At 52.3% G+C, this 67659-nt stretch overlaps 5 protein-coding genes across 11 annotated transcripts in view; 2 read left to right on the top strand and 3 right to left on the bottom strand.

The window, feature by feature from the left end:
• Positions 1-11766, bottom strand: part of NARF (nuclear prelamin A recognition factor) — an 18346-nt gene extending 6580 nt beyond the window's left edge. Inside the window, exons 1-5 of one of the 2 annotated variants that reach the window (XM_044938743.2) lie at positions 11234-11766; positions 10226-10306; positions 7208-7351; positions 4760-4892; positions 2300-2434 (exon numbers count right to left, since the gene is read on the bottom strand). In XM_044938743.2, coding sequence (XP_044794678.2) covers positions 2300-2434; positions 4760-4892; positions 7208-7351; positions 10226-10306; positions 11234-11260 — 520 coding nt within the window. In that variant the 5' untranslated portion in view covers positions 11261-11766. The remainder of the gene's footprint in view (positions 1-2299; positions 2435-4759; positions 4893-7207; positions 7352-10225; positions 10307-11233) is intronic. The other variant, XM_006053370.4, reaches the window with a different exon arrangement.
• Positions 11767-16155: 4389 nt separating this feature from the next.
• Positions 16156-22291, top strand: LOC102410583 (cytochrome b-245 chaperone 1). 4 transcript variants are annotated; one of them, XM_025279788.2, is made up of 7 exons: positions 16156-16298; positions 17307-17435; positions 18251-18292; positions 19147-19220; positions 19764-19860; positions 20445-20589; positions 20925-21046. In XM_025279788.2, exons 2-7 carry the CDS (start codon positions 17351-17353, stop codon positions 20944-20946), a joined length of 465 nt encoding a protein of 154 aa, XP_025135573.1. In that variant the 5' UTR covers positions 16156-16298; positions 17307-17350; the 3' UTR covers positions 20947-21046. The 4 variants fall into 4 exon arrangements, with proteins under 4 accessions (XP_025135573.1, XP_025135572.1, XP_006053438.1 ...); XM_025279787.3 differs by lacking the exon at positions 20925-21046 and adding an exon at positions 21994-22291 and having other exon boundaries at positions 16157-16298; XM_006053376.4 differs by having other exon boundaries at positions 16160-16298; positions 20980-22291.
• A 953-nt stretch (positions 22292-23244) lies between these two features.
• HEXD (hexosaminidase D) lies at positions 23245-39025 on the bottom strand. 2 transcript variants are annotated; one of them, XM_006053375.4, is made up of 14 exons: positions 38523-39025; positions 38152-38201; positions 36947-37087; positions 33639-33748; positions 30641-30728; positions 29214-29378; positions 27890-28073; positions 26654-26725; positions 26328-26523; positions 25498-25580; positions 24716-24794; positions 24539-24640; positions 24236-24325; positions 23245-23635 (listed from the first exon to the last, which is right to left on the bottom strand). In XM_006053375.4, exons 3-14 carry the CDS (start codon positions 37028-37030, stop codon positions 23449-23451), a joined length of 1440 nt encoding a protein of 479 aa, XP_006053437.1. In that variant the 5' UTR covers positions 37031-37087; positions 38152-38201; positions 38523-39025; the 3' UTR covers positions 23245-23448. The 2 variants fall into 2 exon arrangements, with proteins under 2 accessions (XP_006053437.1, XP_044794677.1); XM_044938742.1 differs by lacking the exons at positions 33639-33748; positions 38152-38201; positions 38523-39025 and having other exon boundaries at positions 36947-37081.
• A 57-nt stretch (positions 39026-39082) lies between these two features.
• Positions 39083-53769, top strand: OGFOD3 (2-oxoglutarate and iron dependent oxygenase domain containing 3). Of its 2 annotated transcripts, none has more exons than XM_006053374.4 (9): positions 39083-39222; positions 41620-41837; positions 44940-45015; positions 46152-46194; positions 47705-47769; positions 48701-48757; positions 49024-49177; positions 51256-51379; positions 53433-53769. In XM_006053374.4, exons 1-9 carry the CDS (start codon positions 39149-39151, stop codon positions 53567-53569), a joined length of 948 nt encoding a protein of 315 aa, XP_006053436.2. In that variant the 5' UTR covers positions 39083-39148; the 3' UTR covers positions 53570-53769. The 2 variants fall into 2 exon arrangements, with proteins under 2 accessions (XP_006053436.2, XP_006053435.2); XM_006053373.4 differs by having other exon boundaries at positions 39115-39255.
• Positions 53770-65154: 11385 nt separating this feature from the next.
• On the bottom strand, positions 65155-67240 carry UTS2R (urotensin 2 receptor). Its single transcript, XM_006053378.4, has one exon. The coding sequence runs from the start codon at positions 66790-66792 to the stop codon at positions 65638-65640; it is 1155 nt and encodes a 384-aa protein (XP_006053440.1). The 5' UTR covers positions 66793-67240; the 3' UTR covers positions 65155-65637.
• Between the last annotated feature and the right edge of the window lie 419 nt (positions 67241-67659).

The raw sequence follows: 67659 nt of genomic DNA, 5'->3' as shown, positions 1-67659 counted from the left end.
GGCCCTGCTGGCTGTCCAGCTTTGTGGCAGCATAGCATGGACAGGGCACCCATGTCCTGCTCTGTCAGTCCACCCACCTCTTCTCAGGGACCCTCTCTGAAGGCAGAGAAGAAATCTGCTCCAAGAAGTGCCTGGCACAAGGTGCCCACTCTCTATTCTCCCTGCTGGATTGGAGAGATTACTTCCCACACTCCAGTTCAATGAGTGCTCCTGGTAGGTTCTCACAAAGCCCAAAGCCCTTGAGCACGTCCATAGCTGAGTAGCTCAATACGCCCTCACCCACCCACCCCCACCAGGCAAAGGTGAGCTGGCGAGGTGGCACTCCATCAGCTTGTGGGCAGCAAGGGCCCACCCAGATGTCCCTGTCAAAGCCAAGATGTGCTACCCTCCAAGCAGTCTGAGGAAGCACAGGGCCCCTGCGTGTGGAAGCTAGTGAGTCAGTCCAGGGCCATCCACAGCCCGATTCTGCACCAGGTCAGATCATCCAACCTTGATGCTGTTTTAGTTTCTCTAAGCTGTCGTAGGAAAGCAAAACATCAGGGCCAAATCCTAGAAAAGGCTTAGTTTCGAAGCAGATCTCACCTCATCTCCCTGAATTTGAGAGGGGGCATAAGCCTGAAGTTACAGCTTCGACTGGCTTAGCTACAAAGAGTTCCTGGAGGAGAAAGCCTTATCATCTGAGAGCCCTGAAGAGCTCAAGGCGGCCACTGAAAGCAGCGAATGCCAGGCTGGTGGAGCAGGACAGCTGGTGTGCAGCAGCAGCAGGTGGCCCAGGTCTCCGCCAGCGCTGCCCTCACTTCTTGGACAGAGAGGCTCATGCTTTCTGCAAGAATCCACCACCTGTCTACTACCCACAACAGCGGTTCTAGTTCCTGCCAGGAGTGGAGGCTTCCGTTTAGGCGCCATCCAACAGGGCTGCCCACGTAAGGGATCCATCACTATCTGCTGGGTGGTGTCAGGACAGCACAGGAATCCCTGTGATCCTGCTGACTGGAAGGTGGATGGGAACTCTGGAACCACTGCTCCGGGGGCGCAGGCTGAGCTTGGGTCATTTTATGCTGCCTCTTTCTTGGGTGGGTAGGACTGAGCCACAGTGACCAGCTGTGTGTGCCACTGAGTGAGAGCCCCACAAGGAGCCGGTGCTGGGACCCCAGAGGCAGGGGTACCACTGCAAGGCCTCTAGGGAGCTGGGTGGTTCCCCGAGGCCTCCGCTGTGCAAACCTACTCCTCAGCAGCTGTGCAAACACCTACAAGGACATAAACACAAAGGTGGACACCATGGCCCAGCAAAGAGTGCATTTAGTCAGTTAATGCGTAGACCCTGATACAGTCACTGCCTGACATGCCTGGAGAACTGGGAGCATCCCCCTGGGGCTTATCTTTCCAGAAGGATAAGCCCCACCTGATGCTGAGCACCTCCTGCCAGCCTGTGGGCCACTGAAAAACATGCTCAGTTAATGAGTCGATCCACGTGCTTCTTAGACAGATGGCAAGTTTCCTCTCCATGGTTTTACAAGTGGATGGAAAGTATTTCCAAATTCTAAGCAACCATATATCAACAGTCCATCTTATTAACTCATAATCCCAATGACTGATGAGTGACATATAAAATGCTAGAAAAATTTGGAACCAGGAGGGATAAACTGAGAATAGAAATGTGAACAAATCCCCAAGATTAAGTAGACCACAACTCTCATAGACCTGATTGATTTAGAAATAATTTTTCACTAAATGTTACTTACCAGTATAGCACAGCCTTCCTTCCCTTATCATCTTTAGAATTTTCTTATTCCAAAACCTTCTATTTTTTACAGAATTAAAAAACCTGTGATAAAATTTCTGTACCTCAGATATCAGGCTCTATATAATAATTAAAGATTTGTTTAAAAAGTGTTCCAAGACAGAATCTAGTATTAATGAAAAGTAATATTTTTTATTATATAATTTCTATTTAAGCTGGTAAAGGATCCATGGGTGTTCACATTACCTATAATTGTTTGGATGTGTGAAACACATCATACTTTGAAAAGAGATTTATTCTCCTTTAACATATGATATGTTTGTCTCAGAAATATGTATAAATGAAGATAAGCAATTAATACTCAGCTGTCAGGTCTCCTCACTAAATCACCCAGAATTAATAAATATGTTGGTCAACATAAAACTACTCAAGGCCCAAAATCCTCTCCAAGACCCGCTGCCCCTGACCTCGCCCATTGCCCAGGCCTGCCCCCAGATGCAGACTGACGAGAAAAGGTGCATCAGGCCCCTGCAGACCCAGCAGCAGCCCCGTGCTCACCAGGACAGGCAGAGGTCAGCATGGGTAACGCAGGCTCTTCCTCATTGTGCTGGCGGAATCGACGCACAAACTCTTTCTGACTTTCCAGGATGCTGAAATCTGCAGCGATCGTTGTATCAAAGACATAATGCACCCCTGTGGGGAAGAGAGGCGTGTTGGGCTCCACATCACACGATGTGAGATCGACCCTCAGTTCGCCTCGAAGACAAACTGAAAGGGCAGACTCCACAGACATCGCTAGATGCCCAAGTGCGGGACTGTGCCCTTCGCTCTCTCAAACAACAGCACGTATCACTTTTCACAATAAAGCATATATTCTCCTGCTTCTTCTTTTCCCTTTACATCTATATTTACAGACACCTTGCCACATTCCATACATAAATTAATGTAGTTTTACAGGGTATCATTCTTCCAATTCACTGGCTAAATTAAACTCCAGCCTGTAATAGTCTTTGATAGCTCTGAAATAAATAAATGAGTACACTGGCTGAGCATAGCTTTACAATGGTCTTGATTAACTATGTTGAGTTCTAACTTCTCTTTCTCTTTTTCACTAGTCGTGCTGCACCAGCTCAGCAGTTGCTGATCGAGGGCTCCAGAGCACATGGGCTTCAGCAGTTGCACACACAGGCTTAATTACTCTGAGGCACATGCGGTCTCAGTTCCCTGACCAGGGATTGCTCCTGAGTCCCCTGCACTGCTTGTAACCACTGGACCACTAGGGAAATCCCTAACTTGTCTTTTTCTTAATAAATGTATGCTTCTTTATTTTTAAACTACAGTTGATATACAGTATAAGGTACAGATGGGCAAAGCAGTGGTTCACAATTTTTTAAAGTTACGCTGCATTTATAGTTGTTGTAAAATGTTTGCTATAGGGCGCTCCCTGGTTGTCCAGGGGTTAGGGCTTGGCGCTTTCACTGCTGCTGCCCAGCTTTGACCCCTTGTCAGGGAATAAGATCCTGCAGGTCTCATGGCGTGGCGCCCCCCAAATTTTTTTTTTTTGCTATATTCCCTGTGTTGTACAATATATCCCTGTAGCTTATTTTATACCTAAAAGCTTGTACCTCTTAATCCACCACCTCTATCACGCCGCTCCACTCTGCCCACTGGTAACCACTAGTTTGTACTCTATATCTGTCTTTGTCTGTTTTGTTATACTCAAGAGCTTGTTGTATTTTTCTTTAGATTCTACTTGTAACAGATATCATACAGTATTTGTCTTTCTCTGTCTGACTTATTTCATATGGTGGTATCATACCCACCAAGTCCATTTATGTTGCTACAAATGAGTTCTTAATATTGGAAAATAAGCCTAAGACAAAAAAATATGCTTTAAATAATTACAGTAAATAGAGCAAATAATTTTAATATCTGCAACCAGTCTAAACCTTAAAAGCAGCCAGTTAGTCTTAAAAAGAGATATTATATCAAATTAAAGAGTTACCTTAAAAAAAGTCAGTTTCACTGTGGATATATTTTATTAACATATAACATCCAACTATTTAAAAAAAATCTCCCCCCCTCCAAAATAGGGCCTTTCACTATGAGAAGGCAGAGCATTTTAAAACTTTGATCTTTGGTACAATTCAGCTAAGCCTAGGCTTTTAAGATTAGAAGCGTGAAGGCTGACTTAAGGAGCCCTCGCCTGCAGCGGCGGTTGTAGCGTTGGGTGTGGCACGCCGTGCGCCAAGAAACAGCTCTGCACAGACAGCAGCACGCAGCAGCGAGGCAGGCAGGCTGCTGCGAGGACGTGTAGTCTATGGGTCACTTTACTGCTACCCCATGTATTTGCATCTTTAAAAAGCCATTGAGGAACAACAAAAACTCTTACTTGGCAAACAGCTCAAGTTTTCCTCTTCAGAGCCTCCCTGCAGGACACTTTAATTTGGGGGGGAAGTTAAGAGTGTGACATGACAGACTAGACAGAAGCATCCTTTATGAGGCAGTATTACTCTAGTACTCATTTACATTTGAGTCCTCAGGTACTGAAATGACTAGCTTTCACTCTTCACACAAAGGACACAGTCCATTCCTTTCCTGCTCTGCTCTTCAGAGAGCTTCCTGGGAAATCAGAAGCCAGTCACTGCAGACGTGATCCACCATCAGACAACTGTAACCCCTGTGAGCCGAGCAACTCGACACTGCTGGGCAAGTGTGGGTCCCAGGTGTCCCCAGCTACGTGCCCTAGGATGGTCATTTGCTGTCCCCAGAGGGGCCACCGCCGGCCGTAAGACAACACCAATTTGCATGGCAAGGGGGTAAGTGACACCTGCCTACCATGTGTGGATCAGAGGCATGGTCCTCTTACGTTCCACAAGATTCTCAAGGAAGTTCTTATCTATCCTGTGCCCTTGAAAATTGAACTCTAGAGATAAAAAGGGCAGATTAAAAACTCAAGTTATAAATTCGAATTATACCAAATTTATTTGCTATAAATAATATCAAAAGGCAGCTCACCAAGACTTTTGAGGAAACCACAGAGCCTTCTGGATGCATCAGTCACACTGAGGCTGAATTTAGCAGCAAAATAAGGCAAAGACTGAGGACACAGGGACACTGCCAACACCCTGTGCTCCGAGGCATCACATTTCTAGGAGAAACAGAGAAGAACACTGTGCGTGTGGTGATGACAAGGGAGTGAAAGTGAGACACTTGTATGAAAAGTCTACAACAGATGCCCAATCTGAAAGAATTAGTCTGAATTAGTCTGAAATTAGTCTGAATTAGTCTGAAAGACTAATAAAATACACAGGATACTGGCAAACACAATTAAGGAAAAAGGAGAAAAAAATTAGAATGAAAAATGAGACATCCCAAGAAATTTTGTCAATTTTAAGAACAATGTTAAATCAGAAATACTGAATATATACATCAATATGACATATAAATGCAAATATCTTGAAAAAATAAATACATTTAAAAGGAAAAATAAAAGTTATGTACCTATAAATAACTGAAACGATCCATAACAATGAAGTTACATGAAAATGGGGCCCCGAGGTCTGTCCGCAAGAGGCCTCAAGCCCAGGTCACTTAGTGGTAAATTTTAGCAAAATTTTAAGTCATAGATAATTCTCATCTTCTATGAATTCTTCTAATAAATACTAAACAAACAAATGTGAAACCAGCCTGTCAACACCCTGAAACCAAAACCAGATGCTGGCAGTTCAAGAAATCCCTAGAAAAATATGAACAAATTGAGTTCAGAGGCGTGCTTACTCATTACGGATATGCAGGATGCAACCTTGGAGAGCAGTGTGAGCGAGCATGTCCGGCATTAGAAAGTCAGTAGTGGGATCCCCTGACCTGGGGTCAGAGAGAAGATGCAGGATTATCATGACAGAGGGTGTTCAGGTCAGACACCACCTGCACATTAGGAAAAGTGGAAACTTGGACAGCAGTGTTCAGTGGCTACCATCCACTGCAGTCTACCTATGGACTGGCCACAGACATGACAGTCTGGTCTGGTCCGCCTGCCCCTGCCTAGCAGCTCAGGTGAGACAATGCTGAGGCTGCCCGTCCCCTCTGGATAGGATCCCACCTTCACGTGATGCCTGGGAAGCCCACACCGACAGGGCCATCAGGGCACCAACCTGGCATACACTGACCTCCAGCTCCCTGACAAGTTCCTATGATGCCCAAATCAGCCAGGCAGTTTCTGTGGTTTGTGACCAAGAGCATCCTAATGTAAATTTGGAAGAAGGAACAAGAGAGTACAAATTTCAAATGCTAACGAAGGGGGAAGGACAGAGGGTGGTCTGTCCCCAGCTTTAGCAGTCCCTCTGTCTGACACCCTGCCCAGGGAATTTCAAGGGCTCACCCCTCACTTCATTCTCACTTAAATTTCACATCCTCTGAGGGAGCTGATCTGTGACCAAGAGGGAATCAGCCTGAGCCCCAGAGCTCAGGAACCCCAGAGCCCCTCGGCCAGCAGAAAAATAGGAACTGCTTTTTCCTGTGGCAGCCTTGAGTGACTGACTCAGCCAAACTCAGAACCTCTTCCATTCCTAAGCTTTCAGTTTCATGAAATAACTAAGCATTTCCTTTTTAGTCTAGTTTGACTTGGGTATGCATTTTCTATAGCTGATATGCTGATTGGTGTGAGTATCTACATCTCTTTAATAGTAAAAGATTATGCAAAAATCTATTTAATAGTAAAACTTCACCAGCATTCCCACTGAAATTAGAAACAAGATAGTGGTGGTATTATTTTTACCACCAATGTAATTTCAGGTTGATTCAAAGGTACTATACCATACCATCAGAAAAAATAAAATGTATACAGGTTGGAAAGAATGAAATTTGTTATTTGCAGTCAGTACACCCAGAAAGCAACCTGGGCCTCACGTGGTACCTGCACTGCCACGTGGGCCAGAGCACCCAGCATTGTGTTCAGAGCCCGTACAAACACTTCCTGGAAAGCAGCTGTGAGGACTGCTCACCAGGTCAGACTGAGGGCAAACCAAGACATGCTTTTCAGCCTCATCTGCCTCCGTCTCTCCTGTCTTTCCCTTTCACCTGTCTTCACCCAGGAATGGATAGTTCCATCTGTATAGGGGTCTGCAGGAATGGGCTGAAGGACTGTGGCCCTAACCTCTGAGAAAGCCCCAGAGGCAGAGGAGCAGCAGCTCGGCTGCCACGCCATCCCATGACCAAGCACGCGGAGGCCTCCCCCGAGCCAGGGGAGCCTGGCTGGTGGTGCCAGCCACAGTTGCTGCCCACATCAGTGAGGCAGTGTGACTGTGGGTGGGGTTTTGTTGACAGGGAGAGGCTGTGGAGAGGGTCAGCTATCACAGGGGACACAAGCCAGGGCCAAGATGCACTCCCTAAGTCCCAGCAGAGGCTTCATGCCTCACCTTGACCTCCAGCCACCTCTGGTGCCAGTGAGCGCCTGGGATGCCATACCTTGTTAAGGTTCAGAACTTGGAAGAAGTCCTTGGCGTTCTGCTGGGAAACCTGGATTCCTTCCTCCGCAGACACACAGCTGTCACAGGCCAGGCAGTCACTCAGAAATATCTTGGCATCAGCCAATTTATGGAATTCTCCCTTCTGTTAAAGAAAAGATGATGTTATGGTCTGATTCTTCAACAGAACTCTTTAATACTGGCTTCTTTAGGGAAAGTAACAGCACACGCATAATACAGAAAACTGCCACAAATTCTCTGAGGGTCCCACAGATGGCAATGTGTGGGGAGTGGACCGGCACCATCAAATGCAGCTTCTCCTGCCCCCACAGCCCTCCCTGCTGCCTCTGGGGGCTCCTGTGTGGGCCTGCTCTGTACTCCCCAATGAGCTCGCTTAGTCCTTGGACTCTCCTCAGAAGCCTCCCTGACAGGCTTAGAACTGGCATAGCTCAGTGCTGACCTGTGGGCATCGGCGTTGTCATGCCATCCAAGTCTGAGTTGGGACATTCAAACTCACATCTCAGTGACTCTGTTCCCCTGGACACCAAGATGACAACCCTCGGCTGCTTTGTCTTCTCCTGACTGCACCTGCGCCCATTCGCTCCCTGCAGCCCACTCCCCCAGGCTGAGGTCCACTAGAAGACATGCCACACCTGCTGCTGCTGGAGGTCCCCTTCCCCATCACTCTCCCCACTCTAACGTCCAGTCACCCTGGCCCTCCTTGCCCTGAGTCTCCCTGAGGGAAACTCTCCCTAGAGAGCCTGTTTCATCCTCAGACCCTCATGGACACCTGCCAGAACAGCTCTGAGCACCCCCTGGCACCTATGTGGTGGCTCTTTTCCCTGAAACACAAGCTCTGAGGGAGGAACCTTGTCTCATGCCCTTCTGTGCTCTGACATCCCCTGTATACAGAAGGCGCTCAATAAATATGTGGTGGATGAACATACGAATATTCTGAAGCCCGTTAGAGCCATTGCAACAAATTAATGAAATCTCCTGACGGTTGCTGTACATTGCTCTTTCAAACATGATTTGGTAAGCGAGGACTCGGGCGGTAGGCTGGCCCTCCTGTCCACAGCAGTGCCAAACAGGAATGCACGCTGCCACCTCCCTCCTCCCCAGGGGCCTGTGTCACTGTGCAGTGCTCACTCTGGGACCTTGTTATGCTGTAGATGCTAATTCATGAGGTATGGATGGCAGGCAAGAGTCTGCCCTTCTAACAAGCCCTGAGGTGGGGCCAGAGCGGCTGCTCCAAGGGTCTGAAGCATGTGGCCTGGCACACAGCCGGCATCTAATAGACGCTGTTGAGCTGCACTGAGAGTTCTGCCTCTGCTGGCCCTGTAGAGGTGCCCAGGACAACACTCTGAGCTGCCAGGGGAAGCAGGGCTTCCTCTCGGCCTGCTAGCCACACGCCATGCTCATCCTCCTAGAGCCCCTCATGGGCCAGGTCTGGTTCCTTCCCGCCTGTCACAGTCCTTCCTTTCTCTTGTTCCGTCCTAATCGTGGGCATTTTCTGCAGAAGCCTGTCCATCTCTCCTTCTCTCCAATTAGCCACACTTCTCAGAGCAGTTATCAGGCCCCCACTCAACCCCTCCAATCTCTGCCTCTAGGAAATTCTCTCCCTCCCAATATCCAGTCTGATATCCTGCAGTGTCCATGCAGCTCAAACTGCACTCTGCTCCCTGTGCTGCACCCCCTTTCCTGCTTCCGCCACTCTGGCTGGCCCATCCAGGGCCACCACCCTCGGCCTCCCAAGTAGCTTCCTTCCTATTCTTCCCCTACTCTAGCCAGCTTAAGCCACCAGCCCTAAGACATGCATCCGATCTGTCTCCTTACCTTTCACACCTTCCCTGTGCCTGGTGTGCCTTCACCCTATTCCCACACCCACCATCTTCAGGTCTCATCACCCCTCAGGGCCCACTCCAGTAGTCACCTTCCTGACCTGTTCATCCTGTCAGGGAGTCCGCCCACTATGCTGGAGGGATGCCCACTTAAGCTATGTACACACATTATCTCCCGGCCACCATGGCCCTCGGAGAGAAGTAACCCAACTCCCCATGTCACTGATAAGGAAACTGGGGCTCCCAGGGTGAGATGTCTGTCCAAGGTAGTGCGGACAGAGTGCAGGCATGGGAGGCCCCGGGCCAGCTGCTCTGAGGCTGCAGAACCCTCGGTGCTCCCTGCCTCTCTTCTGCCTCAGTGTCCCAGGTGCTTGTCTTATCCCCTGCTGCTAAGCCCTACAGTCACCAGAGCACAGAGCAGAGCTGGTACACGAGAGGACCAGACCAACGCCTGTCTGACTCAATGTTGTACTGGGACCACTAAAGAGGACACCTGCTGCTTGCTTCTCCAATGTTGCCAATTCTCCCTTTCTAAAACTGGGACCAGAACTTTTTAAGGGAAGAAGGAACCTTAACCTCCCAGCACTGCGTCCTCCTCTGTAAAATGGAGACAACTGTAGGGCTTACCTGAAATGCTCATTCTAGGCACGGCATGAGATCACATGTATAAAGCACTTTCTCGACTGCCTAGCTCAGGGTATATATCCAATAAATGTAAACCGTTGCTACTAGCTAAGAAAAACTTAAAAACTCAAGAACTTAGAGAAGAAACCAGTAGAAAAATAAAACTTACAGAATCATGAAATCCAAATTATTTTATAAAATCCTACCTAAAGCCCTATCTTTTCACTTAAAAAAAACCCCCGCAGAAAACCAGAGGTTTAAATGTTAGAAAACTATTTCTAAAAAAACCGCCAAGGATGACATTTTGTCTTGCTCCTAACATGGTATGCTTTGGCTTGGTGTACTCTGAGAAGAAAATGTTCTTACCTTGAAGATCGTGTGCCTCCAACTGACTAACCTGCATGTTTGGCCCCTAGCAGGGGTTTTTTGGCCCCTTCATTTCTTATTTTTTTTCTTGAAGCAAAGATGTACCTGGTGACGTGAGCCCCCAAAGAGGAGAAAAACAGCAGCAGCTGTTTACTGCAGGTTGACACAAAAACTGAAAAACTACTTGCCTCTCCATTCTCCTGGGCTGGACTTGGTACATCGACTGATGCATTTTCTTGGTCATCGGTTTTTGTTTTTTTACTACATTCCTTGAAAAGGCAAAGGCACATATAAAAGAACAACGTTTAATCTAATTAAGAAAACTGTATATACTAGCTGATGAATTAATTTCATATCTAGAAATCTTTTCTACAGAAATAGAAGCACTTATAATTGTGGACACACAAACACACCCATACACATCTTTGTATCTGCACGGTTTGCAGGAAATGAAAACTAGAAGCAATGTGGTCTCTCATGACAGGTAAATTGGTGCCCGACCACCTGGACGCGTGTATATTTAGAATACAACAAATTAGGACTGTGTGTATTGCTCATAAAATGTATCTCCTGTATAACATTAAGTGAAAGAAGAGCAAGTGATGGAACAATATGATAGGATGGAATTTTGAAAAAAACCAACAGACAACTCCCTGTGCATTACAGCGTAGAAACAAGTGGATAAGGCTATCACAGTTACTATGGTTACTCAGGTGGCAGGAGGCCCAGCCCCTGTTTCCTTCTTGCACTTCTGTATCGTTTTCGTTGCTGTCAAACACAAAAGTTTTTAGGTGGCATAAAATCCCCTAAAATCACTTTTGATCACCGTGTCCCTCATTCACACCAAGGACGGTGTCTGCAACGACTGCGGACTGGTCGCTGATGTTGGTAGGCTTTTCTCGCGGCTTTTGGCTTCTAAGGTACTTTGAAAGGCTGTATCTGCGCCCCGACATCACTGCCGCCTCCAGGACACGGGAACAGGAACCGGACGCGTTGGTGGCCCACCCTCAGCCGCCTCCACCCCCGGAAAAGTCGAGCTGCGGGCCAGCGCCCAGAGGTTCTGACAGGGAGGCAGAGGCGCTTGGAGCTGCCAAGCTCCCGACACCCCCAAGGCTCCGGGCTCCTCAAGCTGAGGCTCCTTCGCGCCCCGGGCCCTGCCCCCAACCCGGCCCCGGACCAAAAGCCGTGGAGCCCACCTTCCGCGTGCAGTGCTCACACTTCATCTGGAGCCAGGCGGGCAGGTCCGGGTGCGCAGCCTGAGGAGAGCACCGGGAGACGCGGTCACCGCCGCCTGCCGCCCTTTGTTGTCGTCGCTCCAGTGCTGCCCTACCCCTAGTGGCTGGGCTCGACCAATGAAAGCTCTGGGAGCGGATGCGCTACAACCCTGAACCAATAGGAGCGCGGAGAGAGCGGTGCGGCTCCACGCTACTGGGCTCTGCCTAGGCCAATGACAACGCGGGGAAGGGGTAAATCCGGATCTAGAGCCACTCGAAGCGCGCAGGGGCGGAGCTTGGCCCGCCCCGTCGGGACCTTGCGGAGGCTGTGGTCGATTCTCCCTTGGGTTTCCGCGGCGTGTGAGTCTGGCTGCAGCTCTGAGCGGCCTAGCTGACGGACCCCAGGGGGCGGGCCGAGATCGTTACCGGGACATTCTGGTGCGTCAGCTCAGCGTCAGACCCGCGCCACCTTCCAGGTTTAGACTGGTAGAGACGGCGCCGCCCCGGTCCGCCGCCATTTCCGCCCCGAGGCGCGTCACGTATGCCCGGCGCGGAGGCAGTACGCACGCGCGGCGGGCCGGGAGCACGTGGCGCCGTCGGGCGCGGGTGGCGCCGTCGGTAGCGCGAGGAACGTGTGAAGCGTAGGTCGCCGGACCTGCGTCCTACGTTACCTCTAACAAATCAAGGTGGATGCGGGACCAAATGATGACGTTGAGCTTTGTCCCCTGGCAACATTTTATGTAGTTAGTGCATGGTGATCCCAGCACAATCGGAAATGAGAACTGCGCCTGGAAAATAAAGCACTGGGGTGTCTCTATCACGGGTATCTCAGGAAGGGACATTTCTCCCTCCTCACCTGGGGGTGGGGTCACAGGTCAGCAAAACATTTGAGAGTATTCCAAGTCTCAAAACCTTAAAATATTCCCCTTTAAAACTTTTTTTTTTTAATTATAGTTTTTGGTACATACGCTCTTTTACAACCTGCTGTCAGTTAAATTCAGGAGGTCCTATCTGGCTGCCAGATTAATATATTGTATTATTCAAATCTATGTCAGCACCTCCTCTTGGAAAACATTTTCAAGGGACTTCCATGGTGGTTTGGGTGGTTAAGAATCTGTCCTGTAGTGCAGTGGGTGCTGGCTCCGTCCTTGGTCAGGGAACTAAGCCCAAGTGCCCCAACGACTGAAGTCCATGCACCGCAACTGGGGAGTCTGTGTGACTCAAGGAAAGATCCTGGATGCCACAACTAAGACCCAAGACAGCCAAATTAATTACTTAAAAAAGAAAACATTTTCAGTATCACCTTAAATAATTTAGGTTGTCACTTATATTTTGTTAATGTTTTAAAACTATAATGCAATATCATCATGTGTGGAAAAGGCAAGTTACAATTATTTAATTTCATCAAGGGGTTTCCCAGGTGGCTCAGATGGTAAAGAATCCACCTGCAATGCAGGAGACCCCTGGGTTCTATCACTGGGTTGGGAGGATCCCCTGGAGAAGGGGAAGAAAGTGAAAGTCGTTCAGTCCTGTCCGGCTCTTTGTGACACCATGGATTATACACAATCCATGGAAGTCTCCAGGCCAGATTACTGGAATGGGTAGCCTTTCCCTTCTCCAGGGGATCTTCCCACCCCAGGGATTCAACCCAGGTCTCCCACATTGCAGGGGGATTCTTTACCAGCTGAGCTACAAGGGAAGCCCAAGAATACTGGAGTGGGTAGCCTATCCCTTCTCCAGCACATCTTCCCGATCCAGGAATCAAACCGGGGTTTCCTAGGTTGCAGGCAGATTCTTTACCAACTGAGCTATCAGGGAATCCCCTGGAAAAGGGAGTGGCTACCCATTTCAGTATTCTTGCCTGGAGAATTCGATGAACAGAGAAGCCTGGTGGGCTGTGTGTAGTTAGTGTCCAGGTTTCCCCAAAGGTCTCTTCATTTTAGTTTCAATCTGGATCTAAATAAGGTTCAGTGTTTTATTAGTCTGTATTTCAATTGGTTTGTGTGTTTCTCTTACAAAAATTTTGTTTCTAAAAATAAAATTAGTCTCACTTAGTTAAATATTGTATAGGGAGTTCCCAGTTCTAAAGTTTTGGGGGGTTGTTAAATCTGCAGGTTCCATTCACATACTCCTATCTCTCCTTGCATATCATTGTTAAAAAATCAGGTTGCTCCACGGACGGAGGAGCTTGGTAGGCTACAGTCCATAGGATTGCAAAGAGTCTACACGACTGAGCAATTTCACTTCTCAGATTGTTTGACTGCAGGGTTTTCAGCAATTGCTGACTGCATCCATATGGAGTTCTTCAGCATACCCTTGTTCTGAATTTTCAGTAAAGCGTAGCAGGATCTTAGTTCCTGGATCAGGATCAAACTTGTATCCCCTTTATTGGGAGCACAGTCTCAACCCATTGGACTGCCAGGGAAATTCCAGGGAAAGACTACTTCCTAGGTGGTGTTGTGAAATCCCATCAGGCAGTTCTAGTGCCTGTCCTTTTGTGATGTTAATTTCCAACCATTGATGAGATGGTCTAGTTTCATTAGGTTGATGTTTTAATCCTATCATTTCTTCATTTATTAGCAGGACTGCTTCCATAATGAGAAATTTCTCTTATCCACTATTTGGTTATTCTGTTGAATTCTTCTGACAACACTAATAGTCTCTCTCCTTTTTGATACATTTCCTTGTACAATTCTTACTTTAGACCTGACATCAGTCTCACTGGAGGCACTCTGCTACAAGACCACTTAATGGGTTGCTGGGGAAGGTGGAGGATACCGGGTACAGCTGGCCAATGTGTACTGTAAGAGCTGAACACTAGAGAAGCCTTGTGCACTGTGGATCCAGGGCAACAGAACCAGACCGAGAAGAAAAACTCTTCCTCTTGAAGTGTCTCCAGCACCTTCCGTTGACAAAGCTTAACATCATGCCAGAGAGCACAGAAAAAAGGGCTCAGATGCATTTTCATAGAACAGGCAATGCAGTTTGAATTTAAAACGATAACTGGAAAAAATGTACAGATTTTATTCACTCAGTCCCCTATTTATGGATTTTGTATTTATTTCCAGTCTTTTGCTCTTACCTATATTCAGCAGGATTTTAATCAAATCAGCCATCATTTGTTCTTTCACTTAACATTAATAGAAAGCCAGTGTAGGCTTCATTTTTAAATGGCTTGTCCTCTGGTTACAAAAGATTAAATTATGTCAAGAACTGCAATGCAAAGTGGAATTTTCTGGGTATCAATTCAGTTCTCCCTAAATTCTAAGGAATTAAGATCACAAGCAGAGAGGACTTAAAGGAGGTGCTAAGCAATTCGGAGAAGGCAATGGCACCCCACTCCAGTACTCTTGCCTGGAGAATCCCATGGATGGAGGAGCGTGGTAGGCTGCAGTCCATGGGGTCGCTAAGAGTTGGACATGACTAAGCGACTTCGCTTTCATGCATTGGAGAAGGAAATGGCAACCCACTCCAGTGTTCTTGCCTGGAGAATCCCAGGGACAGGGGAGCCTGTTGGGTACCGTCTATGGGGTCACACAGAGTCGGACACGACTGATGTGACTTAGCAGCAGCAGCGGCAAGCAATTCAAATAGACCTTCAAGATGGCATGTGATTTTACCTCAGAAGGCATTTCAAGGAAATGGAATGTGGGATGAGGCATCAGGTCAGGGAACCTGCCACATTCAGGCAGAACCTACTTTTGTTACAGCTCAGAGCTTAAATTCTCTGGGTGTGGTTCCCAGAGCAGCAGGCACTAGCATGAGTACATTTCAAGCCCCATCCACTGCTGAACAGGTCCAATGGTCTGTGTTTCAACAGCCCCACCAGGTGATTCTGAACCACAGGCAGAGAGTACATAGAGACTGGTGAAATAGAAAAGTCATCCCCCAATTTTTGACATCGTGCCTGTATTGGTAAAACATCTAGGGTTATGCATACCCATGTGTGTATATTTCTTTATACACTGTGTATAAATCTTATGTAAATTATAGGACACATGAGAATAGACATAAAAAGATAAAATAAGTAGGAATACAAGCTCTAGTATGTTCTGGCAGCACACTGTAGATCATCTTGACTGTCCCAGTGTGGAGGCCACTGATGCGGGCAGTGGCTGTGTGGTGGAGGCTCTTCTGTTTCAGGTAGAGTCCTTCTCTAGTGGGAAATAGGCAAATCAGGGTCCTGCTTGGAGCCTCATCTGGGGGCCGTGGCGGTACATTATGAGTGTTTTACTGAAGAGTGGAGCAGGGAAGCCACCTAAGCGGGCATTTCAAGGTATTCCTGGAGAATACGATCTCTTACTACAATCCTCCTTCCCCAACAATGGGGCAAGTTTAGGAGGAGCAGAAAAACTGCCCTCACGAAAAGGTGAATTTCCTAGCTACACTGAGTTTTTTGAGGGGTCAAGGATCTCTAGTTCTCCCCTACCCTCCTCCACAGTGCCTTGCAGCGCTGTGCAGATTTTTCAACCTGTTGATACTCTTACTGGGTTCGCAATTCAATCTGCAGAGCAAGCTGGGAGAATTCACATTTTTACAATAATTTTCCAAGCCACGAACAACTATTTTAGTTCTATTTTGATGCTTCCCATTAAAGTTTTTACAGAATCTACCCTAATGTTTGTATGTATCTGTTGTGAGCTTAAATACATACTTCACGTTTTCTTACCTTCTTAAATGGCTGTCTCGTGCTTACAACTTCACTTACCTCTGCTGATCTTCTAAAGACTGCAACCCCAGGCGCTCTGTGCTGAGCGCCGGGGTGCGCAAAACCCGTGGCAGCCTCCGCAATCTCTACTGATTGGTAGCCAACCTCATTCTATAGCCCCGCCAGTCCTCTCCTCTCGAGGGCTGAGTGGAGGCCCGGGAAGTGAAGACCCGCGCGCCTCGCCCCGCCCCCGAGTCTGGAAGTCTACTGTCCCATCCGCCCCCGCGGGTCCGGAAGTCAGCTGGTCCCGCCCCCAGCTCCGGAAGTTGGAGGCCGGCGGGTTTTGAAGTCCTGCGGTCCCGCCCGTCCCGCCTCCGCGCCTGCAGGTTTGTGTCCGAGGTGAGTGCCGGGACCGTGCCACGGTTGCGGGTTGGGGGGCACGGGGCGTGCTGAGGGGCGGCTCCCGCAGCCGAGGTCCTTCCGGGAGCGCGGTCTTGGGACCCGGCCCGGGTCGATGCCCCGGGGGCCTGGTAGCGCTCGAGGCTAGAGGGGTGCACAGTGTGGCCGCAAGGGTCAGTGGAGAGTGTCCTAAGTGGCTCTTGCAGGTGACAGGAGTGATCTCGCCCCGCGGGCGGCCGAGTCGCGTGTGGAGACAGGCGAAGCATGTCAAGGGGAGGGAGCCGGGGCTATCGCAGGATCTTGGCTTCGTTTGTGTGAACTGAATCCACTCTTTGTTGTCAGAAATTTGACTTAACTTGACAGAGAATACCTGAAAAGCTACCCAAAACGGGGCCCCTGGAGCCAGCATTTTGAACGTATTGCATCGTGCAGGGCAGAATTCTCCACGTGTGGACGATCAGTCCCCTTTGCTGACTCGTTCATTAAGCCGGTGCTCCTGGCCGTCCAAACCCTCCGCTGGGTGCGGACTGTTGTCTCCGCAGCTGCAGGAGCTGACTTTTTCGGTCAGTGCCTCTCATCAAACCATGATGAGACTTTCAGTTCTCTTTTTCATAGGCCTGTACAGGGAAATGAGGGTGTTCTGGTACGTTCTGATAGGGTGCCAGAAGTTTGAAGGCTGCTGGGGGCTAACGGTTTCCAAGAGACTGAGGTTTCCAGGTAGGAAGTGGACAGGTGATGATCAAGTGTTGATGCTTTGTGAGCCAGAGCAGGGGACATAGCCCCAGTGCAGCCATTACATCTGTGCAAAGAACCTTCCTTACAGAGGACATGGGTCCCTGGGGGGTAGATTTGCCTGACCACAGAGACTGCAGTCAACACAGGCTGACTGGTTCCTGAACCTGTGTGGACCTTGTTAGTGGGCAGCTGGGTATCTTGTCCTGGAGAGGAGCTGGGTTCTTGTCTGTTAGCAGTGGCCCGAGGGCTCCAGCTGTCTGTGTCCTTCCCCAGGCGCCGTGGTCTCCTGTTGAAGGTGGTCGCAGCACGTTTCAGGGATGTATATGCAGGTGGAGACACGCACCAGCTCCTGCCTCCATCTGAAGAGGGCTCCAGGCATCAGATCCTGGTCCCTGCTGGTTGGTAAGGATGTTCATATTTCTCAAGTTAAAAATCCAACTTTAAAAAGGATGAAGATTAAAATTTTCTTTGGTTCTACTACCCCAGGAAATAGCAACTATTATGTCTTTCCAGCTTTTATCCTTTTCGAGTGCTTGTACAGATGATCAGTCTTGTGTTTTTTCACCATTTAACATCCTTTGGCTAATAGTCTCCATGCTCCTGTGAGGTCCCTGTATTTCCTTTTTCGCTTGCTTTCATACACCCAGTCTCCCGTATATGATGTAAGTCAGGGCCTGTGTGATGGAGACAGTAAGGAGTAAGGGTGGGGAGGCCCCTGGTCCTCTATCCCTGTCAATCCCCATTGCCCTGCACTCCCTGGGCAGCTGCACATGTCGATGGGAACTGTGGTGCGAGGGGAGGTGCTGCTGCACCTTCGGCAGCCTGACTCTGGGCCTTCTTTCCCGGGACTCTTCCTGTTCTGTCTCATGCGGGGTCGTGACTCTTCACCTGCAGTCTTGTCTTCATTCCACACAATGTGCTGTCAGTGGGTGAAACCCACATCAGGTTCCTCTTTCTGGTTCCCCTGTCAGCTCTGGAACCTCAACAAAGACATGTGACCAGTGAATACTGTGACTGATGTAGAACATTTTTGTAAACAGACTTCCTGGTTGTTTCCACAACTACTGAGCCTGGCGGTTTTCTTGCCCCCTGCTCCCTGCTCTTAGCCATCCCTGGCAACAGGAAGGGGCTGCTTACCTAGGTCTGAGGGTCCTGGGAGGAGGTGGTCTCTGGGCTAGTGGTGGCCCAATGGGAAGGTACCTGTTTTCTCCCCACAGGAATCTTGTCGATCGGCCTGGCTGCTGCCTACTACAGTGGAGGTGAGGAACATCATCTGCCCCGCCCCACCCCTAGGAGCTTCCTTAGCTGATTAGAAAATAGAGAAAAAAAAGAAACCCTGTCATTTGTAATCTGACAGGCATGATTTTGGGGATTGCCCCCACCTCTAAATGGGGCTTCCCTGGTGGCTCAGATGGTAAAGAATCTGCCTGCAGTGTGGGAGACCTGGTTTCTATCCCTGGGTTGGGAAGAGCCCCTGGAGAAGGGAATGGCTACCCACTTTTGCCTAGGAAATCACTTTTGCCTAGGAAATCCCATGGACAGAGGAGCCTGGCAGGCTACAGTCCATGGGGTCATAAGGAATTGGACATAAGTGAGCAACTAACACTTTGACTTTCTGCCTCTAAATGGTTTGCAGGCGTGGTCTCACCTTCGTGTGCTGGTGTGTCCCCCACAGCTTGCATTCATTTACATCAACATTTTCATGTCATAAAATGACATGACAAAAATGAAATGACAGAAAGGCATTCTCATGTCTGCCTCAGGTCTTGTGGCAGGTATAGTCTATGCTTTCAGCAGGTCCCTGGAAGTAGTCCCCCATCTCTGCTCTCACACCTGGTGCCATGATTGTAACCTCAAGGAGTCACCCAGGTGGAGAGCTGAGGGCAGAGCTGGTGGACCACATCCTGTCCTGTGTGACAGGGCCCACAGTGCCAGGTGGCTTTGGCAGGGGTGGGATGTCCTTGGAGGCATGGGCAGTCAGCTGGGCCCCCAGGGGCCACTCCTGCTGAGTGTCTGGGAAGCAGCTGTTCTGGGCCGAGGCACCCTGTGCAGGCATGTTGACTTTTGTCCCCCTACTACCTGCCCATGGCTGTCTCCTGTGTTTGCTCCCCAGATAGTCTGGGCTGGAAGCTCTTCTACGTCACGGGCTGTCTGTTTGTGGCCGTGCAGAACCTGGAGGACTGGGAGGTGAGGCTGATGCAGGAAGGGTGCCCAGGCTTTGGGGCTCCTGGGTTTTCCTGCAGGGCTCGTCAAAGGAAGAAAGATTCCAGGGGCCTAATTCCCTCCACCCCGATCCTGAAATGTGAGCCCAGTGGTTTCTGGCCAGCTTGACTTGGCCCCTGGGCGTTGCCTATTTGTGACCATTTGTGGGCCACAGAATCTTCTGAAGCTGTTCTCCTAGAAGGGCAAGCCCACCTCCCTGTTGTCCTTCCTCATGTGCCTTTGGGTTGCCTGGCCCCAGTATTGCTGTCTGCCCTGTTCCCTCTCTTGATGACCTTATCCTCAGTGCTCACCTCTCTCAACTGTGGAGAGAAGTACCTGCTTCTCTGCACACCCGAGATCCTGGAGGGTCTGGCTGCAGGGGTCAGGGGTTTGGACTGGGATAGGAAGGAAGAGGGTGCCTCCTTGTGCCTGCTCTGGGGAGGGTGGGGACACAGTTGGTGAGTTTGCGTGTATTAGACTGGCGCACAGGCCAGCAACCAGGTGACTGCCTTGTGGCTGGCGTTCTAGGAAGCTGTCTTCAACAAGAGCACCGGGAAGGTAGTGCTGAAGACATTCAGCTTGTATAGGAAGCTGCTGACTCTCTGCAGAGCAGGCCATGACCAAGGTAAGGCATGGGGCGTGAACAGGACATGGGTTACTCTGGGGTGGACAGAAGGCAGTGAGCGTCTGCGTGACCTGGAAGGGGGAAGCTGGCTGCTTGGTGACCAGAGCTGTGTCCTGCCTCATGGATGCTTTGTGTCCCCAGATGTGCCCTGGCCCAAAGAAAATTGCCTGGTAGTCCCCAGCTCAGTGACTGGCCACTAGAGACCAGGAAGGCATTTTCCAGCAGTTGAGGAAAATGAAGCAGAAAGCTGGGCAGTCCCATGCTTAGCCAGCCCCTGATGTGTTAGACAGGTGGGCTTTTCAAGGCAATAGGCCTGCTGGATGTTCCCTCTCATTCAGACTGGATGTTAACCGGCAGTCACAGGACCCTGTGCTGTGGTCACTTTCTATGACATCTAAGGCTGGGTCCCGGCATCCTCTGGGCCTCCGACCTGGAGTGACACGCACTCCTTCATGACAAGCAGGCTCTGATCCTCTGCACTGTGCCCCCAAAGCCACTGTGTCCCCAAAGCCACTGTGTCAGCATCCAGGCGAGAGGCGCAGGGTGGGCGGGGGACATGGCTGCTGACCTTGCCCCGCCCACAGTGGTGGTCCTGCTCAGTGACATCCGGGATGTGAATGTGGAGGAGGAGAAGGTCCGGTACTTCGGGAAGGGCTATGTGGTGGTGCTTCGGTTCGCCACAGGCTTCTCCCACCCTCTCACCCAGAGTGCTGTCATGGGCCACCGCAGGTAAGCCGAGGACGGGAGACGATGGGTCAGGGCTGCCCACTATGCCCTTGCCCCCAGGCAAGTGGCCCTCATAAGGGACTGTGGCAGGGCAGAGAGGCTTCAGGAACATGGAGGAAGTGGGGCTTGGGGGGACAGGCATGGTACCACCTGCTAGGTGGTATCAGGGGTCCCTGCAGGGACGGAGAGGGGAGGGGCACATCAGGGGTCCCCAGTGGCAGAGAGGCCTGGGCTAAGGTCAGGTGAGGGTGGGGACCGGGTAAGGTGGGGTCCTGGCGGGAACCCTGGAGGGCAGTGCCTGTGAGGAGGCTGGCGTGGTCTTCTGGCTCCTGCTGGAGGCCAGGACTTCTGCCACGGTGACCCGTCCTCCCTCCTGGTGGCGGCCTGGACCAGTGATGTGGAAGCCATTGCCAAGCTTATCACTACTTTCCTGGAGCTGCACCGCCTGGAGAGTCCTGTGGAGCTGTCTCAGAGCAGTGACAGTGAGGCTGACGGCCCCGGAGACCAGAGCTGACCTCCATGGCACCCCTCAGCAGGGTTCTGATGGGGCCCCAGCAGGACTGATGGGCTGCCTGGGAGTCTTTCTCCTCGGCTCTTGGCTGTGTCCCTGGCAGCCCCAGGGCAGGACCCTCAGCCATTCCTGCTGCTTGCTTCTGTCCTCCAAGTGAAACCACAGGGGGATCTTCTCTGCAGGCTGATGTGCCTCTTCCTGGAATCAGCCCATTGGGGCAGTAGCCTGGTGTGGACAGGCCAGACCTGCTAGCCATGTGGGGCTCAAGGCCTCTGAAATGGGAAGGACACCCGGGGTCCCAGGGCACGAAGCATAGGACTGAGCTCTCTGGGTCAGGGTCTTGCCAGGACTCAGTCCTGCAGGTTACAACAAGCTTTCAGCAGGCAGGTGTGGGGCCTGGCTGGGTCAGCCTCTGAGGATGCTGTCTCCGCCTGTTCTGTGGATCCTAGCTCCTTCCCTGTTCCCCATGTTCATCCCTTCCACTAGCCAGACGCCCTCAGTGGTCAGAAGTGAGGTGCTCACCCGTGAGCTCCTGGTGCTCAGGGTGCACGCCAAGGGGCCCATTTGATTGGTGTGCTGTTGCCATAGTGAGGCCTCTAGAACCCCAATGGCTCATCTCGAGTCCAGATGAGGCAGGAGACAGATGCTGGCCTTCTGTTTGCGCTCCAGAATGGAAGTAACAACAGGGTAAATAGCCAGTGTTTGTCTCTCTTAAACACCTTAGGGTAGTAATCATGCAAAGACAAAGGGGCAAAACCCTGTTTTGAGTAAAGGATTAAGGGATGTCCACTCCTCCCTCTTGTGGGACCAGGGAGACACTGCACATACACAGAAAGGTCAAGTCGGGGTTAAAAGTCAGGATAATGCTAGGCCATAATGAGTCTTGCTCCTCCCAGAAGCCTTCAGTTGGAGATTCATCTTGGCTGAGAGGTGCATGCACACCCAAAGGAGCATCTCAGGGTAGGTCAGGTGTGGAAAAGAAACCAGATAACTGGCTGAAGGTAAAGACCTGGAAGAACTGACCTATATAAATGACTTAACCGCCCCTTTCCAGTGCTCCTCCTGAGAGATGCCCACACCCGTTCTCTCTGGGCGTGCATCTCTGCCTTGCTTCTTTCTCAACAACCAGTTCTCCATGTGCTCTTCCGCTTGTTGTTATGCTAAGTCTCAATAAACTTTGTACCTGCATTAACAGTTTTTGCCTCCTTGATAAATGCATTTTTCACCAGAGGCAAAGATCCATGGAAAACCAACTTCTAGCCTTCTAGCCCTTGCCAGTCTGATGGCCAGGATTGCTGGCTCTCATCCAGGATATCCAGGTTCAGTTCTGGGCAGGGAATTAAGATCTCACTTCATACCACCTCTCATTGCTGCCTTGCCCAGATCACAATCAGGATTGCAGCTGGGCTCTCACAGGGAGGATAACCTCCTGTCCCTGCTCCCAGTGTAGGCAGAGGTTTTCTCTTCTAGCTTCTAGCAGCATTTAAAAACTTGCACCCATCCCTTGGAATCTGTATTCCCAGCTTCTCTCAAACCCTGGTGGTTGGGCCTGTTTGTATGTGGCCAGAATGGGCGAGGCTCATGACTGCCCCTCAGCAGGGCCTGGGCAGCTGGTTGCGGCCACCCCCATGGCATCTGGGTGCCAGCCACACTGACCCTCACCTGCATTGTTGGTTTTCTTCTGCTTTCTCTGAACCCAGGTCCCTCCAAGGTACAGCACGTGCCAAGAGCATCTCTGGGGAAACCTACAAGGCTTCCACACTGGGAATGGCCTGGTAGACCCATGGACCCAGGGTTCTCAGGCTGCCTGGGTGAGAGCAACTTCAGAGAAATGAGATCCTCTTCTTTCTAAGTAATGGCTGCCAACCAGACCTATGGGGACAGTCATTTAAACATGGCAAAGTTAGGTTTCCAAATGGTTAAATCTGGAGTGCTTTTCTCTTAAAAGGTGTGACATGCCATACACTGGTTTCTGGTGTGTTCGTCCCAGGGCTGGAGGAGGCTCCAGGACCAGAGGGAAAATGTTTGGCTGACTCTGCTCCCTAGGAGCTGGGTTGGGTGAGAAGGGTCTCCGGAGCATTGTGAGGGCCCCACTGTAAGCAGCCCAGGCCAGGGTAGTAATGAAGCCTTTCAAATTTCTAGTAGCATGATTTCTGGATTCCACTCTCTTTTATTTCAAAAGAAAGTTCTAATGCTGATCACTGCATAGGCCCAGAAGGCCTTTTCCTTCCATATTTACTCTGAGTGCTGCCCACTGGCACGGCTGTCCAGGACTCAGGAGTGGCACTTGGGGCTGGGTGCAGCTAGACAGGGGTGCAGGGCTGCTGAAAGCCTGTGCTTGGCCTCTCCCCTCAGGGGTCCTGACCTGAGTCCTGCCTGGGGCTGGCCGCTTCACCCAGGTCCTGTAGAAGAGCCTGCAGCCGCCGCAGGCTGGGGTGCATGTTCTCCTCCAGCCACTCCTCCACCGTGTCCGGGTAGAAGACGCGCTGCAGGGCAGCCGCCAGCTCCCCTGCGAGGGCGTTCCACCTGGCCAGGAGACTGAGGACCAGCGAGACAGTTAGCCTGCCCAATGAGGGCCCTGGGGCATACCTCAGAGCCTCCAGAACCCCACAGGTCAGGACATCCTGGGCTTCAGTTTACTCATCCATGGAACTGGGCCCTTCGCACCAGCCTCATAAGGTGGTTGGGAATCAGTGAGTGACTGTCAGTTTGACCTTGTAACTAGCAGGCACTTCACAACTGGCCGGCAGGGTTTTTCTTGGTGCATGAACCTGCTGTGACAGCTGAAGGCATCTTATCCTCAGTGGGGACAGTCTGTGTTGGCCTCTGCTCACAGAGCTGGGGGAGCGGGGGGAAGGCCGGCTGGGACCCTGTCCCCACGGTGACACATGCGGCCACAGCCCTAGGCAGTCTGGTCCTACCAGGAGCCCCAGATCCGGCTCTGGGCGTCTGGTGACCCTCAACCCTCTCAGGCAGGAATGTCCAAGCTTCTCGTAACACCTTAGGGCACAGCTGATTCAGTTGGGTCACCCAGGAGTCTGTGGCTGTGATACCTAGTCAGCTCGTCCAGAAGGCTACCAGCGCAGTGGAGGGTGGGCAGTGCCGGGGATGGACACAGTGGGGCGGGCCGTGGGCTACCTGAGTGCCTGGGGCTGGATGTGCTCGATCATGACGGGGTGGATGAGCTTCCTCCTGCGATGGTAGGGGCTGAACCAGCCGGTCACATACCTGCAGTGGGGTGGGGGCCAGGGGGCGGGGGGCAGATCCACACACACAGGTGGGTGCACTGTGGCTTGTAAGGCCGCCTCGGTGGTTGTAAAATAAGACCTTTGAAAATCTGGTAAAGATTTTTAAAAGCTTCCACCTAGGAAGCTTCCTTGCAGTATTAGCTGTCCCTTGCCCTGCCAGGAGGTGGTGGGGGTCACTCCCCCACCTGCTCACCTGTCCCTCTCCAGCAGCGCGTCCACGGAGCTGCACAGGTGGAGGCTGACTTGTGTGACGAGGGCCAGAATGTCGCTGCCAGGGAAGGAGCCGGCGCCCTCACTGCACGGGGAGCCGCCGTGCTGAGGAAAGGCTCAAATGGGAGGGGAGAGGCAGGGCAGGGAGTGAGAGTGTTACCTCCTAAAACTCATTTCCTCTAGGCTCGAAATCCCAAGAAAGTTCTCCACTCTTGCTTTGACATTTTCAGCAAAGTCTCCTGAAACCAAACATAGACGGAGGTCAGAGAGGCCCCTGGAAGAGGTGGCCTGGACCCCGTGCTGGCTGGACCTCCCGACCTTTGGGCATGGGTGGTGGGCAAAACAATCGAGAAGGACCGCTGGCCAGGTCCAGCCGCACACATGCTGACCTCAGGGATGGATGAGCCCAAGGCCACAGCAGCCTGGCAGGAAGGTTAGAAAAGGGTAGAGTCCCAGTATCTGTCCTTCCACATCCCTGTGGCTCAGCACAATCCTAAACGTGTTCACTATTCAGTCCTCACTTTCCTCAACCACCTTGACATCTTTCTGCTCCAACAGCACATATATCATCAGGTCTCAAATGGGAGTTTACCTAACCAGGGCTTCGCCATCAAGCACGCCTGCTGGTTTCGTCCATCTCTAAGCATCTCTGCCTGCACCTGGCTGCTCTCATGAGAACCAGAAGTGAGGGAGCTGCGGGCCACACCCACTGGCACTGGGCATTCAGGATATTCACCCAGTGAAGACGGGCCCTTTCCTGCACCCTATCCATGAGCTTTCTTGTGGGTTCACTCTGCCTGAGGAGCCCGTCCCTCTACCTTCCTGGCCTCTGTCTTGGGTTTAGGCTTGAAGACCCAGGCTGTAAGACCACAGTCCAGCCAGGTGGAGGTGGCAGTTGGGGGCCCCGGCACTTGGCTTCCTGGGAGGAGCAGGGGACCATACCGTGCAGCAGTGCCTGCAGACAGACGGCCAGGGACGGGATTCCCACGGGCAGCAGCTCGCACAGCACAGAGAAGTGGTCATACCTAAGTCCGCGGGAGAGGGACTCAGCGGATGCTCGGGCATGAGCCACCGTGAGACAGGACAGGGATCGAGAAGCTTCTGCTGCTTCCAGAAGCTTCCTTGGTTTTGTGGTTATGCAGCTGGCAGTCACACTCAGATCCCACCCAGAGGGACCTGCCGGGGCTGAATGCTCTGCAGTTGCCACCTTGAAATTCTTGGAAGTTCATCTTTGACTCAGCTCTGTAAGTGAGGGCTGAGGGTCAGCAGTTAGCCCCACCTCCGGTTGCCTCCCGTGGAGTCAGGGCCTCCTGCTCTTGGTGTTGGGGCCCCTGGCCTCCCCCTCAGGATGGGACCTGAGGCCAGGACTTGCCTGGGACCAGGCGTTAACTTGTAACTCTACTTTTCAGATGGTGTGAAATTCTGAATGAGCTGAGGTCTGTCTTCATGCCTCTCCCAAAGTGGCTGGGGTGGTGTGAACATGCAGAGACACGCACGGTGCAGACAGAGCGTGCACCAGGAGGGCCAGTGCCCCGGGGTGCTAACACCCTGAGCCGCATCCCTTCAGCAGTGTGGTGTGAGGGGCTTGACCCCAAGTGCTTGTTTTGTGCGGCTGGTCCTCCCACACCCTCCTCAGAGTGCTGGCTGCTTCCTCTTGACAGAAGGTGAGAACTGAGGCCCAGACTGGATGGGCTGAGGAGGGCCATGTGTCCTGAGTGACGGGAGCCGCTTCAACCCTCCCAAGGGCATCCCTGGGCCCCCCGTGGCCTCACCTCTGCCAGCCAGTCAGGATGATGCCCCGCAGCGTGTCCGCTGGCACACTGCCCGCCACCTGCAGCCACTGCAGGTGGTTTCTGAGGTGGTGCTCAATAGGGGTCAGGCTCTGGTTCACTCCTGTGGCCCCCTTGAAGGCGCTGGCGGCCCAGAGCCAGGAGAAGCCGCTCTTCTGGTACTTCTCCACAAGGAGCGCTGGGTGAGCAAGTAAGAGGTGTGAGTGGCAGGCCCTGACGAGGTGTAGCTGTGAAGCCCAAAACACATGCTTGTCTGTGGGGAAAACCAAGAGGAGCCCATGACCGCCCGGCTCCGTTCTGGTACTGACCTTTCCCGTGGAGGTCCAGGTCGGCCCCATAGTCCCAAAGCACAGGCTCCACCAGCTGCGGCACCCTTGACCCTAGGAGTGGAGAGAGGCCATGAGGGCGGGTCCCTTCAGCCTTCAGCCCTCCTTTCTTGCATTAAAATGGATTTAAGTACAGACTCCGGAGAAGACACTGGCAACCCACTCCAGTACTCTTGCCTGGAAACTCCCATGGACGGAGGAGCCGGTGGGCTGTAGTCCATGGGGTCGCTAAGAGTCGGACACGACTGAGCGACTTCGCTTTCACTTTTCACTTTCATGCATTGGAGAAGGAAATGGCAACCCACTCCAGTGTTCTTGCCTGGAGAATCCCAGGGATGGGGGAGCCTTGGGGGCGCCCGTCTGTGGGGTCGCACAGAGTCGGACACGACTGACGTGACTTAGCAGCAGCAAGTACAGACTCAGTACTGCACTAAGCGTTTGGTCATAAACGCCGCAGCCGCCAGGCCAGTCAGCTCTGGAAGTGACTGGACGCTGCTGGAGCTGCTAAGGCCATGGGCCTTGGTGGTCCCTCAAGGGAGGGAGCTGCACTCTGTCTGCACGCGGGGCAGGCCCAGGTGCAGCAGGAATGCACTGCTAAGCGGACTTATTTATAATGAATTAAAATTTAAGTGGCCACACGTGGTAACGGCTGCAGCCAGGACACCTGGACCTTGCAGAAGCATGTGTGGCCATCTCCCCATCTCACCCCAAAGCCTCAAGCTAGGCCTTGCTGGGCTTGGGCTCGGGGGGCCTCTGCTTACCTCAACCAGCCAGTGTGAACCTCAGTGGAGCCCCTACAGGGCTGGCAGTGCAGGCGTGTGAGGCCAAGGACCCTAGAAGCACTGGGTGCTCTCATGGTCTGCTGGGGGCCCCTGCTCCGAACCCATCCCCTGCTCCCGACGGTCGGTGCCGACCCAGGGCCTCATGCTACCCTCCAGGTCAGGTCTCTCACAACCACACTCCTGCAAGACCTTTTAGGGAAATGGCACTGTCATATGAGAAACACGTGAAAGTGGTCCTAATAACAGGATGGTCTGGAACTAGAAGCTTCATTGCAGCTCTACAACAGGGTCTAGGTCTCTCCTGAGCAGCTGGGGGCTCGGAGCACTTGGCTTCCACTCCTCGTGGCACCAGGAAGCCCCCCTGCTGAGCGTGGCCTGCACCACCACCACCACCACCACCACCACCCACCGCCCGCCAGGGCTGCGCCCTGCCGACCTGAGAGCTGGTCCTCTGGGATGTCCCGCAGCATGTCATCCCACATCAGGGGCGTTGTAGTGGGGTACCGGGCCCGCACGTGGCTGGCCACCGCCTCCATGTGGGACAGACACAGCTTTGCTTTGCTGTTGGGCTCCTGCTGCAACCACTGTCTTGAGGTCTCACCCTCTCCAAGGTAGTAGACCTAGGAGGAGACACGGGTGGGTTGGCCCCGGGACCACTTATCCTCACCCACAGGTTCATGCTGTGGCCTGGGAGAATCTCGGGGAAGCTGCCCATGGGGAGGGGGCGGTGAAGGGCGCCCCTGCCTCTTTACCAACACCCAAACTCAGCTCAAAGACTCCCTTGAGCCTGGGCACAGGGGCACCACAAGAGCCAGAAGGTAAAAATGACCAGACATCCAGCAACACAAGATGGATAAACAGAGCGTGGCCTGTCCACACGCTGGAATATCACTCAGCTGCCATGTAGATGAATGAAGCTGGAGAAGGTGCCCAGGGAGAGAAGCCCACGCATGCAGCAGCATTTCACTTACGGGGTGCTGGGGCGGGGGGATAATGCAGAGATGCAAAGGAGACATGGATGCAGGGGTAGAGGGCGGGGGGTGGGTGGGGAGATGAGAGGCCCTGCACTAGGCAGGGATGAGGGCTGCACAACACTGAGAATCACTGAAAAGTTACCGGACTGTTCACTTTCAATCGCTTTCGGTGGTAAATTCTATATTACATGTATTTTTTTTTAAAAAAAGGTTTTTTTGAAGAAGAGGATCAAACTCTGGAATAAAATGTCCACAAACCACTGTCCTAGCTCAGATGCCTGAGCTCAGACGAGCAGAGGTCTTTGGGTCACTGCTCGGTGGCTGGTAATCTTCCTAAGATCCTGTGTTTCTTGAGGACAAGGTGGGGCACCCCTGGGAACTGCCTTTCCAGCCAGTGCTCCATGACCCTAAAGTGGTATTTCCCTTCTCCCACTGTCTGAAAATGCACTGCTTCACCTGGAGAAAAGTAACCGGCTCAATCTCATGGCCACCTTGGCCCCAAGGACATGAACGTGCAGTAACTAGGGGCTGCTCTGCTGTCCCGTGGGTGCCTGCACCCCATTGCACCCTGCTTGGCTCAGCAGGTTTGCCCACGGGAGATCACTTGTCAGCGGGGACCACGGCCCTCACTGGGGCACATCTCCTCAGCCAGCCTTTCTTTATTTCTGGAGCTACTTTTCTATTTAAGAGAAGACCCCACAAGGTGGGAGCAGGTGACCTTGAGGTGAAGAGAAGGGGCTGCTGCAGATTTAGGGGAGTCGCCTGCTGGCAAGGGGAGGCACCCACCTCATCGCAGCCGACGTGGAACCACCGGGCGCCCGGGTGCAGCTCCATCACCTGGTCGATCATGGCTCTGACCAGTGCCACGGACTCCTCTTTGTGGGGGTTCAGGGTGTTGGGGAAACGTGCCACTTCCCGGAGGTGAGTGAGAGCCTCATGCTTCAGCACAAACTGCAGGGAGACAATAGGAAAGCTGGCGACCCTGGGGAGAAGCTTATGCCCGAGCTCCCCGCAGTTGGGCTCCTGCCCCTGCACCCTGCCAGCCTCGTGTCTATTAGACTTCCCAGGGGGGCCAGATGGGGCTGCCCTGGGCACCGGAGCCAGGGCTCTGAGCAACGAGGCTGCTTGGTCAACAGCCCTTCTCCCTTCCACCTCTAACTAGGCTGAGTGAGAAAGTGGACAAGACAGTCTCCCTTCACAGCAGAATTACATGTGGGTGGACTTCTTGCTCAAGTGAAGAGGCTGGCAAACTACCCACTCCCCACCGCTCTGCCCAACACACACATACACACACACACACACACAACAAGTACAAAGTGGAACCATTTGTCAAAAACAACAATTTCAGGCCTCCAGAAACCAACCAAAGGTGAACAACAAACTGGGAAATGTTTGTTCATGAAAGACCGCCACAACTTTGGGTAAAAACAGAGATTCTGCAGCTTCTGCCCAGGGCCCCACCCTGGCTGGGCACCACCAGCAGCTGGATGTGGGTAAACCCAGTCCTTGGAGACCTGTCAGTAAGAGTGACAAACTGTTCTGAATTCTGCAGTCCTCACAGAACCACAGAGGTGACACATGTTCTCCTTCACACCAGCTGGCTGGGGCCACACACACACACACACACACACACACACACACACACAGGCCTGAGAGGGCTGGGTGGAAAGCAGGAGCCACGGCAGACTGAGCACTGGCTGAGCTCTTAAGTGTGGCACCCCAGCCCCTGGGGCATGACGTGGAGCCTTACGGGCTTGGGCACAACTACTGCCCAACCTGCGTGGAATCACCAGCTGTCAAGACAGAAGAGTGACCCCCTAAGAGCAAAAAGTAAAAACAAGAATAAAAACCTAACAGAGGCATTTGTGGCCACACACATCTGGGGAGACAGAGTAAATCCAGGCAATTTACAACTACCCATGGGGGAAGAAGTCAGATTCGCTGTAACATATGATCTGAAATGTCCAATTGTCAACCAGAAATTGAGACGTGCAAATAACTGGCAAGTGGGATGGACACTCAAAGGAAAAACAAGTCTATGGAAACTGACGTTGAGAGGGCCTAGATGTTGGATTTATCAGACAACAGCTCCTCAGCTGTTCACAGAGCCTCTCTGTGCAGCGCTGAGCTGTTCCCTGCAGGTGGCTAGCCCTGCCTGTGCATCCCTGAACCCCACACCTGGGTGCAAGGTAACTTCCCTTCCTCCCACTTACCTCCATGTGCCCAAATGTCTGCACCAAGGGAATGACCTCCAGCTCATTCAGTGTGGCCAGGTGCAGGATCTCTTTGATTTCCGAAGGGCTAGAGAGACAAAGACCACCCTAAGAGGTGCAGGCTGGCCTCCATTTAGGCTCCCAATCCCCGCTTGTCAGGTTCCTGGGGGACTCTACTGAGGAAACTAGTAGGGTCACTAACTCTGAAAAGCCCAACAGGTATTCTTAAGCTTTCAGAGAAGACTTCCATGCTACAGTTCAGGAAAACGATGCTCTGTTACGTCATCAAGTAACAGTTTACTTCTGACCAGCTATTCTGACTCAAACTCTATAAGAAGCTAAAGTCATTTTACCAGAAACTGGGCCACACAAGGAATCATAGTCTAGAACAAAGGTGGGAAGACAGGGCCTGAGGGTAAATTCACCGCTTGTTTCTGTACAGCCCATGACCTAAGATTGGTTTCAACATTTAAAAATTGTTGAGAATAATCAAGAGAAGAATAACATTTTGTGACCTGCAAAAACTAAATGGGAGGGCTTCTCTGATGGCTCAGCGGTAAAGAATCCACCTGCCAGTGCAGGAGACATGGGTTCGATCCCTGGGTTGGGAAGACCTCCTGGAAATGGCAACCCACTCCAGTATTCTTGCCTGGGAAACCCCATGGACTGGAGAGCCTGGAGGGCTACAGTCCATGGGTGGCAAAGAGTCAGACACAACTGAGTAACAAAAGAACAAAAATTGTATGGAATTCATCCTTCAGTGTCCACAAATAGGGTTTTATTGGGTCATAGCTATGCCCACTCATGGCCCACTGTGGCTGCTTTTGCCTCACAAACAGTTGTAACAGATGAGATGGGCTGCACAGACTGAAATATCTACTGTCTGGCCCTTTACAGAAAAGGCTGGTGACCCCTTTAATAGAGTACCAAGACTAGGTGGAGTGACTCATCTGAGAGGGTTTGTAACCCCATCTACTGGGGCTTTCCAGGTGGCTCAGTGGTAAAGAATCTGCCTACCAATGCAGGAGAGTCAAGAGACGTGGATTCGGTCCCCAGGTTGGGAAGATCCCCTGGAGTAGGAAATTGCAACCCACTCCAGTATTCTTGCCTGGAAAACTTCCATGGACAGAGGAGCCTAGCAGATTATAGTCCATGGGATTACAAGGAGTCAGACATGACTGAGCATGCATGCATTTGTTTATCCATCTATAAATGGACAAAACCCTTGGAAGGAAGTCACTGTCAGCACGCCTGAGTGTTCGTCCAGGTCAACGTCCTGCTACTGAGACTACTGAGGATGCCATCCGGGAAGGGCCCCGGACCACTCTACTCTGAGGTGTCATTTATGAATTCATCTCAATTTCTGTGTTTGAACCATCTCTAAAGTTAATCAGTTTTACAAATGAACTATTACATAAGGTTCTATCTTTAAATATACCTTTTTCAAGCTTCACTGGAACCCTGGTACCTTTTTCACTTTTAAAAACAAAGGAACAGAACATGTTTGTTGTACGAAGAAACACAAATACCTCTGCCATCACCACATTAATGCTCTGGAGCACACCTTTCCTGCTTCCCACTCACAGGCACGTGTTGGGAGTTCTATCACATCGAGCCAAGCCACCCTCCAGAACAGTTAGGCTGCTCTACAGCCCACCAGCAGGAGGCTAGTTTTTGCTCACCCTTGTGGACACAGAGGACTATTTTGTTTTAAAAGCTTCTCCAATTTGGTAGCCAAAATGGCATTTCATTGTTTTATTATTACCATATACTTCTTTCTTTTGGGGGGATCAAAATGTTCTTTGTCCAATTTTCTTTTGGGCTATTTGTTATCAATTTACATGGATACCCATAATTTTAAAGCCAAATGGGGTACGCCCATGACCACGCTATCTGACTTTCCTGATTCTGATCTGCTGCTGCTGCTGCTAAGTTGCTTCAGTCGTGTCTGACTCTGTGCGACCCCACAGACGGCAGCCCACCAGGCTCCCCCGTCCCTGGGATTCTCCAGGCAAGAACACTGGAGTGGGTTGCCATTTCCTTCTCCAATGCACGAAAGAGAAAAGTGAAAGTGAAGTCGCTCAGTTGTGTCCAACTCTTAGCAACCCCATGGACTGCAGCCCACCAGGGTCCTCCATCCATGGGATTTTCCAGGCAAGAGTACTGGAGTGGGGTGCCATTGCCTTCTCCGTGATTCTGATCCTTTCCCCTTTAATCCTCACTTTTCTGATAAAGATCCCACTTAGGGCCTTAAAGACCCTCCCTCCTTCTTCTGCATGGACACCTGTCAAAGTGTCCTCCATGCATTTCATATCCACAGACAAGACTGAAACATATCACAGCGCTTCCTTCTGGGGGATCATTTGTGGTTGTTGTTGCTCAGTTTCTAAGTCATGTCTGATTCTTTGTGACCCCATGGACTGCAGCACGCTAGGCTTCCCTGACCATCACTATCTCCTAGAGCTTGCTCAAACTCTTGTCCGTTGAGTCAGTGATGTCTTCCAACCACCTCGTCCTCTGTTGCCCACTTCTCCTCCTGTCCTCAATCTTTCCCAGCATCAGGGCCTTTTCCAATATATCAGCTCTTCACATCAGGTGGCAAAAGTATTGGAGCTTCAGCTTCAGTCCTTCCAATGAATATTCAGAGTTGATTTCCTTTACAATTGACTGGTTTGATCTCTTTGCAGTCCAAGGGACTCTCAAGAGTCTTCTCCAACACCACAGCTCAAAAACATCAATTCTTTGGCACGCAGCCTTCCTTATGGTCCAACTCTCACATCTGTACATGACTACTGGAAAATCCATAGCTTTGACAATATGGATGCTTATATTCTTTTAAACGTTTCCAAATTCTCTTCAGTGAACGTGCTTTATTTTTATGATTAAAAACATGCATTTAACAATTCTTACCTCCCCTCCCCGCCCTCCCCTCCAGGTTGCTGCCCTGCACATCCCATCTTCTCTACAGAGGCATTGCCCTGCTTGGCAGCTCAGGTACCTGTATGCATGCTTGGCCCTCAGCAGCCTCAGGTGGCCCTCGTAGGGAAACATGTCTTCATACTCAATGAGAATGCCATTTGCACCCAGGGCACGGAACAGGGGGAAAATCTGGGGAGGAGACAGAAACGTCATGAAAAAATGACTATTTGAATGGAAAATGACACACATGCAGGTCACAGACTCATTCTTTCAGCTGATGGACATGCATTATTGCTGATCTTTGGACTGATAATCCTCCTGGAAACTTTCCACCTGAAATGTGTACTCTGTGTTATGCCAACTAAACACAAATGTAGTGACGTGTTCACTTGACACAAGGGGCAGGGTTTCTGCTTGCTATAGAATAGCAGCTGCCTGGTGGCTTAGCTGGGGAGGGACGGCTGGGCAAGCAGGGTCAGACGGCACCTCATCTGGATGAGACTTGCAGCATGGGGCAAGGGAAGGGGCGGCCTGGGGCGATGGGAGCCTATAGGCTCTGGAGGGCTAGTGGTGAGCGCCTGGAAGAAGCCTAGAGGAGGTAGATGAAGGAGGAAAGAGGTTGTCCCTCTGTGCTTACAGGGTCCCTGCCCTGGTTCTCTCCCACTTCTTTTTCCACCTTTATCTCAAGAACATGGACTCCTATCCTCCAGGACTTTTAGGGCTGTATCTACTGTACACAGCACTGAGATTCTCTTTTAGCCTGGCATCACAGGCAGGGGTGGGGCTCCTGCAAGTATTTAGAATATAAATCCACCTCCAGACAAGGGCCACTACAAGTTTTATACAATGTGTAGCACTCTCGCTGATGTTGCTGTCAAAGCTTTCTTTCCCCAGGAACATGGGAACATTCTTAAGCATGCTGGATAGAAGGAAATCAGCTTCGGACCAGGAATTAGCTAAGATCATTTATAAAGTAGGTCATTGACAATTGACTGCAAATTATAAGAGGAGGCTGATTGTGGAAAGGAGTCAAACTAACCCAGGTCAGTCACTTGCACAAATGACACATAATGGTTATAGCATTTCCGTATTTTCCGCAGCATTTTTGCTCCTGGTTTCCCTTGCAGCCTTTAGCCATCTGACCATTGGGTGGCCTCTCTGGTATTTCTATTGGGGCTGGTAGGGATCTTCAGTGCTCTGGGTGGCTGACAGGCTGCTAAGCTCAGCCTGAGGGAGCCACCCAGCAAATCCTCGGAAACAGGAGGATTAAGAAATTGTTGTCTGAACCTGACTGACTGTTAGCAGCAGCAGGTAATGAAATGAATAAGAAATTGTTGTCTGAACCTGACTCTGTCCGTTAGCAACAGCAGGGGGCTCCAGCTACACACAAACTGGCTCTTCTTTGCTGTCTTTCACACCTATCCATTTGTCACAGTGCTTTTATCTCTTCACGTTTGACTTTTTTTTCTTTTCTGCCATTGCTTTCTCAACACTGGTTCCCATGGTGTCTATTCACTTTTGTCCTTTTTCTAGTTTAGTCTCTATTTCTGATTTTTTTTTTCTTCTTATAATTCATTCCTGAGTCTGGAGGCAATCTTTTCACAATCTACTTTTGTCTGGCTGTCGCTTTCTGTGCTTTTTAAGATATTTATTTGGCTACCGTGGGTTCTAAGAGCAGTATGGGGGATCTTTGATGTTCACTGCAGCACGCGGGGTCATTAGTTGCAGCATGTGGGACTGGGCGTTTCTATTTCTAATTCATGCTGTTCTTCCATAGCCTCTTAGTATCTCTGATCTTGTTTTGAAATATTACAGAACTGTGCCATCTGCTTTGTGGTCACATGGTGCTGGTGCACCTTCACTGTTACTCAAATCATGGTCCTCTATTTTCTGGCAATGTTTTTTTGTATGGCACAACCACACTCCTTTCCTATTGCTCATTTTACAATGAGATTTGTTTTCTTGTGTTTTGGAGAGCAGGTTCTTATGTTTGGGATGGAGCTGGGCCAGCCCAGGGCTCCCTCTGCAGCTGTTACATAAAGGATTAGCAGTTATGGACTTTGTGCAGCTACTTCCATAGCACTCAGTCTTCACTCCCTCTGGATCCTGTTTCTCCAGTATTTGAAACTTCTCTCTCCTTTACCTCAATGTTACTCCCCAGTTCAAGATGGAGTCTTTTCCCAACATTGCATTCTGAGTGTGGGGTTCTGTCCTCCTGGAAGAAGTTTCTGGAAAGTATTTTGGAATGCCTTGAGGTCTTGAGCACTCATTCTCAATCTGGAGCCAGTGACATCTCATCCAGTTTCTGACTTACCTTTACTTTTTGGGCTATTTTGTGGATTCCCTGGTCTTGGAGTCATCTGAATTTTTTTTTTCTTTTTTTAATATTTATTTGTATTTATTTGGCTGCACTAGGTCTTAGTTGCGGCACATGGGATCTTTGATCTTTGTTGTGGCATGCAGACTCTTATTTGCATCATGCGGGATCTAGCTTCCTGACTGGGGATTGCACTTGGGCCCCCCCGCATTGGGGGCTTGGAGTCTTAGCCACTGAACCACCAGGGAAGATCTTAAATTCTTTTTTACCTTTCCTCTACCATCCTCTGCCCAGCTGCTAACCCCACAGGAGTGTTGAGCTGTCTGTCTGTGGTTTGACCCCGCCCCTTGCATTTTGGCATTCACAGGGAAACCCTGATAACTTACATTTGTTTTAGAGTACATGCTTTTCCTGTGGCTGCCATAACAAGTCATCACAAACTGGGGAGCTTGAAATAGTAAGAATGTGTTCTCTCACAGCTTGGGAGGATGAAGCCCAAAATCTAGGTGTCAGCAGGGCCGTGCTCCCTCCCAGGCTATAAGGGGCATCCTCCCTGTCTCTTCCGGATTCTGCGAGTTTCTGGCATCCTTTACCCTCCTGGGCGTGCAGATGCATCAATTCTAGTCTCTGCCTCTGTCCTCATGTCCTCTTCCCTCTGTGTGTATTGTCCCCTCTCCTTATACAAACACCACTTATTGGATTAGAGCTCACCCTGTTCCCATATGATCTCATCTAATATCAGAGACATCTGCAAAAACCCTATCTTTAAATCACAGGTCACATTAACAGGTCCGCTGTGTTAGGATTTAAACATATCTTTTTAGGAGACACGATTTGGTTCACAACAGAGGTTGTGGGGTTTTGTCTTTTCTGTTTTTCCTTTTGCTATCCTGGTTGCTATCTGCTTTGTGAGGAGATATGGGGGAAATTCAAGATCTATGCTGCTGCCACCACGCCTCAACTCAGAACCCATGGTTGTGTTCCAAAAATGTATGTACAGAATGCTGTTCACAACTTCATAACTAAACCCGAGGCAAAGTGAGTCTCTAGAGAAGAAAGGGAGCTCTTACCTCCGAGAGGTAGCAGACCTTTGGTGGGGCTCCTTTCAGGTCCAGATGAACTAGTCGCATCTTAAATGGTGAGGAATCCGACATCTCACTATTTTTTGAGAAGTCATATAACTAAAAAATCTCTTTTCTGGGCACTTCTTCCTAGTGAAGAAATTCAGAGTTATATCCTTCCAATGTCTGTTTCAATTCTGATGTGAACTAGAAGGAAACTCATTTCACCAACATGAAATATATCAAGATGTCTGTCTCCACGTTCAAATACAAGGACCCTTGTCATACAGCACTGGTTTCCTTATAAGATGGCTATAATCTACAATAATACAAATGACTGCAAAATAATTTTCTGTTTTAAAGACTGTCTTATCCTATATATACTATGCCAGTGAAAACAGGCAAATATCTCTTAAACATTTTTCAGGCCCCACAATATGATGCTTCTGTAGAAAACTGATCCTCAATTTTATTCTACTTTAAATAGTATTAAAAATAATTTGCATTTTTAGAGTTTGAGTCAGCTTGGTTGCAGGGAAGGAGAAACTGTAAAAATTTATCCTAGGTCAGAGAAAACTGTCTAGGATTTAAAATAGGCCATTGATAATTTAAAAACAAATAAGTCACAAGTTTATCAGGGCTGACTAGTTTATGTTAAACTAGAGGAGGTATCTGGATGAAGCATAAAACACATAGAATTAGACAGGAAAAGGAAAGAAAATCTCTGTATATTGGTCATATATTCAGCTCCACAATTCAGACTACTCATTCTGTGCAAAGATTCATAAATCCCTGACCTTAGGGACTTTATAATATAGCAGAGAAAATAACATAATGCACATAGAAATCGATCAGTTTGATTGAAAAAAATATATTATATTCAAAACAATCTCAATGACAAAGTTCTTAAGGCAATTACCTAAATTGCCATCTGAGAAGTGGATGAGTTTAAGACAAAGCATTTTGAAAAACTGAAATGTTTCAAAGCTGAGTTGCTTTACATTTTGAAAAAATAAATAATAAAAAAGAAAACTCTAACAATCCTCCCCCCCGCCCCCACTATAACCCAAATGTATTTTCCAGAGAATAGAGTTAAAAGAAAAATTTTTGAGCTGAGAAGTCTGTATTAGTCCTGGGTGTGCTTCCTTGTGTTTAGAGAGAAATCTTCTTACTTTTCTATAGCCCTACAGCAGGAATGAACACCGACATGTTACCTGATTCAGACACATTCAGAGTTGTTTACCAAAGTAAGTTGCTGCAAAACCTAAAGGGAAAGGAGACAGAGAAGTCAGTATTCCCTCTTGCAAGTGTGTAGTTCTTTACTTTGATTCCCTCCTGCACGAGGTCTATAGAAATATGATTATTTTAGACTTGGGTTATTATTTCAGACTTGTCACTATTGCTATCAGACAACCCGGTAGGTAGATCTGCAATTGTCCCAGTCTCTTGGGCTTCTAGGTAAGTTGCCAGGCGATGGCATCTGATTTCCCCACTTTGGGGATTGTTGGGCAGATCTCTTTTCTTGTTCAATGAGTCCAGATTTCCCCCCCCACCCCCACCCCCTCTGTATCAATAAATTACTCACCTTCTTCACACTTAATCCTTATGAATGAACCTCACTGTTAATTCCACTCATTCAGAATCTTAGGTATCTTGACAGGACTGGTTAAGATCTTACTTCTTGCCCACTGGACGGGAAACTGAATGTTGTAAACTAAACAGCAGGCCTCAGATACTAAGCACCAACAGGACCCAGTGCACTCAGGTGTGGTATGGGCCCAGGGAGAGGAGCGTTGGAAATCCCACTGGAGAGGGTGGGAGACCCTGGGAGGAGGGCTTGGACACCGCGGGGAGAAGGCTTCGAGACTTTAGGAGGAGTTGGAGACCCCGGTAGAGCACGCACGACAGGGCAAGGACACACTTTTGTGGAAGGTTCGGAGGCTCGTCAGGTTCCGCGGAGGTCAGGGGAGGCAGGGTACGGCCAAAGCAGGTGCGCCGCGGGAAGCAAGCCAGGTCCGCGCTCGGTCCCCGCCCTGCCCCGCTCGGCGCTCGACCTCCGATTGCTCAGGCCTGGTCACCAGCCCGGAGGTTGAAGGCTGAGGGTGTCGCTTCGCGTGCCCGGCCGCGCCGGCCTCGCGCTACCTCTCGCAGCGCTCGTCCCGGGCTTGTGGCGGCTCCCGCATTCGGCCTAGCTTCGCGGCAGCGTAGCTAATGGCACCTCAGCGGAGGGGTGCTCCCAAGGCTCCCGAGGGCAGCGGGGCAGCGGAGCGTCGGCGCCAGAGCGGGTACCAGATAGCGCCGGGAGCGCGCGAACGGTGGTATGGGCGGGGCCTGGCCCAGGGGCGGGGCCTAACAGGGGCGTGGTGTGGTGTGGCTGTGGTCTTGGCCCGGTCAGAAAAAGGTGGATCTGGTGCAGGCAGGGCCTTTCCCGGAAAGGCACTGCAGTGTGGGTGTGGCCTGGCCGCGAGGGGCCTGGTTTGTGGTTGGGCGAATCGGGCGCCTAGAGGGGCGTGGTCGTCCGGAGGGCGTAGCCTGCAGAATCCCTCCCGGACCGCGCAGGAAGGGGTTGGGCGGGGTTGGGCGGAGCTGCCGGTCGGGAAACCTTCCTTGACCTCCTTCCTCCCCAGTGTGTACCGAGGGCTTTGTACCGAAGGCTTTGTGCCGAGACTACGCACGGGGACTGGGACTCAGAGGTCCCCATCGTCTGGTCTCCGTGTGCTCTTCTCAGGGCTGAGCATGTGATGGTTCTCCGTTGGGGGACCCGATGAATGAATAAATGATCTCATCAGGTAGCCTTCGAGGGGATTCTGCCTAAAGCTTTCAGAGCCGGAGTGTATTCACTTCAGGATAAATTACCTTCTCGTCGTGCTTGCCCCATGGGCAATGGACCTTGCTCCAAATCCACTTCTGTTTGGCAAGATTCTCAGTCTGCATTTGGGCCAGCTTACCCTGAACAGGGGTGCTTATTTTGAGGACACCTCAGGGAAGAATAGCTTCCAAATCTGGACCAGGAGGCTGTTTTTTCCCCTCTTGTCTCTACCTCCCTCTCTGTCCCTTTCTGTCTCAGCACCTGGGGTGTCCCAGGCGAAGGTGTCAACAGCTTTTGCCCACAGTAGGATTTCAGCCCCTGCTGCTGAGATGGGCTGGCAGTCTCCCTGCCCTATTGGGGAAGAAAAATACTGGCCCCGTTGGAGTTAGGGGCCCACCCTCGTCTAGTTAGAGGAGACCAGGTGGGCTAGAGGCTAGACAGCAGTTCTAGGTGGAGGATGGGGGTCTTTGTGACCTGGGGATCTATGCTCCCTGTTTAAAATGACCATGTATCCACCCAATATGGTCTGACTCAGCTGTGCCCACCTTGAGACTTATTTAATCGGAATTTGTGTGTTAGAAAGTACAAGTGTGAAAGTGTTGGTCGCTCAGTCATGTCCAACTCTTTGCAACCCCAGGTAGTGTACCCTCCAGGCTTTTCTGACCATGGAATTCTCCAGGCAAGAACACTGGAGTGGGTAGCCATACCTTCTCCAGGGGATCTTCCCAACCCAGGGATCAAACCCTGGTCTCCTCCATTACAGGCGGATTCTTTACTCTCTGAGCCAGCAGGGAAGCCTGTGTGTGTTTTATATATATAGCAATTTGAAATGTGGAGGGACATATAAAAATAGAAGGCAGACTCCCTGCTTTTCAGGAATTAATCATATACTTGAAGACATGAGGTGCACCTCCTGAAACAATGTCTGGATCACTTTTCTCATTTCTGCCAGTCCTTCAAGCCCTACACATTTTTCTCAGTTAATAGAATACACGACTGTTCAGTTACACATATGAGAAAACACATACACATGTACACAGACACACATATGAGTGGGTATACACCATCCAGACACACATAGATACTCGTGTGCATGCACACACACACGCACACACAGAGACATCCCTGCAACTTCTGCATAGGCAGTGTGAATCCAACAGTTAACCCAGGTGGTACAGAAAGTGTCTTAGTGTTGAATCATTTCTGTGGTTCTTGCATTCCCTCCCTGGCTGCTTGGTGGTTTCAGTGAAATGAGTTTGGTTCGTGCTTACCTTAGTTCACCCTGGTAGCTCAGCTGGTAAAGAATCCGCCTGCAATGTGGGAGACTCGCATTCGATCCCTGGGTTGGGAAAATCCCCTGGAGAAGGGAAAGGCTACTCACTCCAGTATTTTGGCCTGGAGAATTCCACGGGCTGTATAGTCCATGGGGTTGGAAGAGATGGACACGACTGAGCGACCTTTACTACCTTAGTTCACGTTGTGTGTGAGTGTGCATCCTAGGGCCAATGCATGGGGTTGTGTCAGTCATCTTTGGATGCAGGCAATGTGATTGATGTCACAGGCTCTGTCAGGATCTCCCAGATGGTTCTCCATGGACATGGCCAGGCTGGGAGGGACCACGACTAGCAGTTGGTCTTGTCCTCGGGGGCATAGTGAGCCCTGTCTGGTCATATGGGGCGAGGGGCACATTCCCCACCATGTCCTCGTATGCTGGCAAGTGCCTCTGGATTGATGGAGAGTAGCTCTGATGATGACCAGTGTGGGACCCCTTTAAGGCTGTAACTAAGTGTGGGTGTGGTCTCTGGTGATTGTGGTCTGAGTTTTCAGCACACGCAGTTGCCTTCGGGTGACCACAGCTGTTTTCTGTTCTTAGCACCAAGAGTATCCGGGCACCTCGGGATGTGCGCAAGAAGTGGTTGAGAGTCGCTGTCCTGGGGTCCTGCACTGCGCTCGCCGCCTGCCTGTTCTGGGGCAGCCTGGGCGGTGATGACGGCATCACTGAGGTCCTGGCTCACCGCAGCGAGATCCTGCCAGGCAGGTTCATCGAGGTGCCCTGCTCTGAGGACTATGACAGTCACCGAAGGTTTGAAGGTACGCAGTGCCAAGGTGATTCAGGAAAGAGCAGCATGTTAACATGGAATTCGGTGTGTTCAAAATGCATCTGTTTTTACTTTGATGAATTGGTGGGAATCAGGTTGAAAGTCGTGTGGGGTTGGGGGGACAGGCGGCATTCCTCCCCACTGCCCACCCCCCTCTCCCCACGTTGGTTAGCTCACACCTGTTCCGGGGAGTGTGAGTGTTTCAGGCCCCACCTGTGCAGGAGCAGGCCCAGGCTTCATTGCCCAGGCTATGGCCAGTGTTTTACTGAGGTGCCCACCACCTCAGTGTGGATTCCATCTGGTGGAAGAGGTGGTTTGCCTGGAAAGATGTAACAGAATTGGGAGGATATCAATGAACAAGTTGAACTGAGAAGAGGCATTTTCTGTTTTAGGGGATTGTTATATCAGAAAATGTTGCAACAGGAAACCCAGGGTCCATCCCCTCATGGCGTTTGTCCCATCCTGGCACCTGCCTGCTCTGTGGAGGGCAGCAGTTTTAAAAGCCTAGCCAGAGTGACTGGGCCTTAGAGACAGAACTAATTTTTTCTATTCAGAGCAGTGCTTTGAACTTGAACCAAGAAAAAGATTGCTGAGTCCTTCCACCAAGGGGCACTGTTGTGATGCGCACAAGTTGGGTTAAAGTGAAGGGAGGTGTGTGGGCTCCTTGGCAGAAATGGACATGCCGAGGAACTGGGGTTCCCTTTCCCCTCGGGGGTCAGGGGTGGACAGGTTCTGTTGTGGGCATGCTCTCTCTGTCTTGGTGAGCTTTTTTCCTGTAAAGTCCCAGCTTTTGACAAAGTATATTTTTCCCATGCTAAGTCACTTCAGTTGTGTCAGACTCTTTGTCACCCTGTACACTGTAGGCCTGGCAGGCTCCTCTGTCCACGGGATTCTCCAGGCAAGAATACTGGAGTGGGTTGCCATGCCCTCCTCCAGGGGATCTTTCCTACCCGGTAATCGAACCTGTGTCTCCTGCATTGCAGGCGGATTCTTTACCGCTGAGCCATTATTTCTCCTACCCCTTTAATAATTTATCAACATTAAAAACAGTTGGAATGAGGCAGAGGAGGAGTTGGTGTAGATGGAGATGGGATTTCAGTTGGGAAGGTGAGAAAGTTCAGGAGATGATGGTGGTGATGGTCACCCAACATTGTGAGTGTAGTTAATGGCCCTGAACTGGCTAAAATGGTAAATTTGGGGTTTTATATGTATTTTACCAGAAAAACACAGCATCGAAGTCTCTGGACTCCCCCTCTCTCCCCCTTGTCTCCTCCCATAGCTGACAGGGGCTCTGCCCGCCCTGGACTTGTGTGTCTGGGAGGCACATCTGTGTGCTTGTGTCCTGTGCTCTTGTGTACATGCACGGACATCATCACCACTCACAACTCACTTTCTCGCCCAAATAATACTCTTTAACGCTCATTCATATTCAGCGTGTTGTGTCCTGCTGGATTTTAAGATTTCAAGATTGATGGAATTTGAGTTCTCTCTAACTGCCCGGTAGCTGGAGACCATAACCTGTATGGTACAGAACCGACTTTCCTGTTGGGCTAATGTGTTTTTGTTAATGTTGCGTGTGTACCTGAAAAAATGTCTGTTTTTGAATGGTTGTTGTGAAGCTCTGAGCGTCTCCTAGTCTACACTCCTCTGGGCACACTGTCTTCTTGGACGTCTTGCCTTGTTGTTCAGTTATCGGGAGCTGCGAGGCAGGGTCTCCACCTCAGTGGTGGGCCTGGTGGCTGCCTCACGTGTTTGAGCTGATGTCACTTGGTGCTTCTGTTGCCCCTGTGTCTTCCTGGTGAACCGTTGCTATTATCAGTCTCTTCCCCTCTCATAATTCTTTTGTCTTTAAATGTATTTCTTTGTATGATATCACTCCCCAAGCTGCTGTTTGGTTATCGTCGTTTTTGCCTGTATCATTGACCTTTAGGGAGTAACCCTTATAAAAAGCATTTTTGTGTTTTAATAGAACATGGATCTTGTATCAGTAGGGTTATATTTAGCTCCATAGAACTGAGGCACCCCTTCCCTAATGACCCCCAAGTAGAAGTTTATCCACCCAGAGAAAGTCACCCCAGGTCAGCCTGGCTCCCTGTGAGCCCTTTGCGCTGAGCCCCCAGCTCTCCCACTCAGTGTGTGGTTTATGTGGTCCCAGGACACCTCCAGGCACGTTCCAGGCAGGAAGAGGGGAAGGAGGATGAAAGCTAAAGGTCAGCCAGCCCAGCGTGTCCTGAGAGTGTTCCATTATCCACATATCCTGTGGTACACCCAGCTCGAGACAGCCAGCCTGCCCTTTGCACCAAGACACAAGGCACTTGCTGAGCTCGTCCATCTCTGGTGCTCTGCCTCATCCTGGGCCCATCCATCTGACCCTGGCCCTGTCCACCCTGACCCTGGCCATTTTATCCCTGGGCCTGTCATGCTGACCCTGGCTGTGTCCCCCCTGGCCCTGATCCCACTTTGCCTCTTTCACCCCAACCATGGCCCCTTCCACCCAACCCTGACTACTTTCACCCCAACCCTGGCTCCATTCCCATCCAAGCTCCCCCACCCTTCTCCCTCTAAGCAGCTCAGTCCTGGCTGTAGGATAGAGGGAGGCAAAGGGAGGGTGGGGAGCATCTTGGAGCAGCTCTGCAAAAGGATAACAGCTACAATTGCAGGCACAGCTTTGTTCATCCAGGAGGGACTTGCCAACAGGTCTGGATCTGTGGTCAGGTCAGTGATCTGTGGTCAGGTTCAAGAATGTCGTGGATGCCTCCTCTGGGCAGAGTGCCTGGTGCTTCCAGAGTGGCCTGCCTGGCGTGGGGCTGCCAGGAACACAGTGAAATTTATATGGGAAGTTTCACAGTGAAATTTGATGTAGGGGACGTGCATGTACTAGAAAGTCACCATTGCTTATCTGAAATTTACTCTGACCACGTGGCCTGTAATTTCCAAACCTGGCCCCCTAATCCTGTGAAAGGCAAGGCCCCAACCCACAAAATTCTGTTGTCCCTGAGAAGGGGGGTCCACATGTGAGTCCTTGACAACGGCATGCTACTCTGTGTCGGGGTTCAGTGGGGGCTGTGTGTCATCCTGACTTGACTCTTTCTAGGCTGCTCCCTGAGGAAGTGTGGCCGGGGCATCAGCGATGCCGTCATCACCAGGGACGAAGCCCGAAGGATTCGCAGGTACACGCATCTCCGAGCTTCTGTCCTGAACAAGTGGGAGGGTGAGGCTGGGGCAGGGAGCAGAGAATTACTACTAAAAGGATGATTTCAAGAGATTCATTTAGAATTCCCTAAGAATTTCCCTGCATACTTCCAAGGCCAAGATGGGCTTTTCTGATTTCCAGGAGGAAAGGCTATTGCCCTCAGTGATGTGGTTGCTGATGGAACCTTCTGGAGGCCCAGGCCCTCTCCAGGGGCAGCTGGAGAGGTGGAGGGGGGATGCTCTGTTTTGGTCTGTTGGGGAGGTGGGGGGGATGCTCTCCCATCAGCCGTTGAGGGGCCCAATGGACACTTGTATAGAGATGGCAGGTTTACCCAGTGGCCCCAGGCAGTTTCTAGACAATATTTCAGTCTCCTCTCCAAAACTGATTGGGATCAGCCCTCCCATCAGCTCGCCATAACTCATGACTGGGTAGGAGGTCTTACTTACAAGTAGTTGGCATTGGATTCTTCCTTGTCGTTTAGAAGCAGATCTTGATGCTTTGACTTTTCCGACATGGAGTTCAGACACAGGCATGTGCCTAGTGGAGCAGTGTCTAGTTGAGTCCCAAAGGGAGACTCTCCTCCTGTTTCTAGATAACCTTGTAGGGGCCAATTGGGTAGTGGGGGGTGGTCACTGGTGTGAGGGCTGGATCCAGCCCCTAATCAGTTTCCGGGGTGGCCATGAAGCATCTGTCAGAGGCACCAGAAGCCCCTGCATCTTCACTGACACGGGTGGTCCTGTGAGGTCCAGCCCAGGGTACCACATGGCCTCTGCCTCCTGAGCTGGTGATTACAGTCTGCCTCCCAGCCTGTGATGACAGGAGAGAGACTTTCCAGCCCAGAGCAACCCATTCAGCTCAGCACCAGGTCTCTGAACTAAAGATGGAAAGTAAGCCCACTTGTCCCCAAACCGTGTGATAGGATGTTAGTAAGGTGGTGACAGAATACTAACATTTACTCAACTTGAAAGTCGAGTCCTGTGGTCTAAACATGTGATTCTGTCATAAACATTAAGCAATCCGTTAACATTGTGTTAGCTGTGTGATTGGTGTGTGTCTAGAGGTATCATAGATGATGCTGTTAACTGAATTCTGACTTAAGATCTTTCCCTACAGCATAGCTGAGAAGGGGTTGTCCCTGGGAGGATCCGATGGAGGGGTGAGTTGTCTGTCGTTCCTGCTTCAGTTTTCTTCTTACCCCTTTGGCTCTGCTCTCCCTCCAAGGGGAAATGAGGGTATAGGATGTTCAGGCCCCCACAGATGCAGTGTACGGACTGTTGTCCACTGAGTGAGACTGCGGGGGGTCCAGCAGTGGCCCCTGAAAAATGCATCCACCCAGAACTGTGATGGGACCTTATCTGGGAAAAGGGTATTTTGCAGATGTCATTAAGTTAAGGGTCTCAAGATGAGATCACCCTGGATTATCAAGGTAGCCCTAGGTCCAATGACAAAGTCCTTGTAAGAGGAAGGCAGAGGGAGGTTTGAGACTGAAGAAGAGGCCATGTGAAGATGGAGCAGAGTGGAGTGATATGCCACAAACCAAGGGACCCCTTGTGCCACCAGAAGCCCAAAGATTCAAGGAAGGATTCTCCCCTGGTGCCTTCGGAAGGACTGGGACCCTGCTGACACCTTGATCTCAGCCTTCTGGCCTCCAGACCTTGAGACAATGAATTCCTGCTGTTTTAAGCCTGCCATTTACAGCAACCACAGGGAACTCAGACAGGCCAGTGCAGCTCTGTAACTCATCCGCTTCGTGGGTAGCCTTGAGAGTCCATCTGTGCGAGTGCCTTACGTTGGAGTTCTCACGTGGTCCCAGTGGGGATCTTCTCACCCAGTGTGTCTGCTCTCCTCTGGATAGTTCAGTCATTATCTCTGTGACTCTTATTCTGCAGACTCTTTCCTTTTGAGTTCTGAAAATTAAGCTTCTCCTTTTATTTTGATTCAGTTCAAGGGGAATATTTATTAAAACCTATTTGTGTGTGGACTCATCTTTTACTCTCTGCTCAGCATTTATGTGAAAAGTTCTCTTGCAGTGAATCATCCAGGTTTAATATCTTTAAGGGCAGTTAACACTTTTTAAGCCCAGATTGTGTTCAAAACAAACCCCCTGGGATGGTCGTCGCATCAGTGAGAAAAGACGCCCAAACAGGGTAGAGGTGGTCCGTGCTCATGTCCCCTCCCCTCTTTTAAGACATGGAGAAGGCCTTCTGGAGGCTGGATGGGCAGGGGTCAGAAACACTGGTGGTTCATTAAAGAGTGATGACCTAGCAATTCCGCTCCTGTGCATTTACCCAGGAGAACGAGAGCATCTCCCGTGATAAAAACGTTGTCCACCAGTGTCAGAGCTGCCTTATTTGCAACAGCCCTGAACTAGGCGCAGCCCGCATGTCCATCTCCAGGTGAGTTAGTCACAGGGAGGTGATCCTCAGTGAAAGGAGCCAGGCTGAAAGCGAGTGTACCTGCATGACTCTAGGGCCTCCTGTTGTAGAAACTAACCAGCACCTCACACACCTTTGTCCAAATGTCTTGAAACCCAGCCTGTGTGCATTGTCATCCTGACCTGTGTGTGCAAGGATACGTCTCAGGAATTTGTGTTTAACATTGATGGCTTTTAGAGCTCAGGCACCTGCCAGGCAGCCCTCATACTACTATGCCAACATCTTTTCCAGGCGTCCATCCTGGACCTGCACTCAGGGGCCTTATCTGTTGGGAAGCACTTTGTAAACCTGTACAGGTGAGAACCTGGGGTGAGAGGGTCTGCCCATTTTTTATCTGGGGACACCTGAGTGAGGCTTGTGTGTATGGATCAGAAGGGCTTCAGGTCTTGGGGAAGACCTCAACATTTGCCATCAGGCTGTGGCCAAGTGAGGACTGGGAGATTAAGCTCTTCCAAGGGGCTGGGTACTCACTCACCTTGCTTTAGGAAACAGTCTAGTCGGGAAGGGGCTGAGAGATAGGATCGGAGGGAGAGATGAGTGGCAGGCCAGGCTCCTAAAAGGTGCCTCCTGAGGGCCAGGAGAAGCAAGAGATCTCCCAACCTTAATAAATGTCACCCCAGCTGGTGGCTCAGATGGTAAAGAATCTGCCTGCAATGCAGGAGACCTGGGTTCGATCCCTGAGTCGGAAAGATCCCCTGGAGAAAGGAATGGCTAGTCATTCCAGTATTCTTGCCTGGAGAATCTCATGGACAGATGAGCCTGATGGGCTATAGTCCATGGGGTCACTAAGCATTGGACATAATTGAGCAACTAACAGTTTCACCTGCCAGGTACTGCCCTCCCACCCCCCTCCCTTTTCTCACATGGTTATTGTAGAAAGAGCAGCTGCAAGATAAGAAGGACCAGCTGATTCTCAAGGACTTGCTGGTTAACTGGAGGAAAGACTGAATTTAAAGGAAATGTGTTAGTTGCTCAGTCACGTCTGACTCTTTGCAACCCCATGGACCGTAACCAGGCTCCTCTGTCCATTGAATTCTGCAGGCCAAGAATACTGGAGTGGGTAGCCACTCTCTTCTCCAGGGGATCTTCCCAACCCAGGGATTGAACCTGAGTCTCCTGCATGGCAGGCAGATTCTTTACCATCTGAGACACCAGGGAAGACTCAAAGGAACTAAGGAAACATTAATAAAATGTCTCATTTGTTAATACTCCTTATTCTTTTCACAGATACTTTGGGGATAAAATACAAACTATCTTCTCAGAAGAGGACTTCCAGTTGTACCGGTGAGGGAAGGAACGCCTGGGTCAGAGGTGGGGAAGGTAGTGGGGGCATGGGAGTGCTGGGGTGAGTCCTGTGGAGAACTGGCACTCAGGTTTCTGGTTTTGCACAAGATACCCTGTCACATGTGTGTGAACCCATGTGTGTATCTGCTCACCTTTCCTCCTTCTCCAGTTCACATCTTTTTGTGGTATAGTTTGATATGGGTCCCGTGGACCCGTGGAGAATCCTCTTCCAGCTGCTCTGAGTGACACGTGTGTCCTCTCGGCAGGGACGTGCGGCAGAAGGTCCAGCTGGCGATCGCCCAGGCGTTTGGCATCAGTGCGTCTTCGCTGCACCTGACAAAGCCCACCTTCTTTTCCCGCATCAACAGCACGGAGGCCCGGACGGCTCACGATGAGTATTGGCATGCGCACGTGGACAAGGTGAACACACCTGGGGCCTGTCCACTGATGTGCTGTCTGTTCACATAGTTGGGGTTTTAGATGTTTCCTCTCTGGTGATGCTGTCAAGGAAATAAGACTTGTTTCTCGTGTGGTGAGGTGAGAGAAGATGGTGAAACGCATGTTATGGAACAGGGCAGGCCTGGTGGGGACCATCCTTTGCTACTTGTTCCCAGATGCAGAGCTGTCTCTGCCTGAGCGGTGAGCTTCATCAAATGTCACCTGACCCGGCCTTGATTCAGCCTTTCTGTTGGGTGGTCTCCCCTTGGACATGCATCCCCCGCCCCTGCCCAGGAGGCCCCTTTTCCCCCCTTTTTTTGTGTGGGGAGAGATCTGTTGACCAGAATCTCTTGGATTCTGTGGACTCCTCTTCTTTGACCTCCTGTTGTTCCCTAGACATGGTAACACCTAATCTATCAATGTCTTCATCAGCCACAACTGAAGCCCTCTCCCGCCTGCCCCTCAGCCCCACCCTGACCTGCTCGGCCAGCACGCCCAGCATGGCGCCAGGGGAGAGTTGGCCACAGAAACGTCTGAGGGCTGTTGGCGGTCACCCCAGCTGCGAGTGTGCTCAGGTGACCCAGATAATCTCTGCATTGCTTGATGCTGGAACAAAGGAAATGAAGTGAAAAATAAGCCGAGGGTTTGGGCAGAAGCTCTCAGATTGGGCTTCTGCCTGAGATTCGGTCAGACATTGGTGTGTTTATTTAATCTCAACTGTCTGAGCTTGACAGAAGAAGGAGCACTTCCCTGTGGTTAGTAAGACTGAGGAACCCAGTATTTAATTAAGCTAAAGTGAAGCAGCTGTATGTGGCCAGTGGCTCATCTGAGCCAGTGTAGTTCAGGGGGTTCGAGGGGACTCAGGTTGGAAGTTTGGGCATCACCCCGGGTGCTCCCATGGGCTTCTGATTGATCACTGGGTTCAGACTCATCCATTTATGATCAAGCTTCCTGTTCATTCTCACCTCACAGGTTTAGCAGCCATTGCCTCATTGAATAATCATTCTGTAGATGCATTATTTCATTAGGGAACCAGGGCTGAGACCTTCAGTGTAAGATCATCATAGACATTGCAGAGGGGAAAACAAGGTTCTATGGGGTTCAGGGCAAAGACATCATGTGCTGAGGACAGACAGGTTCATGCAGCAAATGGGGAAGGGAGTTTGGGATGGAGTCTGGGAGAATTTCCCTGTGTGAAGAAAGAGCAACCCTCTGCATAGTGGGAAGGGTGGGTTTAGGAGAGACAGCACTGAAGGTAGCCTGGTTCCTTGATCCACTTTGAAGGAAGAAAGATAAGGAAGATATTCTTCAGGCAGAGAAAACAAGTCAATAGTGATGAACAGGGTGGCCTCAGACATGTTAGAGCTAGGAGGTCTTGTGACAGGGTGTACAGGACCTGGGTGGTTGTCATAGCCAAGGGGTCACTCATGCATGGATGTGGCAAAAAGATGTCCTCCCATGAGGGGACTCCAGGAGTGAAGCATCTGCTCCTGGCTGTGAAGCTCTCCAGCCTCTGACTCAGGACAGCTCAGGCCCCACCAGCCTCTGCCATCCCCACCACCTGCTGGAACCTGCCTCCTTCCTAGGCCACTGTGCTCACATGAGTTTGGGGTGGTTCCTTTGCAGTATCTGAGCTGGGTGGGTAGGAGAGGGTGAGGCTACTGGACACCCCCCATCCCGATCTCTTTTAGGTTTCGTGCAGCTCAGTGGATGTGAGGTTCACTGCTGAAACAACTCAAGGGCACTGCCCTGAGCTGTTCTCAGGTTTAAGTCACTCTGATATTTGTTTGGTGCCCTGATACCAGATAAGGAGCCCCCAAATGGGGTCTTGGTGGGGAATGTGGAGGGAGCCCAGGTCTATGTAGAAAGTCCAGCTCCACAGACAGCGCAGTACTGAATTCACCAGAAGGTGACAGGGCCTTGGTCAACTTGGCAGGCTGGTGCTCAGCAGAGGGTTTTCTGCCATTGGGAGGGCAGTGTGAGGCCTGGGTTCTGTCCTTCCCTGAGAACCAAGCCCTCCCACAAGTAGATGGTGACGTACCCTCATGCTTTGCCCACAGGTGACCTATGGTTCCTTTGACTACACGTCACTACTATACCTTTCTGACTACCTGGACGACTTCGGTGGGGGGCGGTTTGTGTTCATGGAGGAGGGGGCCAACAAGACGGTGGAGCCGAGAGCAGGTAGGACTCACAGGTGGAATCTGGGGTGCTTGACTGTGGCCTTTCCTGGGATGCTGAGTTTATAGTTGATTATCTCCTATGAAAGTTAACAGGGAAATATGCCAAGGGTTTTCAGTTTTCCCATCTATTCACTTTCCAGCCCCCTCCATTCCCTCCTGTGCATCCAGGTTCCAACAGGTTCGTTCCTCTTCTGCCTCAGCATTTCATGGTGTGCTGGTCTTCTGGTGATGATTTCCTGAAAATACTCTTTATTTCAGCTTTTTTCTAAAGGATATTTTCACTGGAGGTGAAATTCTGGATTGGTGGGTTTTTTCTTTTTTTAAAAACCATTTTCCTTTTCCTCGGGCTCCCTTGTGCCCATCACCGCTGTCACCTCCCTGCAGCAGCTGCCTCTTTGCTCTCCACCTGCAAGCCGCTCTCTAGTCTCTGGCTTCATCAGTTTGACTATGATGTGCCTCAGTGTGAATTTGTATTTATCCCGCTTGAAGTATTTATTCTGACAAGCTTATTGGGTTAAGAGTCAAAGTTTTCATCACAGTAGGGAAAGTGGTCATTATTTCTTCAAATCACCTTTTTCTGCACCAATATGAGCTTCTCTTCCCTCCAAAGGTCCAACCTTAGGGGTGGACGGTTTCCTGATGTCCCACAGGCCACGAGGAGATTGACTTTTCCTCAGTCTTTTCTTCTCTGTTCTTTGGTGCCTCTGTTTGCAAAGTGTGCAGAAACACTGGGGGCCCCTAGAGACCCCCAACTCTTGCTGCAAGTCAGTGATATTTGATAACCGTGTGTGCAGGGGTGGGAGTGCACAGATGGCGTGGATGGGCAAGGAGGCCATTGAGCCCACTGTGCAGACTGGCCTGGCTGCTTGTCTGATGTCTCAGGTGTGATTGAAACTGGAGAAACCAAGGACAAAATGTCCTTTAACAACTTGGGCCTCAGGAAGTGGTGTGACTCCAGATTGCTCTGGGAAAGAGTGTTCCCTTCAAGTCAGGGGCAGCCTGGCTGGTCCAGAGGAGGGTCTGAGTTCCGGGTGTCCCCAGGCCCCATGCAGAGGTTTCTGTGTGTTACATGTTTTCTTTTGTTCTGCTATTTTCAGGCGGAGCACAGTTCTTTTGTTTACAACCAGAAAACAGTGGACTCTGGTGTAGACTTTTCTCCTCTTTTCACAGATTTAGCGGTCAAGTTCCTGGCAGTGACCTTTGAAGGGAAATGAAGATGTCATGGAAAATTTTTAAAAATTAATTAATTTGTTTGTTTATTTGGCTGCATCTGGTCTTAGTAGTGGTGTGTGGGATCTTTCATTGTGGCCTGCAGGCTTAGTTTCAGGTGGGATCTTAGTTCCCTTACCAGGGATTGAACCCATGTCCCCTGCATTACAGGGTGGATTTCTGGATCACCAGGGAAGTCCCTGTCATGGAACATTTGGTGCTGGGCCACGTGGTAGGAACATGGCATCTGTGGGATCCCAGGGCTCCTCCCTAATGACTCCATTAGGGTCAACTCCATTTGTCCTAAAAAAAAAAAATCTACAGTGGTGTATGTGAGGCCAGTTAAATATTGGAACACATAGACACTGGGTTCTCTGAACACAGATGGCTGGAGGACCCACCCACTCCAGGACCTTCAGAAGCCCTCTCCTGTGTCCTGTCTTTAGCTGCCCTGGGAGGGAGCTATAGATGCTGGGTGTTTGCCTTGACCTGTTTTTCCTAATTCTCTGTTAAAACATTGTCATCACCCTCCAGGGTTTGGTTTTGTTCCAGGTGTGATTAGAAATAAGATCCTCAGGTGGGCCTGGGGAGGTCACATGGCTTGTAGGGGCCCCTGGGGTGGGTGGCAGGGCCTCACTGAAATTCTAGGCTGACCCACAGAGAGGCTGTGCCCAGGACTGGGGCATCCTTCATCCTGCAGGTTTGACTCCAAGCCTGACTTCCTGCATCAGTGGTTTCTCCAGCCCACAGGTTCCTTGTGTCCCTGAGTCGGCCTGAACACAGGTCCTCTGAGGCCCGGTCATGTGTGTGACCTCAAGGTCATGCTTTGTTCTCCCCTCTCCCAGGTCGGGTATCCTTCTTCACCTCCGGGTCTGAGAACCTGCATCGGGTGGAGAAGGTCCACTGGGGCACCCGCTATGCCATCACCATTGCCTTCAGCTGCAACCCCGACCACGGCATCTCGGACCCAACGCTCACGTAGCCCCCCAGGCGGCTCGCCCAGCAGCCCTGCCCGGAAGCAGCCATGCTGGACATGCACCCCTCCCCTCCTGCTCAACTCATTTCTACCATTTCCACTGAACAAGGTGCCTTATGAATCATCCCAAATTTTGATTTGCTAACGTTTGATCATTTTTCAGCTGTGAGTAAATAGAGGGGACCAGCTTCCCCTCACAAGGATCAGTGTTGACTCTGCTGTGCTGACGTGGGGCCTGGGAGCTGGCAGGGCAGCCACTCCCTCCTTTCTCAGGAAGGAGTCCTGTGCCCGGGGTGGAGTCCCTATTTGTCAGCAAACAGAGGGTCATTCCCTGGCCACTGGAGACCGACTTAAGTGCAGACAAAGCCAAGTGGGGCCAGCAGCCTCCACTCGGGGAAGCAGAATCAGTGATCATGACACCTTGAGAAGGTTCTGGGGGGCAGGCAGCTCCAGGGGCAGCAATAGTGGGGCTGGGAGAGCTAACGGTGCTGGATTCTGGATGGAGGTGAGCATCTGATATTCTGGTAGCTCTGTGCAGAGCACCCCAATGCTGCCGGCCCCTGAGAGTCACCCTGACACTGTGTTCATGCCAGGCTGGGCTCTGCTCCATCACCGGCCAGGGTCCCTGACACAAGCCTGGAGTGTGCTCCCAATGTGGCATCCTCAGCTCACCTGGGACTTCCTGTCCAGCTGAGGGTCTGTCTGCACAAGCTCAGGTCTTTACAACCCCCTCCTCGTCTCAGAGCCATCCATGCCTTTTACGTAAAAGTAATGGTCATGGGAGCCAGGAATGGTAAATAGACTAGCCGTGGGGGAGGCCTAGGCAGCACAGCCAAGGGGGAGGGTCATGTTCATCAGTTGGCTTCTGCCAGGGTTGGGCAAGGTTTCAGGGCTGCCCTACAAAGCATCTGGCCTGGGGTTTGGGTACCTGCTGGGAGAAGAGTTAGTCATCCTGCTCCACCCGCCTTGAGAGAGCCCCAGAAATGGCTGTGGGGGCAGGACTCTCCTGGCCACCCTGACCCGGGAGGAACCGCAGCACCTTCTCCTCCGCCCACCCAGTGTGAACACTTGCCCCCTATGTTACAGAAGGCTGCACCCTTGGCCACCACAGCCCCACGGGTTCCCCAAGCTCTGCAGCCATCGGGCTCCAGGGAGGGGCAGAGTTTCTGGACCCTGGGATGAGCCCTTGTGAGGCCCATAAGGCTTCATTGAGGGTCTGGAAGCTGGGACCCTTGGGTCTGCACCTCGGTCTGCCGGGAGTCCCTCCTGCTGGCGGGAGATGATATGCATGTCTCAGCACTGTGGGGCCTAGCTTACACGTGCAGACGATGACGTGGGGTGTGCTCCCCTCTGGATCGTGACGACAGGTTGTGGGGAGGTGGGTCCTCCATCCCCACAGGAGCCTGGATCATGGTTCCTATGTCTAAAGGACTTTGGGCAGATCTGGGAAGGATGAAGGCCAGGCTCTGGGTGGAAGACCGGGGTGACCTCAGGGTCGCAGTGCTTGGACACACTGTCTCGAGGTTGGACCAGCGGCCTCAGTCTGTGCAGGAAAAGCTGTCTCCTCCCGTCCGGGTTGTCCTCTGGCTTCTCCCAGTTTGGCTTTTCAGAGGTTGGTTGCTCTGGTCTCCAAATGGGATGCTGTGAACTCTGATAGGGAAGCCCAGCGTGGGCCTCTCTTTGTTCTGTAACTTTTGAGTTATCTGAGTGACGCTGTACCCTCAGTTTGAGGATGGGCAGACATCCCTGGGTGTTCCATGGCCCACATGGCCACTTGCTACATCTCAGGGCGGTCATGGTGGGGCGGGCGTTTAGTTGTGGTTGAAGTGTTTTAGAAATAACTAAGATACTGGTTTTCATTGACAGTCTTTGCTACTTATCCTATTCATACTCATCACAGAGGTTCTTGGACAAAGAAATAAAGATTTGGGCAAAAACAAAATTGTCCTTTGTTTAAAGAAAAAATGTGTAAGCCCCGGAGATATATGTGCACGTGCTGGGTGGCCCCCAGCAGTGCTCACCTGGGGCCTCGTGAGCTCCTCAGTCCTGCAGGGAGGTCCTGACCGAGGGTGGAGGTGGTCTGTTTCAGGGAGAAATGGGGGTCCCGACATACCCTCTGCTGAGTGACTTATTTCCTATTAAAAAGTGTTTAGCGTCTGAATCAAAGAAGGTGAGCATTGGTCTCACTGCTGGAAAGAGGGGCTTGCCACTCCGGCTCTGCTGGCGAGCCAGCCACCAGGGCCAGGCCTGAACACGGCTGAGCCTCCATGAGAGTTGAAGCCGAAACGTCAGGTCAGGAGCTGACCCAGTGGGGTGGGACCTGAGCTGGCCTTCCTCCCTCAGGCTGCAAGTTACCTTTCCTGCCCTGCACAGGAGAAAAGGGCAAGAGATTGCAGAAGTGACCGCAGTGTGCCAGGGAGGGCGTCCAGGGCAGGTGTGGCCCCACCAATTGTGCGAGAGTTGGGCTTGGCCAGCGCAGGGATAGTGGGGTTGCTTGTGTCCACCTTGAGGCTGGCTTTGCCGCTCACAGCCTGGCGCCTCTGCTGTGCCAGGCCTCTGGCTTCTTACTGAGCGGGCAGGTGCAGCTGATGCCTCACCCAGCGCAGTGGTGCCTGGGCCTCAGGGAAGCCTGGGAGGAGGAGGGTCTTGGGGTTTGGGGAGGCTTGGAAGGTGCTCAGCAGCAACAGATGGCAGGACCAGGCATCAGCACGAGCAGGCAGGAAGGACGTGGCTGTGCCATCCCCATGATTTGTGTGAGGCCCGTGGGCAGGGGCCGCAGAGCAGGGGGCAGTGGCTTCAGGGGGTTGTTGCAGGGGCCACAGGGCTGTTTCTGGAGGGATGGGGGATTTACAGAAATCTCCACAGCTGTCCACCCCATCTCAGGGCTGATCCAGAGCAAAACACCTGCTTGTTCCCCTTCAAGTTACAACTGGAAGCGCCTTGAAGGGTCTTGGGATCCATGCTGGTTCTTAGTCTGGATCTTCTAATCCTGGAGCCACTTCTCTTCCCTGTTCTCCCCTCCAGCATGGTCTTCACACGAGACTGGGACCAAACCGCCCCCGTCCCCACCAGCCCTCAGCCCCCAGGCAGCACCAACTCCCAGGTACCTTGTGGGCTTGCACTGTGGGGCCTTGGGTGGGCCTTATAGGCTTGTGCCGAGGGTTTTCTCATGCCGTCTAGGGAAGTGGTCCCCACTGCCAGCCCCCTAATCAGTGGCATCTCTGCCCTGCCCACTGGGTACGGCTCATTTGCCTTCTGAAGTCACAGCATCTCAGGGCCTCCCACACCTTCTAGAGGTTTTCACAGGGAGGAGGAGTGTGGGGACACTTCTGCTCATCCCTGAGGCTAGGCGACCAAGGACCTAAGACTCTAGTGATGTGAGTCCCCAGCGACACAGCATCTTCCAGAAACCAAGCCAGTCACACCAAACTCTGGGCCCTGGCAGTGCTCAGCCTGGGAAGGAGGGGCTGTGGTGGAGTGGGATGGGCAGCAGGTGGGAGCAGCAAGATTTTATCCCCTAGCATGTGTACAATCTGAGACACATTGACAGGTTACAAAGCAGTACTTTGGAAGGAATGATGCTAAAGCTGAAACTCCAGTACTTTGGCTACCTCATGTGAAGAGTTGGCATCACTGACTCGATGTTCGTGAGTCTGAGTGAACTCCGGGAGTTGGTGATGGACAGGGAGTCCTGGCATGCTGTGATTCATGGGGTCGCAAAGAGTTGGACACGACTGAGCAACTGAACTAAACTGAACTGAACTGAAAGCAGATGAGATGGAATAGCAGATTGAGGCCAAGCAGGGGAGAATACCAGTGAACCAGACATCAGTCAAACTTCAGGCTGGAGACTCCTGGTGGCCCCGGGGAAGAGGGAGACATCCTCAGTCCACATCCAACCCATGTCGGGGTCTCCTTGGACTCACTGATATGTAAATACCAGTTTCTTAACTTGATCTTGAGTTTCAGGAGAAGTGTAGTGCCCCCATTCCTCCCCGGAGGAGACCCTCCAGGCTTCTGCCATCCCAGCGCCTCCCACCCCCCAGTTACCCCTCTGTAACTGTTCACCCCTGGGGGCCTGAACCCCCACCTCCTGGCCAGCACACCGTGCCCTGCAGAGTAGTGGGAAGGGTCTGGGCCAGGGTGGATGGCTGTGCTCTATCTCCTGCAGATCTGTGGGCCCATCTTGATGTTCCTTCCGTCTCAGCACCTTTGAGGCCAAGCAGATCCCAGTGGACCTGGGGGTGCAGGTCAGCCCCCGGTCCTGAGGCCATCAGAGACACCACTCCCACCTGCAGCTTGGGGGTCATGGCTACTAGCCTCTATCCCAGTGGACCCAAAAGGCGGGGGCTTGGAATCTTGCTGTGGCCACACACCTGGCCAGGTGCCCAGCTTGAGCCCTTTGCCCCTGCCAACTGTCCCTGGGTTTCCTAGACATGGGGGGGCACTTACTCATCTCCTCTCATTCCCCTTGATAAAGAACAGACAGCTGGGGAACACTCAGGAAGGACCTCATTCCTGAAAAATTCTGGTGAACAGGGAGGAGGAGGAGGAGGGAGGGGAGAGGAAGGGGTGGTGGGTGGCCGCTGTCCAGGGTCTCTGCACACCCAGGGTGGGTCCTGGACCAAGACCTCCTTCCCAGGAGAAAGCGGGCCATGTGCTTATACCTATTGCCCGCTCCCAGAGTCGCCGGCCCCCCAACGCCCTCCCTGCCCACCCCACATAGCCAAACCTGCCCCTCCCCCTGCCCTGTAGGGACTCTGAGGCACTAGCAAGGTTTGTGGGGTAGAGGGGATGTGGCAGGGAGTCGGGGCGAGCAGTGGGTGTTGTAAGGTGAGTGCAGAGAAAAAGAGTGAGCGGGGTTCTCAGGCAAGAAAAGGAAATTTATTAGAGGGAAAAGAGAGGGTGACTGGCTCTTAAGGAGAACCAGTGTTCTCTCTTTCTGACAGAGTCCTTCTTATACCCCACCAGTGAAAAATTCTCTGAAGGGATGGTCACATAGCCAGATGTCTGGAATCTGGTGATCTTGCAGCTTTGAGAAGATAGGTGCCAGTGAGATAACAGGATGCCATTTGGGCAATTTGGTCAGTCTCACGGATCACTGTGATTTATTCTTTGTTTGCGAGGTTGACATAATGAGCCATCTTATCAATGAGACCCCGTGCGGGCCCTATCGCATGTTCTCCTGTGCCTGTGTCTCTATGAGGACAGTGCAGGGTGGGGGTGGGGTCGCTGTTTCCTGGGGACCCCCGCCCTCCATGCCCACCAGCTCCTCGGAACCCTCGCTGAGGCCTTGCATCCATGGTGTGTGGGTCTTGCCTCCTGGGGCCGGGCTTCAGGCACAGACCCCTCATAGGGGGATTTGGACCCCTCAGCCAGGTTCAGGACCTGCCCAGGAGACCCCAGCTGGCGCCCCAACTTCACTGTCAGCTCAGGCGGCCCTCCCATATCCGTCACAGGTGGTGATGCGGGCTAACGTTACTCTTTCAGCACCTCCCCCATCCCTGTAATCATTCATGCACCAGGACCACCTCCTGGCCATGTCTCCCGGGCTTCAGCTGCCCACTGCCCAGCCTGGCGTATCGTGGAGCACACACAGTCCATCCCAGCTCTGCCCAGCTGCCGAGGCTTGGGGAGGACACAGGATGAGGGGAGGAGTGGGGAACATTAGGAGACCAAGGGCAGAAATGGAGGTTCCCCATCCCCCATCAGGCCCCAGGCCTGGCCTCAACTCGTCGCGGCCCTGGGGAAGAATCTTGGCACGGGGCAGCCAACTCTGATGCCCAGGCAGCCTCGGCATTTCACACTGACACACAGTTTTGGGTTGAGATCAGGCTCTGGGCTTTCAATCACACTGCGGGGTGCCTCAGGCCATGAAGGGCAAAGGGGAATAGACCCACTGAGCTGAGGATGGGTGCTCCTGGCTCCTTGTGGGTCCCGCGTGGCCTGGTTCCTCAGCTGTGAAGTGGGAATAAAAAGAATTTTGTAAAAACAAAAGATGACCCAATGGTGAGCTCGCTGAGGGGCCCTCCTGGGGGGCCAAGGAATTTGCACATGGAGGAAGGGCAGAGGGGGTGGACTGGAGTTCCTGGGCCGCAGAACACCCAGCTGCCTCCTGGCTCTGATCCTGCTCAGCACTCAGGCCCACCAGGCCTCTGTCTCCACAGCTCCAGGAGGGGAAAGGTGGCAGGACAGAGCCATCCCGCCTGGGGGCCCGCCCTGGGCAGCTCAGGGGATGGGGCTCTCCTAGCTTGGCCCCAGGAGAACCCCCCCACCCTACCCCCTCATGGGCTTGGGCCCTTGGCCAGTCTGGGAAAGGCAGGAGTCTGGTGCTCTTGGCTGCTGGCTGTTGGCAGCCTCTCGGTCTTCCTGCTCAGAGCGTCATCTGTCTGGAATGCCAATGGAAAAACCTGCTCCTGCAGGTGGCCCCGGGGCTCTCAGATTCCCAGTTTGGTGGTCTGTGGGTGTATAGGGCTCAGGCTAGACTCTGGCCATCCCCACCTCCTGCCTGGGGTGGGGGCTCCCCGCTTCTGCTTGCTGAGGTCCCTCCTCTCTCTTGCCTGGTGGGTATGTAACTGGAGGTGCCTGTGAGCCGAGGGCTTTCTCCAGGATGGAAAGGAGCCCCAGCATCCTGCCCCCCAAGCCTGGCCCTTCAGGTGGGCGTGTTCAGGCGTGGAATCAGGTCAGAGTTCAGGTCTCTACAAATTGGCTGGGCCGCCCTACCAGGCAGGCCCACTGTCGCTGGTACTGCCCACCCCCGAACTCCATTTGATAAGGATGGTCTACAAGAGCAGAGAGAGCTCCCTGGGCAGGTAAGCAGCGGAGTCTACTGGTTGTAGGTGCAATCTGATTCCCAAAGAATGAGTTCCTGAAAAAATTAGGAGTAGCGGAAACTTTGGACTGTGTGTGTTTCTTTGTTGATGAGAAATTTACACCAAGTGCGCAGTCTTGGGCGTGCAGCCGGTGACTCGGGCACTCTCTGTGCTGGTGCAAGAGCTGGGCTTTCTCCACCTCCCACCCCTGGGGACCCACGGGAGATTGGAGGGCGGGACTCAGGGCACAAGTTTGTGGACTGGGACAGGCCACTCTCCTGGGTCTGAAAAAGCCCGCGGGTCAGCAACCAAATCCTGGCCAAGGCTGAGCTTCTTGGAAACTGTCCGGCCTGTGGGGCAGGAATGTGCCTGCACCTGGTAAATCCATCACCCGAGCCTCCACCACTAGGCTCCTGGATGCCCCTGCCTCCTGTGAGCTTGGCTGTGAACTCGGCTGTGCACTCATCCGGCTCTGGTTCCTTCCCCCCTCCACCATCTCCAGGAAGACAGAGGACAGAATATGGAAGGGCAGCAGGTCCCTAGCAGAGGGACACAGTTTGTCCATTCATACATTCATTCAGTCATTCACTCCCCAGTGGGTGCCGGCCACCACTGTCCTGGTCACAGGCCCCACAGCCTGCCTGATCACTGTCCCCGCTCCTTATTTTCGCTATAGGAACTGAGGGGAGCGGGCTGGGAAAACTCAGGGAAGAGGGTGCAGGGGGTGAGGATGGGATGGGGAGACATGCCCATAGGCCTGGCCCTGATGCAGTTGGGCACCCAGTCCCCATGGCTCTGTGCCCAAGGTCTTCTAAAGGAGCTTCACGCACCAACCCCAGCAAAGACCTCCCCATCCAGCCAGTACCCTATTAACCCAGATTCATGGGAGCCCTGCTGGAACAAAATCCATATTCACAAAACATTCCATTGGAGCACAGTTAGTGTCTCACAGAGGGATCCCAGCAATCTTCTCTGAAAAGAAATTCGTTCCCCCGATGCAGGGTGGGGGCTGGGGGTGGTCCTGGGCAGTGGTCAGGGACCCAAGTCAGTGTAATGGTGCTTTGTAAGCTGTCAGGAGCACTGTGGGCTGAGCCTGGCCTTGGTGTTTTGCCTCCTCATCTGCAAGTCTGGAGGTTGGGTGGCTGGCATTTAAATGCCGAGACCTCATCCATCACCCTGAGTGACCTTCAGCATGAATGCTCATCCATCAGTCGACAGCCTGCTCATCCCCACTGCTAACCACCACGGCCCTGGAGGCCCAGGCTGGACTCAGACAGCAGGTCCTCTTAGCTCCTGACATCCTGTGCTGTGGGAGAGGAGCACTCACTGCACCTCCCATCCTCCCTACTCACTTCCCACCCCCTCCCACTCCTCTCTCCCCCATCCTCTCCTCCTCTTCTCTTCCCCCATCCCTCCCCTTTCCTCCTCCCTCCCTCCCTCCTCCCTTTTCCACACCCCCTACTGGCCCCTCTGCCCAGCAGGGCGGTGGCCCCAGGTGAGACCTCCACCTGGTTTCAGGAGCTCAGTTTGGGTCTGATGCTTGTAGAATGGAGAGTGACACTGTCCCCATTTTCTGGAGTGGCGGCCCGTGTCCCGCTCCCTCCGTCCCTGGTTGCATGTAAAGCAGCTCCGTGCACAGCCTGGTGGTCCCCTGTTCAGGAAGAGCAGAGGCTGTCATCCAGGACGTCTAGTGAAGACTGTTGGGTCACTGGGGACCCTGACAATGGGGGAAGGATGCCTGAGCAGAGGCCCAGGCCCAGTGGCACCTGTGGGGGCCTGAGATTCTGGGGCAGGCAGGGAAGGGACAGGAGGCAGGCAGGGAGCAGCCCACCCCAGGGAGGGCCCTGCAGGACAAGGCCCATCACCACAGGCCCCAACGGTGGTTGGGGTGTGTGGGGGTTAAGGTCAGAGGGCCCCAGCGCCCAAGGGTGAACATCCCTTTGGGGCTTCGCTGGCTCTGTTCCCTATGACCTGCTCCCATGGCATCCACACTGCCTCCCATGGTGTCCACACCACCAGATGTCCAGCAAAGCCCTATGGTCTTAAGCCCCAGATAACCCAAGGCAATTTGCAGAGCAAACCCTGGGTTCGAAGCCCTCCTCCCTGCCTTTGAACTATTGGAAAATACTCGGCATTTGGAGAAGCCCCAGCCTCCCAGCAGGATGTGAGGCCTGTGGATGTGCCTGGTCAGTGTCTTCCTGGGGACAGGGAACAGGAGACCTGGTCAGGGCCTTCCCCAGGTTGTGGGGATAGGGTGGTGACCTATCCAGTGCCTTTCTGGGGACATGGGAAACTGGTCAGAAGGGTTCACACGACCCGTAGAACCAGGACAATCCACAGTGAAGGTGGCCATGACGATGTCCCCTTCTCCTGAGGGGCTCTGCCGGCTGCCCCTCCCTCGGTACACATTACCAGGTGGGGACGCCCCAGGTTCCTGGGACAGAGCTGGAGGTAAGGAAGCCTGGACTCACTCCTGTTGGAAGCCAAGGTGATGCGGATGGGAAGGGGGTGCCCCTGCCTGCACCAGCCTACCACCACCCATCAAGCAAGGCCTAGGGCCCCAGCCCTGCAGATGCATGACTCTGAGAGACGGTTGCCATCACAGAGCCACCTGTTTCGAATCCGAGTTTACCCAGAACAGCTGCTCTTTTGTCATAAAACGGTGCCTGCCCAGAGCGAGGGCAGGGTGGGCAGGATGGAGAAGCCAGGAGACTAGGAGCCCTTACGCAGGGCGGCTGGAGGGGTGGCAGCCGCATGGCCACACGGGTGGTCACGGTGGCCTGTTCATTTAGGGAAAAGGTGGAAGCACCTCATATGCCCACAACCAACACGTGTTCATCCACGGGGGCACATTCAGCTCTGCCCACACTACAGAAGGGCGTCTGTTCCCGGAACATGGTGGGTGGGGCTCCTTCAGGAGGCGCTTAAAGTTCTTCCAGCAAAAACGGAGGTTTCTGGGAAAGAAGGAATTCTGCCCCAAGGCTGCAGCGTCTTCTCCCTGAGTTTCCAGCCCGCCAGCCTGCTGCCCCACCCGCCAGTGGATCCCAGACATGCCAGTCCCTCAATCACTATGCCAATTCCTTCAAAGAACCTTTTAATATTTATACGTCTGTCCTATTGGTTGATTTCTTGGGAGCTCCCTGCCTGACAGGACAGAGGAGCCTGGCAGGCCCTACAGTCCAACGGGGTCATAGTCAGACGCAACTGAGCACGCACACCCGGCCTGACAGATGCCCCGAGACTGAACTGTGATGTTGGTTACATGACTCTGTCCTTTCACTGAAAATCATTACTTGTACTTTCAGTGGGTGAGTTTTATGGTGTGAAACTACCCCAGTAAAGCCGTAGCATTTGAACAGGAGCCCCGACCTGCTATTCTAGAGCCCTATTCTAGCCACACACAAGCTCACCCCAGTTGGCCCCTCAACCCAGGGCTCTCTGCTCTCTGGCTTGCCAAGGGCCAGGCACTGTGCCTGATGGGCTGATGACTGTGGGTCTTGAGCCAGACTAGGCCTCCATAAATCACTGATCCCTGACTGGTGGGTCCTGGGGGCCTGTGGTGAGGGGAGAGGGAGGGGCTGTGGGCGGTGGGTCCAGGGACATTGGCCAAGCCGTAGTAGGCCAGTAGGAGTCTCCACGTGGCTGTGTGTGTGAGTACACAGGCGTGAGAGCCTGCTGGACATTTTTAAGCACTCTGAAACACTCACGGTGTTATCATGAGGCTCCCCAGAGGCTGGCAGGAGGGTGGGAGCACTTCTAAGTGGGAGGTGGGAAGACCCGCAGCTATCCCAGACCTGGCAGTAGAAGCTCAGCCAGCCCACGTGGGAGCACTAACCAGGGTACTCAGGTCTTAAATTTAGGGTCAAAAATGTAAGTTCTTCAGTATCATGCCAAGAAATAGTGCAAAGAGCACCTTCACATATGCAGATGAGTGGGGATTGCAGGGACACTTGGGGTAGGGGAGGGTCTCTGTTTTCCAAGTTTGGGGCCTTCTGGGTGCATCCTGGAATCAGGATTCAGGAAACAGAGACATGGGGCCTTGATCAAGGTACAAACTTTGGGCTGTTTTCTTCCCAAGACATTGGGGGTCCCAAGTGGGGCCAGTAGCCTCCCACTCCATACTTAGTGGCCAGATCTCCACCTGCCCACACATTAGGATCCAGTCAAGGCCTTGAATCTGATGTGTGTGCAGCCATGGCTGGGGCCCAGGTGTGGGATGTGAATTAGGGGCACAGTGTGGAGTGAACTGGTCGCCGGAGAGTGGGATAGGGGTTGGGGTAGGTCCAAAACCTTTCCCTGTGGGTGGGCTCTCTGTGGTCAGGGCCTGATGGTTTTGGTGTCCATAGGAGGTCCAACTGGGATGCTGTACACAGGAGGCATGAGATAATCCCCTACTGCGTTGTATGTGATCCACCCCCACCATCCCCCCAAGGTCTGGGGAGGGAGAGGCAGGTGAGCTGCAAATGGGAGAGTAATTCTGGCTCATGGTTTTAGTTTGGGCTCCAAGTTCCTGCCCTGGAGTGAAGTCCCAGCCACCCGTCCTCCCTGAGCAGGTTGAGGCTGGTGGCTCCCTGCCTCACTCGCCCCAGGGTCTCAGGCCCCACACCCAGGGCCTGGCTCAGGCCGGATGGCACCCACCCCCCATGTCAGGAAGGCCTAGTGGCCAGACATGTCCCCTCCCCGGTCAGGTAGATGGGCTCCTCCAAGTGCAGGAGGACGTCCTGAGGGTCCTGCCTCCCTTGACACCCCACCCACACTGCTGTGGCAGACAAGGCTCAGGGAGCTCAGCGTTTATTGTTCCGGGTGCTGAAGCTGTGCGGGATGGAACCACATGGCAGTGGGGAGAAATGGGTGCCACCGGGGCCACGCTCGTGCCAGGAGGAGGGTCCCACGCAGGCGGCTTGTGTGGCGACATGGTGTCACCTGCCACAGTGTACCCTGTCGTGCGTCAGGCACGCAGTCACATCTGCAGGGGGCCGGTGAAGACTCCACTCACCACGGTCTTCAGGAGCTGGCCCTGGGCCCGAGCCTCCCACAGACCCTCACAGATGGACAGGGTTGGGGGCGCTTCTGGGTGTTATGAGGAAAGTAGCTGCGCTGATGGAGCTGAAGTGAGTGAGGGGTGAGGGAGAGCCAGGAGCTTTCTGGAAGAGGCCTGGGGAAGGGAGGCAGACCGTGGGGAGGGTGGTCCAGGAGGGACCTGGGCTCCAGGGGCCACTCCCCACGGCCTACCCCCAGGGCCCACGGGGAGGCTGGGGACGCTCAGACGCAGAGACTCCTGGGAACCGCCTGGGACAGTGCGATGGTCTCAGTGGCTTGCTGGCTGCTGGAGGTCACGGAGCGACCCGAGCCCCGCTGGCAGCGGGTGTGGCCCTGCGGGAAGCTGCGGACGCCCACAGGCCCACCGGTGCCCCTGCTGTGGAGCGAGCGTTGGCGGTAGTCACGGTAGTTCTTGGTGAGCAGCGTGTAGAGGAAGGGGTTCACACAGCTGTTGCCATAGGTGAGGCAGGTGGTCAGGTAGTTGACGATGCGGGCGGAGCGGGGAGCGAGCGGTGGGGCCCCGCGGTACTGGGCAAGGAGCTGCCACAGCCAGAAGGGCAGGAAGCAGGCCCAGAAGAGCAGCACGATGCCCAGGATGAGATAGAGCACCCTGGGGTTGGGCAGCCGCCGCGTCTGCGTGAAGGAGGCCCGCTGCGACAGCCAGTAGGCCCGGGCCAGGCGGACGTAGAGCAGCCCGATGACCACGCCAGGCCCCACGATGCTGGTCCCGAAGAGCAGCGTCAGGTAGGCGCGGTGGGTGCGCTGGCCCCAGGCTGGCAGGCAGAGGCTCTTGTGGCCCCTGCGGACCAGCCGGATGGCCAGCATCATGGGCAGTGCCAGCAGCAGTGCCAGGAGCCACGTGCCCAGCGCCAGGACCTTGCGGTAGCCCTTGGAACGCTGCACCGTGTCCAGCGGCCTCACCACGGCGGCATAGCGCTCTCTGCTCATGAGGGTCAGGGTGAAGATGCTGGCGTGCATGGTCAGGAAGTCCAGGCTGAAAAGGACGCGGCAGCCCACGTCGCCGAAGTGCCACCTCTTGGTGATGTAGGTAGCTACAATGAAGGGGATGCTGAGCAGGTAGAGGAGGTCTGCCAGCGCCAGGTTGATGACGTAGACATACATGGAGGCAGAGGCGTGCAGGAAGCGGCACATGACCGTCAGCGTGTACACGTTGCCTGCCATGCCCACCACGCCCATGGCTGAGAGCACCACCCCGATGGTGCCTGTGGCCACCAGGTCCTCCAGGGAGTTGGGTTCCGTCGGGCTAGCCAACGAGCTGTTGAGGGACGCATTGGGGGCACCAGGCAGCTCGGGCATGGCGCTGCCCATTGTAGCTGGCACCAGGAACCTGCTTGATGGCTCTGGGCTCAGCGCCATCTCTGCCACCTCACACTGGGCTTGGGGCTGGGGCCTGCTGCTCCTTTAGGTAGAGAGGGGGCATCTGTGGGCAACAAGCTTGTCCTGCAGGAGAGGATGCTCATTAAAGATGTAGGTTAGGCACCCCTTCCCACTCCCAAGAGGCCATAAGAGGCCACAGTTCCCACCAGGCTGGGAGGGCTGCAGAGGGACAGTGCTCACCAACCGTGACGCCCCCTTGGGGACTCTCTGTGCAGAACTCTAACACTCTGCTTCAGTTCCCCAGCTATCCAGGGGGACCAGAGAACCACCCAGACCAGTTGCCCCCCATGCATGCCCCAGTAGCATTCCCACCCTGGGCCACAGTGCAAGTTCAAAGGCCTCTCAGCTGGATGGCCTTTCCTGAAAATCAGAGCACAGCAGGCGTGAACCAGAATGGTTCATTCCTGGATGAACCAGGAGTTCTCACTAGGCCTTCTCACTTCCTCATCCCTGAAGGGCAGGGAAGCCCGGCTGACCCCTATGTCTTCCTCCCCATATAGTTCTCCTGTATGTTTAAAAAAAATACATTTTGTTCAGATTGCAAAAGTAATATCTGCCGACTTTAAAGTTCAAATAGGAAAATATGTTAGATAAAGAGGGGAAAGCCCTCATAATCTGCCTTTATTCACATGGGGGAAATAAACCTGATTCCTATCTCCTACCACACAAGAAAACAATTCAAGGTGGACTGTGTACCTGTATGTAATAGATTATATCAATTAATTAATCAAGCTCTGGAAGAAATATAGGAGAATATCTGCATGACTGTAGGTAAACGAAGATTTCTCAAAAAAAAAAAAAAAGGCAAAAAATGCTTTCAGTAAAAGACCCACCAATTGGATTTCA

This window comes from Bubalus bubalis, chromosome 3 (genome assembly GCF_019923935.1).
Source record: "Bubalus bubalis isolate 160015118507 breed Murrah chromosome 3, NDDB_SH_1, whole genome shotgun sequence".
NCBI classification, from domain to species: domain Eukaryota; kingdom Metazoa; phylum Chordata; class Mammalia; order Artiodactyla; family Bovidae; genus Bubalus; species Bubalus bubalis.
The sequence above is the reverse complement of the archived record's forward strand: the minus strand, read 5'-3'. Positions and strand labels throughout refer to the sequence as shown.

What these genes read in the sequence shown, in the direction of transcription:
- LOC102410583 (XM_006053376.4), top strand. Translation starts at nt 17,351, where the DNA reads ATGTATATGCAGGTGGAGACACGCACCAGCTCCTGCCTCCATCTGAAG. An exon ending in ATCCTGGTCCCTGCTGGTTG is followed by an intron (nt 17,436 to 18,250) that starts GTAAGGATGTTC and finishes TTCTCCCCACAG; the next exon opens with GAATCTTGTCGATCGGCCTG. An exon ending in AGAACCTGGAGGACTGGGAG is followed by an intron (nt 19,221 to 19,763) that starts GTGAGGCTGATG and finishes CTGGCGTTCTAG; the next exon opens with GAAGCTGTCTTCAACAAGAG.
- HEXD (XM_006053375.4), bottom strand. Translation starts at nt 37,030, where the DNA reads ATGTCGGATTCCTCACCATTTAAGATGCGACTAGTTCATCTGGACCTG. An exon ending in AGACATTTGGGCACATGGAG is followed by an intron (nt 29,379 to 30,640) that starts GTAAGTGGGAGG and finishes GTCTCCCTGCAG; the next exon opens with TTTGTGCTGAAGCATGAGGC. An exon ending in CCTGGACCTCCACGGGAAAG is followed by an intron (nt 26,524 to 26,653) that starts GTCAGTACCAGA and finishes TTGCTCACCCAG; the next exon opens with CGCTCCTTGTGGAGAAGTAC.
- OGFOD3 (XM_006053373.4), top strand. Translation starts at nt 39,149, where the DNA reads ATGGCACCTCAGCGGAGGGGTGCTCCCAAGGCTCCCGAGGGCAGCGGG. An exon ending in GAAGCCCGAAGGATTCGCAG is followed by an intron (nt 45,016 to 46,151) that starts GTACACGCATCT and finishes CTTTCCCTACAG; the next exon opens with CATAGCTGAGAAGGGGTTGT. An exon ending in CACTTTGTAAACCTGTACAG is followed by an intron (nt 47,770 to 48,700) that starts GTGAGAACCTGG and finishes TTCTTTTCACAG; the next exon opens with ATACTTTGGGGATAAAATAC.
- UTS2R (XM_006053378.4), bottom strand. Translation starts at nt 66,792, where the DNA reads ATGGCGCTGAGCCCAGAGCCATCAAGCAGGTTCCTGGTGCCAGCTACA.